General features: G+C 40.6%; 1 protein-coding gene across 1 annotated transcript; it reads left to right on the top strand.

Annotated features, from left to right (window-relative positions):
- Positions 1–31,257: 31,257 nt before the first annotated feature.
- Positions 31,258–57,119, top strand: syap1 (synapse associated protein 1). The gene is made up of 9 exons (XM_080204029.1): positions 31,258–31,487; positions 41,864–41,982; positions 43,795–43,861; positions 46,810–46,883; positions 47,743–47,882; positions 50,490–50,638; positions 51,881–51,936; positions 52,092–52,233; positions 55,488–57,119. The coding sequence occupies exons 1-9, from the start codon at positions 31,304–31,306 to the stop codon at positions 55,610–55,612; spliced, it is 1,056 nt and encodes a 351-aa protein (XP_080060155.1). The 5' UTR covers positions 31,258–31,303; the 3' UTR covers positions 55,613–57,119.
- Positions 57,120–60,948: the final 3,829 nt, after the last annotated feature.

Below are 60,948 nucleotides of genomic sequence, written 5' to 3' on the forward strand. Positions count from 1 at the left end.
CTGGGTCAAGATCTGGAACACCCTCCCAAACAGCACTGTGGGTATTCCTAAACCACATGGGCTGCAGTGGTTCAAGAAGGTAGCTCACCACCACCTTTTCAACAACAATTAGGGATGGGCAATGCTGGTCTAGTCAGTGATGTCCATATCTTGTGAAGGAATAAAAAACAGGGAAGTCAGTTATCTGTCTTAGAATTTCAGAGTGTGGGAATTTGTTGAGGAACCATTCCTCCACTCTTATCAATCATCAGCATCCTGATAGACATCAAACCATCGTCATTTTTCAGAAATGGTCTGAACTTATCATAGCTCTGGCTGCTGTCCCAATCTGGTGAAAGGTGAATTTACAACTTAGGTCAGAAAGCATGACTCAATTATTTAGGACAGCGGGGCTAAAACAATGGAAACTATGGAAAATAATGGAAACTAAATAACGGAACTATCGAAAAGTGACATCTGAATATTTGTACTGACAACACACACACACACACAAAGCACAAGAAATTAAGTTAAGTTAACTGGAGAAATGACATTTCCAAGTTTAAGAGAACTGTAGCACCAACATTATTGCAAAGATAAAATATCTAATTATAACCTTAACTTTTTAATTAAAGTTTAAAACTTGGGGCAGTTTCTGAATGACTCAGGGGCAGGCTTAGAAATAGGAGTTTCACTTGGAAGAATAGCAATTAGATGTTACAAGAGAGAAATTTGTGCTACATTAACAAAATAGGGAGTTATACTGATCTCATTAGCCCAATGAAAAAATAGTTAATTAGTATGGGTAAAAAAAAAGCAAATTACTGCAGATGCTGGAATCTGAAACAAAAGCAGAAAATGACGTAAAATCTCTCTGTATAGAGAACAGAGCTAACAGGGATGATCATGAGCCCAGATTCACTGTACACAGAAATGCCAGCAGCTCCTCAAGATCATGAAGTCACAGGTGATCAGAATCTCAGATTTTCCCTGCCCCTCGTTAGCGACATCAGATTCATGCCCGTAATGAGCATAAACATGTTTTACGTGAATTTCAATGTAATTCCATATCACCGAACCCCACTCCCTCCCAGATATTGACTCCAGCCAAATAATGACACCGTGCTGACATGATGTCACGTTGGCGCAGTTTACAACAGGTTCACCTCGATGTCAACCTGTTTTACGTGTCCTTCCTGGGAGCGTAGAGGTAAGTATAGCTCCAGTGAGACACACCTAGCCATACTCCCTAGCACTGCCCCATAACACATGTCCATGCCAACCTGGCAATGTCAACCTGTGCCAAGGGGCGGGCCCAGTGGGAGCCTCATGAGAGGTAGGGTCATTTAGATGTAGTGAGGCCAGGGAACAGAGAAGCAGGGATGCTGCAATGGCCATTGCTGGGTATGGGAGTGGGTCCTAGTTCCATCTGCCCATGTCCCATTGTGGACATGAACCTAATGATGCCACCAGCGACGGACAGGCAAGATCCAAGATCGCGATCTCCTGACGAGATCTTCAACCTCTGGATCTTGAGCCCCCTCCAGCATCCTCACAATGGTGTGAATGGATTCAACATCACCCTCAGCAGCTCTGGTGTCTCTCCACAGATGCTATCAGGCCCACTGAGATTTTCCAGTATTTTTTGTAATTAGTCAGGAAATCAGCTCATTAACTGGAATTGTTGAACACATACAGTTCTTATTAGGTTCTCCAAAAGAGAGATGTATTTAGATTTAGGTGCAATTATATTATGGAAAAACATGACAGTCACATAGTAAGAGAAAAGTTTTAAAAGGAGGGTAAATAAGAAGAAGAACAGGTTTGATCATTTGAATGCTGAGGGCAAAATCACAATTGCCACAATGATAAGCTGTGATTGTTAGTACCAAACAATTGCACATGCATTTAATTATCACCTGCACTGCATACATAATAAATCTATTAACAGTTGACCTCAATATTTTGAGAACTTTATTAACTTTGAGAATTAGATATAACATAAAATCATAACTAAGTACATCGTTCAACAGACACAGCTAACTCTAGCTGCAGTAAGTAAGTAAAGTCACCATCATCCCCTAGGCTGAGACCGAGGGTCACCACACCTTAGGTGAGGGGCAAGATTGAGAAGGCTGGGCCTTCATGAATAACCTCACTGGTACAGGAATTGAACTCATGCTGTTGGCATCGCTCTGCATCACTAACCAATATCAGCGTAACAAAAGTTATGCAATTGGAGATAAGTAAAAGAACTTTTACTTCACATCCTGCCCATGCTGTACATAATTTGGGAGAATTTGATTCTGACAAAGATGTCAAAATTACAGCTTGCGTGCAAACATACGAGAGGAAACTAATTGGTCCATCAAGTCTGGCCCATCTCAACATGCTGGAACCTCACGAACATCCAAAACCCACCCCCTCCCAAATTCACATGGTCTCCTGAGAGAGCAAAAGTGCAAGACTAATTTAGGAAGAAATTCCTCAAAGACAATCAAGGATTCTCAAGGATATTGCGTCACTTGGTGTCCCTCATCCCAATTAATCCCACTACTTTTAATAACTTCTATCTCAGAAACTTGTGCAAGCACCTTACGAAAGCCTGCAGCAAATCTACACTCAGCTCTTCCAGAGGTTAACAATTCTCTGTGAAAAGTAATTATTCATAATTTACTGCTAACCTAACTCTATACTTCTGCAACTTTTACTGGTTCCCGAGACCTCCCCAACAGATTTATGTCAAATACTGCATCCATTTGTAGACTACCTATTGCCTTCATTATTTTAAAGATTTCAATAATATCACACAAAGACTATCTTTTCCCAGAGAACAAAATTCCTAGTATCCTAAGCCTATCTTCATAATAAAAGACTCCTAAACTAAACATCAATGAAGCGGTGTGGGATCCTTCCACACCAAGTGACGAGACCGAGATGGGACATGGTATTCTAGATATGGCTGAACAAAGCCTTTCTACAAATTAAGAATTTTTATTTATAGTTTTATACATCATGTGACTATTTATCATGGAGTTACATCCTAAAACTCCACTCAGTTTTGCATCAACTTTACAGCACTAATCAGAGACAGTTTTTCATGAATTACAATCCCAAGGTCATATTTATACTCTAAAGCCTTGAGCAGACTATCCTATATGGTGTACACATGCCTGGAATAACCAAGGCTCAAATGTAACCTCAAGTGTTTTAAAATGATTTTGCACTGCTGATTTATGTACATCTGCTCACAAAGACCATTTCCCCAGTGTAGCTAAATCTGCCTGCAGGCTATTTCATCAAAGTTCCTAACTTTTGCACTTTTGTTTCTTTGTGTGAGCAACAAATTCGTGCACTAATTCTCTGATGTGTGCATCTAGATCATCAGTAATAATGAATAAGAACAACCAAGCTAACACAAAAATACTGTTGATTTTCACGAGAGACCAACCCACAAAGAGCTGATGACCATGTTTTGTCTTCACAGATGCAAACCATTCATTTTGCAGCTTTACAACCTCTTCAACAATTCTGATCGAGCTGGGAAGATTCCATCATAAAGAAAGCCTTCTACTTTTTGATGATCATACATAGGGACACAAGAGTGATGCCAGAAGACTCGAGAATTGCAAATGTTGCACCCTTGCTCAAAAAGGGGTGCAAGAATAAAGTGGGCAACTACAAGCCGGTCAGTTTTGACTTCAGTGACAGGGAAACATCTAGAAAATATAATTCTCAACAAAATCAATAGTCACTTAGACACGTGCAGGATAATTAAGGAAAGCCAACATGGATTCATTAAGGGAAAACCATGTTTAAACTCTACTAGAGTTTTATGAGGAGGTAACAGAGAAGGTTGATAAGGGCAACACTGTTGATGTGGTGTACATGAATTTTAAAGAGGCATTTGATACAGTGCCACACAATAGGCTGGTGAGCAAAATTCTCATTTCTGGGCCTGAATTTTTCGTCTGTCGGGCCTGTATACTTGGTGGGCCTGGATACGGGCGTACAACACACTTCTGTTGTCAGCTCCAGAACACAATTTCACACTGGCTGGCTAATTGACAGGCAAGTGTAAAACACGCACTGGTCAGTGGGCATCAAGGAAAGGGAGCATGATGACAAGCGCTTCTAATTTGCTCCCTCACGGTGACAGCCTCTGTGGCATGGTCTCAGGGAGCTGCTGACAGGTGAAAAATAAATGGCAACAGAAAAACTCTGCAAATAATGTCTAGGCAGCACATTTAGATACAAACCGCAGGCTTACACACCTTTTTAAATTTTATTTTAGTCCTGAAATTTCATTCCATTCTGGACTAAGGCTGAAGCTAAAATGTAAATACCACCTGACCAATCAGCCCACCAACCGTAAAAGCAGATAGGCGTCACAATAGGTCGCTTAGTGGGCTAAATTGATCACTTGATTGTTGGCAGGCACACTTCTGATTCTGCCATACACCCGCCAGCCAAAATATCACGAGTGTGTGAAAATGTCAGGACACATGCCCACTGTCCTCTTGCAGAATTTTACATGCTTTCGGTGAGACGTCTGCCCACCCGATCAATATAAAATCCTGGCCCTGGAATAAAAGGGGAGATAGCCACTTGGATAAAAAATTGGCAGGAAACAGAGAGCAGTGTTAGGTGGCTGTTTTACAAATTGGAGGAAGGTTTATGGTGGAGTTCCCCAGGAGTCAGTGTTGCCCTTCCTAATATATATTAATGACCTAGACTGTGGTGTTCAGGGCATGATTTCAAAACTTTTAGATGATACAAAGATTAGAAATGTGACAAGGATAGTCATGAACTTCAAAAGGACATACACATGTTGGTGGATTGGGCAAACAAATGGTGGGTGAAGTTGACTGCAGAGAAGTGTGAGATGATCCACTCCGGCAAAAAGAATATGGAGAGACAGCACAAAATAAAGGGTGGAAAGATAAAGGAGGTGCAGAAACAGAGCAACCTTGGTGTATATGTACAAAAGTAATTGAAGATAACAGGACATGTTGAGGGAGCAGTTAACAAAGCAGATAGTGCCTCAGGTTTTATTGATAAGAGCATTAAGTACAAGAATAAAAAGGTTATGTTGAACTTGTATAAGACACTAGTTAAGCTTCATCTGAAGTGCTGCTTCCAATTCTGGGCATCATACTCAAGGAAGGATGTGAAGGCATTGGAGATAGTACAGAGGAAATCCACCAGAATAATTCCAAGGATAAACAACTGTAGCTATGAAGATAGATTGGAGGGGTTGGGTCTGTTTTCCTTGGAGAAAAGAAGGTTGAGACAGGGTAAATGATGAGTAACTGTTCCCACTCAAGAAAGCATCATGAATTCACAGATTCAAAATAATTGGCTAAAGAAGTAAAAGTGACGTGAGGAAAAATATTTTCACCTTGGAGGTGTTTGGAATCCGTAATGAATATCCTGAGAGGATGGTAGAGGCAGGTTTGATCGAGGTATTCAAAAGGGAATTGGATTGCTACCTGCCAAGAGAATTGGCAAGGTTACAAGGATAGGGAACTAGGCACAAATTCTCTTTCAGAAAGCCGGTGCAGACTTGATAGGAGAAATGACCTCCTTCTGCACTGCAATGATTCTGTGATACATTGCATCTCTCACCATACCAATTGATATCTAGCCTACAAAAAAATTCTGGGTCTACAGTTTCCTGGTTCTGAATTACTTTCCTTCTTGAAAAAATAAAAGCATGGACATCCCTCTAGAACAAATACAATACGTCAGTAAGCTGTTACAATTATGAGCCAATGGAATACATAGTAACAACCCTTCTGTTTTAAGCACCAAGTAAGTTGTTATATAATCAGGTTAATGTACCAAAATGGCTCACAGAAGGGAGGAGGATAACTGCAAGGCAAGTTGGATAGAAATCTTGACTAGCTATAGCAAGGTAGAAGGTATGGAAATAGGATTCCAAAGTAGACCTTGCTGCCCTAGTGCTACTGTTGATGGTGGTAGAAGAGGCCAAAAATAGGATAAGGAGGAACTTAGCTGGGACATATAGCTAGAGGGGGGTGCATAGACAGACTGCAGTGAAGCCATGTAAGAATTGATAAACAACCAGCAAGTGAGATGAGTAGAGAGTTTAATTGATTCAGGTACAACAGAAGTGGAAAAAAATTCAATTCCCCACATTTATTTTAATTAGCATTTATGCTCATTTTGAATATTTAAACAGAGAACAAAATGTAATTATACCACTAAAACATCAATCTTCAAAGTCTCTTTTGATGAAGTTAGGCATCATTCAAGTTTCCTGAATCCTTCACTGAACACTCTCCATGACAGCAAATTAAATGCATGACAAATTGTAAGAAGCTTTGCAGCAGACAAAAGAACATCAATGACAGGTTAAGGAGAAAGAACAGACTCATTGCAAATAGTTTATATAATGCCATACATGCTGAGAAAATAAAGAAAGAAAATTTACCAGAACTAATGACATTTTCAGTAGGGTGGTAGACCTGTGAGACCTCCCAGTACAGAATTGATTTTCTTTAAAAAAAAAGTAACAAAAAGGAAAATGGAATTTTGGGGTTTATATAAGCCAGCGGTGAATGCAAACCAAGTAATCATGAAGCTTGATTAGGCAGCTATAATGCACTGTGCTTTAAACTTGGTTGGAGACAAGGATATTAATGTCATGCAAACACTGCAATGTAGATTCATTGGCATAATATTAGGATCCAATTTTCTGAGACTTCAATCAAAGCCCTGGTTGCATTTACTGCTGCCCAGGGGGTTAAGTGAGGTACATCTAAGAAAGTACATTTAAAATTAGGAAAGGATTGAAAGATCAAGTGCTGAAAGATTATTTTCACCGGCTACCAAGAAGGATGAATACAAGAAGAATTAATATTCCAAGCATAAAGTTACAAGGGATTTCTCTTACTTAAAGGTTACGAAAAAATGGACTGTTGCTCCAAAAATGACCACTGAAGCTGAGTTTATCTGATATTTAAGGAAGATGAATACAGGGAACAATCTGGGGAATGGAATTACATATCCTAAGTGAGGGAAATTAGCAATATAGGCTCAAGAGGCCAGACTGTTTCCTTCTCATTGAAAATGTAATAATTCTTTCTACAGAGATTTGAAAGGGATACTTGCCCCAAAAGGTTGAGCAATGATGTCTGATCAAACATTTACAGGTCTCATGGATTTTTTTCCCACATTGTCACCTGTTAAACAATTTGAAAACAGCAACACAAGAACACAAGAAATAGAAGTAGGAGTAAGTCACCAGGCCCTTGACACCTGCCCCACTATTCAAGACGATCACTGCCGATCTATGTCGGCCTCAAATCCTTTTTTGTGTCAGTTCCCCATAGTCCTCTATTCTTCGATCCATCAAATATTTATCCACCTCAGTTTGAATACTTCTAATGACCCTTTGGGGCAGAGAACACCAGAGATACACCACCTCCTGCGAGAAGAAATATCTACGCACCTCAGTTTTAAATGACTGGCTCTTTTCTTGTAGCAATGTCACCTCCCCCACTAATGAAAACATCTTGCCATCTACCCTGTCAAGCCCTCTCAGGATCTTATCTGCTTGAATAAGATCACCCCTGACTTCCTGATCTCTACTGCTCTTCACAGGGAGGTTAGACCTCTCCTGAAGACAGGAAGCATGTTTCCACTAGGCTACTGTCATGCTGGCTTCCCTTATAGCCTTCAGTGCACATAGCAAGGAGAGGGTTGTGGAAAATATGCACATCTGCCCTATACTTGGGTAACATACCATCAATAAAAAGAGTTCAGCATCTGATTTTAACTGTGTAATAAAGATTGGCCTTTCATTACGCAAGGCACTTGGAAGTTAATCAATGCAAAAGATGTTACAAGAGTGCAAGTGCTATTATATTCCGAGATCAAATGAACTTGCACTTGGTTCAACAGTGGACAATTCCAAATTGAACGATGGACTGAGCTGTACACTGTCTTTGGTTATTCAGACATTTGATGCATTTATGCTTTTTATCAAGGACAGCAGAGTCAACAGAGAAAACAGAATACATCTAATGATGCCCTCTCAGTCACAGCAAACTTTTTAATATTTTTTGGCAGATCTCTGCTTAAAGAACAATAAACTGATTTTCCAGAGGAATAGTTTTAAATAGCTTGCTTAAGAACTTGCACTAAATTAAAGAAAAATTATGATCATATTTAAAGATAATCTTCACCATCAGGTGTTCATCCAGACTTAATGACCCTCAAAAATAGTGGTGGAAGATTAACCATTTGAATAATTTTCGAGCTAATAACTTGTGTAAGCATAGATTTTCATTTCCTCAATCACTGAAAACTGTGCTGGTAATGTGAAGGCAAACTTGAAACCTTGAGTCTCAGTTTTAATGAATATAGATAGCAGATAGTTATAAATTCAAATGTGTGATTCAGAATAGACAGGACAGAGTTCGTATCTGATAGCTTTTCAAGATAACCATTATTTTATAAAATTGCTGAACACAAAAGTGAAAGGAATCTTTTTTATATCAAATGGAAATGATAAGCACAGTGGGCTATTTTTCCAGCATGGTCTCTTTGCCCCTCCTTGTGGTCATTTACAATAGCAACATGTTGAATTAATTCCTGATCCAGTTTTATTTTTCCTGCGCAATTTGTGGCATTATCACATGAAAAACATACCTGGAAATATTTTATTAAGAGTAAATGTAAAGGTTGAAATTATGATACTTGTTAATATTAATATCTTTAAATATTTGTGCAAGAACAATTATGAAGATTACAGTTTGGAAACTCAGAAAAGAAAAATTACCTGATGTGATTGTTACTATTGGATTTAGTAATCTTTATCATGGGCCAGTATTTGAAAATAACTTACTTTTACTTTTTACTTGTGCTTAAAGGTATTCAGCTCTTCCTAACTTGTTACAAACAAGAGAACAAAGAACAGAGAAAATTACAGCACAGACATTCCAAGCCTGCACTGACCATGCTGCCCAGCTGAACTAAAACCCCCTACCCTTCTGGGGACCATATCTCTCTATTCCCATCCTATTCACGTATTTGTCCAGACGCCCCTTAAAACGCATTATTGTCTCTCCTTCCACTACCTCCCTGGCAGCAAGTTCCAGGCACCCACCATCCTCTGTGTAAAACAATTTGCCTCGTACATCTCCTTTAAACCTTGTCCCTTGCACTTTAAATCTATGCCCCCTTGTAATTGACTCTTCCACCCTGAGAAAAAGCTTCTGACTATCCATTCTGTCCATGTCCCTCATAATCTTGTAGAGTTCTATCAGGTCGCCTCTCAACCTCCATCGTTCCAGTGAGAACAAACCAAGTTTCTCCAACCTCTCCTCATAGCTAACACCCTCCATACCAGGCCACATCTTGGTAAATCTTTTCTGTACCCTCTTCAAAGCCTCCACATCCTGCTGGTAGTATGGCAATCAGAATTGAACACTATATTCCAAGTGCAGCCTAACTAAGGTTCTATAAAGCTGCAACATGACTTGCCAATTTTTAAATTCAATGCCCCGGCCTATGAAGGCAAACATGCCATTTGCCTTCTTGACTACGTTCTCCAGCTGCATTGCCACTTTCAGTGACCTGTGTACCTGTACACCCAGACCCCTTTGCCTATCAATACTCTTAAGGATTCTGCCATTTACTGTGTATTTCCTATCTGCATTAGACCTTCCAAAATGCACTGCCTCACATTTGTCTGAATTAAACTCCATCTGCCATCTCTCCACCCAAGTCTTACCGATCTGCATCCTGCTGTATCCTCTGATGGTCCTCATCGCTTTCCACAAATCCACCAACCTTCAGCAAACATTCTAATCAAACCAGTTACATTTTCCTCCAAATTATTTATATATATTACAAACAGCAAAGATCCCAGCACTGATCCCTGAGGAATGCCACTTGTCACAGCCCTCCATTCAGACATGCACCCTTCCATTGCTACCATCTGTCTTCTATGACCGAGCCCGTTCTGCATCCGCTTTGCCAGGTCACCTCTGATCCCATGCAATTTCACCTTCTGCACCAGTCTGCCATGAGGGACTTTGTCAAAAGACTTACTGAAGTCTATGTAGACAACATCCACTGCCCTATCCTCAGCATTCACCTTTGTCATGTCCTCGAAAAACTCAATCAAGTTAATGAGACAAGGCCGCTCCTTCACAAACCCATATTGCCTCTCGCTAATACGTCCATTTATTTCCAACTGGGAGTAATTCCAGTCTCAAAGAATCCTCTCCAATAATTTCCCCACCACTGACGTAAAGCTCACTGGCCTGTATGAACCTGGATTATTCTTGCTACCCAACTTAAACAATGGAACAACATTGGCTCTTCTCCAATCCTCTGGGACCTCCCCTCTGGCCAATGAGGATACAAAGATTTCTCTCAAAGCTCCAGCAATTTCCTCCCTTGCCTCTCTCAGTATTCCGGGGTATATCCCATCAGGGCTGGGGATTTGTCTTCCTTAATGTTTCTTAAGAACCCCAATACCTCCTTTTTTATCTCAACACGACTCAAGCTATCTACACACCCTTTCCCAGATTTATGATCCATCAATCCTTTTCTTTGGTGAATACTGATGCAAAGTAGTCATTTAATTTCTCACTCATTTCCTCTGGCTCCATGCATAGATTCCCTCCCCTGCTCCTAAATTGCTCCCCTGCTGAAATGTTGACCACATGGAGGTTGAGAATAAATTCATATCCCCAACTCAGCATACTCTCTGACTTATTCCATACATGCCTCAAACTCCTTGATGTTTACTGCATATTACTAATGAATTGCAAATGGATATTCAGTAAATATGCAGTAATGGAGGAAGTATAAATCCTCTTCTGCAAACATCATTATGCACTAAAACATGCATTGTTACCTCAGCACTAAGAAACATATCAATGTGGAAGCTGACTAAACCCAAAATGAATGCCCTATCTTTTGGTTTAACTCATATGCAAAGCTCCAGAGTCTGCTCCTAATACTAGAATGTGACAGCAATATGGTTGACTCTCAACTGCCGTCCAAGGATAACTAGAGATGAGTAATAAATGCAGGCCAGCCATGTCCCATGGATTAATAAAATGCATAAAATGCAAGTAATTTTGATTTTAGACAATAGTGTAAATCCAGTGATAGTGGATCAGCTCCAATGTTAATTTCTATTGACTTCAATGAAAAGGAAAATGTGGAGGAGTTGATCAGACTTTGCCCATTGAAAGTAAAATTTACTCCCAATAATTAGTAACATAACATTGCTTACAGGTTGAACAGAAATTCTTCACTAATTGCTAAGTTGACACAAGGCCTGGTGTTTTCCTCAGATTCAGAAAAATAAACCAACATGTCAAGAAATCAAGCCTTTTAAAACAAAAACTTTGGAAATATCAATACAACACATTTCAGGGAAAGGTGGAAATAGATTGCAGCACCTAAAGCAGCTAGAGAGAGGAGACAGATAGCAACACCTAAAACTGAGAGGAGGACCCGGAGGCAACAGGAACTTGAAAAGGGATTACAAAGGTTGGAGAATCATGAAACTCCTCATTGAGCCCTGGCATACTAGTGGGAAGCCATCAAGGAGAACATGAAGAGAGTCTTCATCCTCAAAAGTGCTCAGAAGGCTATAAAGGAACAAAGGAAAATGTCCCAACTTCAGGAAAACATACAAAATCTACTCCGGCTGCAGCTGATGATGGTTAATGTCAAAGGGGATTTCCAAAAGGTGAAGAGCCAGCAAGTCTAACTGCCTTGAAGGCCTCCAAGATCAATTCCTGTCCTCTCCTGGGAGCAGGATGAGACATGCTCATATTTCTTCTTCCAAAGCATACAGAGCTCTGTGTTAGGCAGCCCAAAGGAAGAAGATGGCTCAGGAAGTCCTCTAATGGGAAAGATTGGACAAAACCCCTAACTCTGGCTGAGTTGACTAAGGTTTGAGTTCTTTGAGAAGAGTAAAACCTCCAGAACCAATGGCTAACCAGAATGTTGTATTCAGCTCTGTGAGAATGGGAAGGCCCAGACTTGCTGAAAATGGATGAGTGTATGCCCCTGATCAGCAACATTTCAGAGTCCATGAGGGAATGCATCATCACCCATCTTCAATCAAAAGGTGTAAAGGGAAGAAATTAGAAATTGGCAACATATTTCACTGTTGAACGTAGACTATAAAATTCTGTCCAAGGTCATCGTCAACCTGGTCAGATCTGCTCTGGACTTGGTGATCCATTTTGACCAGACCTTTCTGTGTGGTTGCATCAAGTTGTGCAAATGCCAAGCATCACTATGTGCTGAGGTTTTCCTGTCCCGAGTGTTGTGAAAGATGGATCTGGCCATGCAGCCGCAGAACACTCCAAGTAGTTAGACTGTTCTGTACCACCTGTCACTTGTCAAGAAATTCATGCGGGAAAACTGTTGACCACAGGTCCTTCAAGCAGAAGTCTGCACATAACATCCTAGAGGTCCTGAGGGAAAAGGAGCTCGTAGATTCTATTGGATGGTTCACTGAACAGACTGTCAAAATCATTTGGCAGAATGCCTCATCATCAGAACTCTCAAACAAGCACCAAGACGTAGCTTGGCTGATGGAGATAAAGATCCTCGCACTCAGAAACTTTCTACATGCCAGAAGTCTCACCCCATCTGTACATTGCCATTGAGATGCTGTGGTGAGGAAGAGGCCATTGTACACCTCTTTGTAGCAGGTGCCTTTGGAAGGGTCTGGTGAGAGATAACATGTCGTGGTTCATCCTGAGCAATTCTATAATGCTGTACAGGCTGTTCCCAGGGGCACACACCAAGTGAAAAATCAACTCGGTAAAAGACTATCTTTGATCTGCCCAAACCTTGGTCTTCCAATGCAAAGACTTGTCCCCAACCAAATACTGCAGACTGCACATTCCAAAGTCCAGGACTACAAGCTGAAGGATGCATTAAAGCTTGAGGAAGCTACTGCAGACACGCAGTGGGGAAAGGTCACTGTCTAAAACCTTTCAGCCACAGTGCACCAAGGGATTGGGAATTGTAAAGAACCCCTCAGGCTGTATGACTCACACTGAAAGAAAGAAGTGAATATTATACATATAACAATTGTACTGAAGCACTTCAGGATCTGTGTGGACAACTTAACTGCACTTTCTGTAATGACCATTTGGAAACATTTGTAATGTTCTGTTTATTGTGTTAAAGCACCTCAGAATGCAACATGGTCTACGTAAGAAGCTTGAACATCATTGCACTTTTTCTGATGGCCATTTTGAAACATTTTGTAATGTTCTTTCTGATATTTTATGAATAAAGTATAATTTTGCAAATAAAAGCAGTGAAAATCAAAAATGTGCAGAAGATCAACATTTAGACGAACACAGAGTACTTGGGTTGTATTTTGAAGGAGGCTACAGAGGCAGGAAGGCATAGGCCATGGAGAGGTTTGGAAGCAAGGATAAAAATTTTAAATGTGACACCTTGCTGAAGGAGGAATCCGCCTAGGTCAGCAGTCACAGGGATGAAGGGGAAAAGATACAAGCAGCAAGTAACAGTTCACCTTTAAACTATTGTGAAGACCATCATTTTTTACTTCAAGGAAACAGCCTTCTTGCCAGCACTTGTTATTCCTCAGTTTTGTCTCTTATTATGTTATGGAGAAGAATAAAGAAATTATTTTAAAACAAATAAAATTTTGTGTGTGAAATTTTACAGTCCCTCCCCTAGCAGCATTTACTGTTCCTGTCGAAAGTCAATGGGCTGTTTAACAGCTCACCACATTTTACAGCCCTGTCCCTGCTATGACAGGGCCATAAGATTCTGCCCAATGTTAACCCTTTTGGTACTTCTTATAGTACTTTATTATATAAATTATGCAAATATCTATATAAAAGACTATGCAAGGGAAAGAAATATGCACATTAAAGAGAAAGGAAGAGCTGTTATGATCCTGGACCAGACCCCTGAGCTTTTGGTATGATTTGGCTCAGGACCTGTAATATTTTTAAAGTTGACAAAGTTTGAGATTCAAAACACTTCTTTCATCAAGTCACAAGATTCCATGGCTTCTAATCAAACAAAAATAAACTTTATAATGTAAGGTCAAGAGGACAAAACCATTTACAATATCTGTCTTATACTCTAACATTCAGTGTTAATATGAGATATATGAGAGTTAATAGGCAAACTTTGATCAAACACACCATGCTTCATAATAAATGGCAGATGTGACTAAAACAGAGCCCATGGGATCCTCAGCAACCCACTCAGATGTCAGTAAGCATTGTGAATCAACCAATCTCACTGAAACTATTTCTGTCACAAAGAATTCCAATCTAACTTGGGAAGGTTTTGCCTGGAATTCTCTCCAAAAATCATCCCAACAGTCCATTTTGCAGGCTTTCAGTCTCAACTTCCAAGATTCTGTTCATCTGGGTTCCTAAGTCTGCTTTCCAATACTGACTCACAAACACAACCTCAGCACTCTGACTGTGCTGAGCAGAACATTACTGCTCCAAAGGGGTATCCTGACCCCTGCAGTTCGGTATCACCAACTTTCTGCTGCATCTTTATACCTTCAGGGTTTCTTCAGAGCCCCCATTGCTTAAAGTTTGTCAACTGAAGATCTTGTACTCATTGGAGCCTCTTTCTTTGCTTCTCACTTTCATTCTAGGACCTTCCCCAGTTCCCTTTCTCCCTGTCTCCAGTCAGGGACTTCTGTTGGGACCTCCGTTGTCACCTGCCTGACTCTTCTTTTGATTATGGTGCCTCACTCTATGCCACATGTCTGGAGTTTCATGCTATTTTCTTTTTGCATAAGTGTACTGGGTCTATCCTTAGCCTGCAGAATTACAAAAACACCAAATTGTGTATGTGCCACTCACTCACAGCTTGCGAATGCTTGAAACTCCTAAGGCCTTCCAGGAGTTTCTGACCTCTGCTCTATACACCTACGTAAATCTGGATCTCATAACAATTTGCACACAATTATGAGTGTGGAGGACAGGGTGTGCAAGTGTGGTAGAGAAGGACAACTGGGTCTATGTGGGGAGGGGATTAAAATTAAAGTTTCATGGTTTGGCAGTCCTGCTATTACAAACAGGAGAACACGTGGACTTACCTTGAGTCGTCCCATAGGAAATCCACTACAGTTATACAAAAAAAACTGCACATTTCCTGTCCATCAACCTTCAAGCATTAACTCAAATTTTCATGCCATACCTCAAAAGAGAAAACATGAACAAAGAAACTCTGCAAGAACACAAAATACAGATAATAGGATCTCTGTTCTCGCTACAAACTGGTTCAGTACTTAATTAGCAACAGTTAGTAAGCAGTGCTTAGCAATAACATGAATTTCACATAAAAACACAAAGTATACCTCAGTAATAAAATGTGGGCTGTCTATTGCATGATATAATGCTCTTATTGTTATGAAACAGCTGACTTATCATGAGTATCATGATTAGTATAAACATATAAATTAAGAGCAGGAGTTAGGCCCTCCATCCTGATCTACCATTTGATAAAATCGTGACGGAAAATAATGGTCTTCCTGCAACCTAAGTATTTTGGTATTTAATGCAAGCAGAATTATACATGTAATGATTTTAATCAGGCAATTGGGGTTGCCTGTTCGAATATGAACTCTCTGATTAAGGGCCAAATTGTTTTATACTTAACCAGGAGTGTCAGTTCCTCTGGCACTCCTAATGTAGACTGCTAACTGAAAGCACTTTGTATGCTGTTGTCAGACTTGTAAATAAAAGGATTTTGGTGAAGGGACTTCTGCGTCTGAAGACTTATTACAATACGTAAAACAAAACATGAGCATGTTTGCAATGGCACACTTGGAAAGTTCTGATGGATACATGGAGCTAGAGTTTCCCCTATGAGTGCAATTACAGTTCAGAGCACAAATTGTGCCAGTTTTTAGAAGGGCTTTTTTTTCTCCTTTCATGTTGCACTCAAATTCATTTGCAGATTATTAAACACAAAATCTGCTATAAACCTGGGCAATCTGGCAGCACTTTAGAGTGTAAGAGTTTTGCAAAAACTACTGCTTTGAAAATTATTTCTTGATATATTTAAAAGTGGTGATTTGGAGCAGTTGATTGAAACAGCTGAAAACTGGTTTAGCACAAATAGTAAGTGTTTTAAACACAGTGCCTACTCCACAATTTCTGAGCAACGTGACTTTAATAGCTCAAAATGACTTTACAAGAAACTGTACAGAACCATTTGGTGGACTGAAGTCCATTTCTTAGTAAATCAAACAAAAAAAATCAAAGGACTTTAAAACGTCCTTGCATCGAAATTAAACTCTTAGTTTTAAGAGGCATCTTGAAACCAGTAAACAAACATTAGCTGAAATTTCCAGTGGTGACGAATTCCATGGATATGGCTATAGATTCGCAGAGTCTCAGGCTTCGAGCACAATGTTTACTGAACGAACACAAAAGATCAAAGAAACTCTCTCTGCACTGAATGTAATTTCCACTTAAACTTCTGCAATTGTTTGTGCTGATTTGGCTGACTTTGTGTAAATTGCACCTATTAAACCAGCAGAACTTGGCAAAAGCTTAAGACAGTGAAACACAATTAAGGCCTCAAGCTGCTTACAGTTCAAAGGGCATGGTACAATTCATAATATAATTTCAACTCCATGTTACTAGATACATGACATTAAGCCTTCAACTTAAATGCTCATGTTACAAAGCTTACATAAATAATGTACCAGCTGTTTCTTTTGATCAGAGTTTGATAGGTAAGGTTCCTTGGTTTTCCATGCACACACAAGCTCAAATACTTTTCTAAAATCAACTGCTTTTTTTTGTTTTGTCATGCTTTTATTGTTTCCTTGAATTTATTTAAAGTTTTAAAGTTAAAGTTTATTTATCAGTGTCACAAATAGGTTTACATTAATAATGCAGTGAAATTACCATCCTCTGGTTGCCACTCCACGGCACCTGTTCGGTACACTGAGGGAAAATTTAGCATGTCATTCAGACTACGGGAAGAAACCAGAGCACCCGGAGGAAACCCAACAGACACGGGAAGAACATTAAGACTCCGCACAGACAGTGACCCAAGCCAGGAATTGAACCCGGGTCCCTGGCGCTGTGAAGCAGCAGTGCTAACCACTGTGCCACCATGCCGCCCCATTTGGCAATATAATATATTTTAGAATCCAATTCCAGATGGAGGGAAAATTGTGTCTTTTTTAGAAAGGCATTGGATTTAAAATTGGTCAAGATTAAATCCCAAGACAGTTCAGAACCATATTCACCAACACACTGCCTTCCTTTGACATTCTAACTGCACAAAAGCAGGAAACCCTGAAATAGTGCCAACCTGTCACACCACTGCTAATTGCTAATCAAGTAAATGTTTCAGCAATTCTTGCAATGGAATTTTAATGAGCTCCAGAGTATGATTCTTCCAAAATTAAATCACTTATTCATTATACATGTTTGACAATTTTGTATGAAAGGCAGCAGCTTAATTGGCAGAATATGTCAAGAAATCCTTAACTTAGCAAATGAAGGCTGGTTCATCATTCTCCGGAGCAATGTTTTGAACCCTCCAAGATCAGCGTGCACTCAAACTCATTCTTTGCTCTGACAGTCAATGTTTTATCAACTGTTCACAATTGTAATTCATCACTGGCAAGGCCACTCTGGGGTGAGATCTTCTGCTCTGGAGACTAAGTCCAGTGGAGTGTGTGAAATCCAGACTGAATCCTGCTGGGCTGAGGGATAGAAGAACACACGTGATCTTTCACTTTACAGCTCATTAATCATGCATCCATGAGGAGCTCCACATATCTCTTGGTTAGACAGGCAGGAAGTCACTTATCTTGTTGTTACCTTATGGGCTGAAGGTCCTGGTACCATATTTAAACAATAGCATTATTCACTTCAGGCCCTCAGTTTCAGACTAGCCAAAGGAGAATGTCAAAGAGAGGAAAGCAACCTTCGACCCCGGGTCAGTACCAAATCCCTGGAGATTCTCCTCTCAGCCATCCAGGAAAGGCAGGAGATGCTCTTTCTGAGGGATGGTAGCAAAAGGCCCTCACGCCTGACCACAGAAGCCTGGGAGGAGGTTGCTTGGGTTGTTAACCCTACCGCAACAGCCTGCAGTGAGGAAGAATGAATGATCTGCTGTGCTCCATCGGGATAACTGAAACATCTATTCATTGAAAACCTATACTCTCATAAGGGCATCAGGCAGTCCAAGAGTTAGAGTGTATAGGGATGTCACACATGACCAAATGGAACGACAGCACCAAATGAGTGCCAGCCACTTGAAACTCTTAATCTCATATAAGTGTCTGTACTTAATCATTCACTGGGGAGGACTCAGCAGCCGTATTAGAGAGGCACAATTCTGAACTACTCATTCACTCACTGGCTTCACAATCAATCTTTCTGCCTTTATGAAGACAAGATATCTCATAACAAGCTGTATGCCAAGAAAGGAGGTTGCACCACAGAAATGCATCCCCTCATAAACTTGCAGGAGCAGGCCGCAGAGTTGATGGGAAAGCAGAGAGACTGTGCCATCCTGGAAGATGAGATCGGCCTCCCCCAACATCTAGTATCCACCTACAAGATGCAAGCAAAACTGAGTGATCTTTAATGTATGAGCTGACTTAATCAATCACGAGTTCTCTCTTCTCTATTCCAGGTACCAGCACTGCTACAGCCCCAGGCCACCTCTGAGGAAGAAGCCACAATATCCTATCAGGAATCACCAATACTGAATTCACCTACACCCTTCACCGATGTAGTTACATGCACTAGGCAGATTTCTGTGTGCAGAAATCTAGTGCAGGCATGGGTTCACAATCTGGTGACCCCTCATTGACACAGGTCAATCGCGGGGAGAAGCCACGAGAGTCGAGGTTTCTGACAGTCAGAGGACTGTTGGAGAGCAGGCTCCTGCTGAGTTCAATGACAAGCATCTGGAATCGGTCCTAAGAGATCTCTTGCCGATGCAGAGACAGGCAGGAGAACATTAGGCATAGCTATCAGGGGCTATCTGCAGACTGGACCCGAACATTGGATGAATCCATATTCTGTCATACCCCAGCAGATGAGCTGATCGAAGTCTCTCAGGGAAGGATGACAAGCCCCCTGGATTTGCACACAGACCTGCATCTCATCACTCTAGCCACGGATGCATTTCAGCAGAGGCTGGACAAAAGGGGTCCTTCAACTCACTCTATCAAGGCCTCCTGGTGGCATATGCAGCATTACATCTCCCTTCAAAAGCACTACATGGATGGAGAATGGGTATCATTAGCCATGTCTTCTGCAGATATCACTTGTTGTCAAGGAGTCAGCCCTGTATGTTTTGAGGTCCCTCAAAGATAGGTGCCACCTGTGAGTGCATTTACATGCAAGAGTCAGTACTTGGCACAAACACATCTTCTGCAATCTCAAATTATCTGCAAGTTCAGAGAGTGAAATTTATTGATAAAAGGGCTGCTGCCAGTGAGCTTTCAAGGCCACATGGGTGCAGCTGATGGTTCTTTGCACCTGTGGGAAACACATTGTTCCCAATCTAAGAGGTCTGGCAACCTAACTTCTAGCATCTATGCGGGCTGGACATACCGTTGAGTTCTAGTAAAAGGGACACTTGTCACCTCCTTAGTGCATTTGTATGTTGCTAATTGGGAACCATTCCAGGAGCCAATGTTACTGCCTGGTCCAATTATACCAGCAAATAGTGCTGCTGTTTGTCCAAGAAATGAAGTAGCTGAGTCCTGGTGAAGCAAGTCCAAATGAATCTACCTCTACAGTTGGACCTCAGCTAGTTGAGCTCCATCACTCCCAGATAAACAGAAAGCCCCCCTCCACTGACAGACTGAATTTCTGATAACCTATGTTAAAAAATGTATCGGAAATTGCATGTATTTTTTATGCATTGTATAATAGGGACTTAAAGGGGGAGGGATGTAATAGCTGGCCCATTTAAGGAGTATACATTGGGAGGGCTGCGTGACTCAATCGCTCAATGGGAAATAAGTGTAGGGATTTCAGTGTAGAGCTTCGGCTTTTGCAGTTAGAGTAGATCCTAGAGCTGAAAGCATTAACATTGTGAAAGTACTCTGTATATTTTACCTGCTTGTAAATAAATTGTTTTGATTTATTATACTAACAGTGGTCGCCAAGCCTTGCAATTACTACAGCTGGAAAAACGCAGCAGGTCTGGCAACATCTGTGGGGAGAGGAATTTTCCAGCCTTTCACACCAAAAGGAGCTTCCAGGCACACCGACTTGAATGGAGATTGTAATGGTGCCCATGGCAAGGGGCTGGAAAATTCCAGCCAGAGTTAACATTCTGGCTGGAATCAGATTCTTCTTCAAAAGAGTCATATGGACTTGAAACATTAAATCTCTACAGATGCTGCCAGACCTGCCAAATTATCCCAGCATTTTCCATTTTTTGCCCTTGTAACTCGAATCTAACCCAAATCAGTTTTTCCAGGAAATGGCTGAAGAAAAAAAATGACACAAGTAGAACAGTTCAGCAATATCTTAAACAAGGACACCTAGAAATAATATAGCTGGATCATTTACTATCATTCAAAGTTTTTATGCTGAACATTTTATTTGAATAACAAGTCATACATTTTTCTATGCTTTCATACATGTATTTTCAGGTTTTTCCTTTTCATACCTCTTAACCAGCATTAAAACAATTAGTTTATAACTAAGTTGAAGGACCTCAGATTCTCTTGATGCAGTGCTGTAGAGAGAAGGAATTCAAGAACTTCGGACCCAATATCTGAAGATACAGTCACCAGCTGAGTGGCAATGGAAATCAGGGACGGGCAAGAAGTCAGAATTGAAAAAAAGCAGAGCTCCTGGAGGGGCTTAGGGATTTAGAGCGATTGGAAGGGGCAAGACCATTGAAGAATTTAATTTCTTATTCTTGTATTCATTTAAAGGCATTGTTAGGCTGAGAGCTGACAACTGACAACATGGGGTAAATGAGACTTGGTTTGAATCAGGATACGGGGGAAGTGCTTTGGTTGAGCTGAAGTTTACGGAGCACGGAAGATAGGACTGTTTTGGAATAAATGAGCCTGGAGATTTAAATAAATGAAATAGATGAGAATTGGATGACAATTTCAGCTGTAGATTGGTTGAGCAGGGACAGGTAATATCACAGAAGTGTAAGCGGGTGCTCTTGGTGATGGAGAGTACATGGGGTGAAAGCATGGCTCAGGATCAGATAGAATACTGAGTTTGTAAAGAGACCAGTTTAGGCTGGTACAGGTGATTGGGAGTTGGTGATGGAATCGTGTCTCTGGAATGGCAGGGACCAAAAGCAAATCGTAGAATCATAGAAACCCTATAGTGCAGAAATAGGCCATTCGGCCCATCGAGTCTACACCATTCACAATCCCACCCAGACCCTATCCCCATATCCCACATATTTACCCACTAATCCCTCTAACCAATGCATCCCAGGACACGAAGGGGCAATTTAGCGTGACCAATTAATCTAACCCGCACATCTTTGAACTGGGGGAGCACTGGTCTTCCCAACATTTAACATTTAATTTGAGGACTGGTCTCATTGGTTTAATGTATTGGTCTTCCCAATATTTAAGTAGAGGATTTTTCTGCTCACCCAATAATGATGTTGAACAAGCAACTTAACAAATTAGGTACAGTGCAGGGGGCAAGAGGTGCGGTGATGAGGTAGAGTTGGTTAGTTAACCTGTGGATTCTAACATAAACACACAATCTCATTTAATTAAAGTTTATAAAATGAAAAGGTGCCAGAGTCAATGTTAACTTACAGATCAATTTTAAAGGAGTCATCATATGCTACAGGATTTTAATACGGTAATACTATTCAGCATTTCCAATCTATTAGTAATAACAAATATATCCCTAATATACTAATATACCACAGTTTACAAGGACATACAGAATTTGTAAGTCGGGATAATAATAACCACCATAAAAGGTAAGTATTAGAAAAAAAATGTAGTATCTGCTTTTGTACTCTCCACAGAATGCACATATTTTAATTTTATTTCTTTATAAATACAAATATAATTTTGATTTTATTTGTGGGGAACAAGTTGGACTGTGAGAAACGTTAATGAATCACAATGCAACAACATGAACAGCAATACAAGCATTGAACCGTACAGAAATGTACTCAGTTTCATCTCTCCCCACCCCTTGCCCCACTCCTCCTCCATCCCCCCAAATCATGCAGGACAAATTATGTCCTTTTAAACACAGGAACAGTTTGTTACTAAAGGAAACTATGACTGTGATATCTACAAACTGAAGATAAAAGAATACATTAAAAATGATTTGAAATTAATTACAAAGAATAGAGATATGGGGTGAAGAGTGAATGATAGACTTCAATTTTAACATCAATGCAGAGAGCGTATGTGCCCGATGTCCCTATGACAGAACACTGATACAGATGAATCCAGTCCTTGCCACAATAAGTATGGGATTAAGTGGAATGTATGGATTATTACTCATATGCTTTGAATCTATTTATTGCTGCGCTACATGTGTAGATGGCATGTGTAATAACCTCACCAAGGTCAGTCCTCCAGTGAAATGGTGCTTTATTGAAATAAAGAAAAGGGCCACATCCATGGCTTACTCAAGTCAGTGCTCAGGACCTAGAATATCCCTGGTCCAGGCTGAGTGCGTCCTTAAACACCCACCGCTTGTCTCTCATTGGGTAAGCTCCCACTTGCTCAACAGGGAAACTTGTATTCCATAAAGCCCACAGAGATCTGTTAATGACATCCCAAGTCCTTCACAGCCACTATAGCATCCATCCATCCTCCACTCCACAGCTCCCCCAGTAACCCTGTTGGGAAGGAGTTCTTTTCACCACGTGTCTGATTTAAAATCAATCGGAGGTGGCGTCGAATCTGGAGGCATGAATCTAATCAGCAATTTCCATTCACGGAGAGAACGCTGAAGCATCACTGACGCAGGTTCTTCTTCAGGATTTGTTTTGCTCATGGCACCTCCCTCCTCAGCTTCCATCTCGGAGTCTACTTCTTCACCGTTTAGAAGAATAGGCTCGACATTAGCCTCGAGCCGTTGTCCTGAACTGGTGGTGGCTGGCTCCAAGGCTAGAAGCAAAGTATGCTCTAAGGAGGACTCCCTGCTCCGCAGGCAGTCTAGGTGATTTTTCATGACATTGTCCTGGACCTTCACATTGTAGCACACCGGTCCCATCTTCTCTTTTCTGATCCCTGGGCCCCAGCCAGAGCCATCTCCAAAGTGTACAGAAGCTCTGTCTCAGCTACTGGATTGTGACATGCAAAGTCGTAGAGTTCATGTGGAGTACATCTAACCATTTAGATTGCACATCTACCAGGATCAAGAACATGGAACTCATAAAAGACCTTGCAAAGTTCATGTGCACTCTCACCCATGAACTGTCAGGCCATTCCCATGAGTGCCAAGGGGCTAAAGGAGGAAGTTTTTGATTCTCCTGGCGTGGATCGCACAAGTCTGCAAAATCCAAGTCAAGGCCAAGCTACCAATCATAGCCCCTGACCAGCATTTTCATTTTTGATACTCCAGGGTGGCCATTATGTAGCTCCTTGAGTATCCAATACTGTCTTGGACAAGGGACCACCACCCTGGACTCCCAGAGGATTATACTGTCTTCAACACTGAGCTCATCCGTTTTTGTCAAGTAGGGCTTGCCTTCAAATCTTTTGAGGCTCGTCCTCAGAGTACATTATTCAGGATCACATGCCTGTGATGAACCATCCTGATGTTATCTCTGAGGGTGTCACAACTTGAAACACCAGTTTGTGATGATGTATAGTTTTATTGTGTGAGAAGTCATGTGAAACCATGAGTGAGACGAGCCAGTCCACTCGTTGTACAACAAATATTAAAACTATTAAAGACAAATACAGCCAAATATGATTACAATATTCACAGAGAATTAAGTATATGAGGCACTGAACACACATACACAGTTTGTATAGAAATTACCCCTTGTTCCAAAGTTTATCTATGATCCCTGATCTCCTTAAGACTTCCCCCTTCCTAAACAACATCCAAATTAAATAAAACTAAAAGTCAAAGCCAGCTTACTTTACCACACAATATAAGCTAAGGATCAAGTCCTGGTCCAGTGCAGATATTTAAACTGACTTTACAAAGGTTTCTCCAATGCTTTGGCTCCAAGGCTAAAATGCGGGTCTTGCATCCTGACTGTTAGATGTAAACTGGTCTCAATCGTGAGATATAAACTGGCTTCTGAGGGTGCTGACAATTGTACCATTTTTTTACCCTTCTGCATATTTGATTATCTGCATCTCTCAAATTCCTTCACTTTAGAAATCATCTTCTATATGCCTCCATAAACTCTCAGTCAACCAGGAAAGTTGTTTCTGACTAATATAGCAATTTACAACTGGTTCTGTCGAGATGCCTATTCATCGTTACTGGGAAAGTCACATTCCCCCATCATGCCTTTTAAATGCTGGCAACTATTGTCGCCAGGCAAATTTCTACCTGTTGCTGGGCAGAGTGCATTCTATCACGCCTTGTTAAATTCTTGTTACTGCTGTAAATAGATAGATCCTTGAAAGTGCCTCACTTTTAATAAAGTTGAGTCTCTCTGCTTCCAGGTCATACTCTGCTTTGCGTATACCGGTAGGGTCTATCAGACATTTAAGGTCATCGCAACTTCTCTAGTGCCGACAGATGAGTAATGCCATTGGGCAGCAGAAGGCAGCTCAAAGCATCAGTATTGACTATTCAGGTTCCGGGGCAAAGCTCTAAAAGATATTCATAAGCAGTAAGTAGTAGAGTACAATGCTTATCTGGGTGGAGGCAATGGGAGGATTATCTTATCATTTTTTGAATAGCACCTAATTGGATTTGGAGTCTGTCACTATTATGAAGCACTAACTATAAACGTACTGATGAAATCTTTTTATGCCAAAGATGGCTGCCAGTCCCTTTTTCTCAATTTGTGGGTACCTGCACTCAGTATCTGAGAGGGTCTTGGAGGCATAAGTTATGGGTCTTTCTGATCCATCTTTTCAATGATGCGAAAGAACAGCACCAATCCTTTGTTGGGGTCAAAATGGGCAAATAGGTTTGACAACAATAACTGATGTTTTACCTTGCTGAAGGCTTCAGTCTGGGGTTGATTCCAGGACCATCTTTGGTGCTTCTGCAGCAGGGCATTCAAAGAGACCAGTAATGTAGCCAAGCCTGGAATTAATTTCCCTTACTAGTTTACTAACCCTAAGAAGGGCTTTAACTGTGTGGTAGTTTTTGGGGCTGATGCCCCCTGGGCGGAACTGTGGTATAATGGTTACACTGCTGCCTCACAGCGCCACGGACCTGGGTTCGATTCCTGACTTGAGTCACTGTCTGTGTGGAGTTTGCATATTCTCCCCGTGTCTGCATGGGTTTCCTCCTGGTGCTCCAGTTTCCTCTCACAGCCCAAACGTGTGAAGGTTAGGTGAACTGGCCATGCTAAATTCACCCTCAGTGTACCCGAACAGGTACAGGTATGGCGACTAGGGGATTTTCACAGTAACTTCATGCAGTGTGAATGTAAGTGACTAATAAATATGCTTTTACTTTATTTTGATCCTTACTTTCTCTTATACAGGATGTAAACCTTTCATATCCACCCAATAAATCAAACAGGTCACATTCTTCACCTGAAAGGCGCAGTTTTCTCTCCTTAAGCTTGTGAAAATCCTTTTTAGCATCACTTTCAGGTTTGCTAAGTGCTCTTCTTCTGAGGTGCCCATGACCAGAATGTTGTCCAAGTATACCACCACTTTAGGTAACTCCTGAAGTATGTTCTCCATTATGCACTGGAGTTTGGCATATGCTGATAAGACCCCAGAGGACAGACAGGTATATTCATTTAAGTCCTTGTGTATTAATCATAATATATTTTTGGGATGCTTCACCTCTGTTGGGGGTGTAGATAAGTATGGCTCATATTCAGTTTAGTCAACATCTGACCACCAGCTGGTTTGGCATATTCTCGGCATAGGGTACCTCTCTATTTAGAGACCGTGTTGATGGTTGACTTATGATCCTCACAAATGTGGATTTATCTGGTTTGAGGACAGGGCTGATAGGTGTGGCCCACTCTGAAAATTATATGGGTCTTATAACGCCCAGGTCTTCAAGGCGCCCAATTACAGCCTCCATTTTCTCTAATAGGGAGTACAGGACAGATCTTACTCTGTAATATTTGAGCGTGACATCAGGTCGATATAAACTTTGGCTTAAGCCCCTTTTACCTTCCCAAATCCTTGCTGAAAACTTCAAGGTGTCTGCTAATGGCTTCATTCAGCCCTTCCTTGCCTAGTCAAAAGAACACCAACCAATTTAACCAATTTACTGGAGCTAATCTCTCCCTACTAGGCTTGACTCTTTCCCATGCACAACGATGAGTGGGAGTTGGGTTGATTGCTGTCCATAGGACACTACAGTCATTGTAATACCCTTTATCCTGAGTGGTTCACCAGTGTAGGTGGTTGGTACGGCCCTTGTGTTCTCCAGTTTCAAACCTGAATATTGGTTTGGGGTTAGTTACATGATTGCTCCCCAATAATGGAAACTGTGGCTCCTGTGTCCACCTCTATTTTCAACATGTGTCCATTTGACAGCAGTTCTATCCTTACTGGGGACACCCTGGTCATAATAATGCGATTTAGTTGCATCGCTTCTTGCTCTGGCATTAGATGTACCTCCACAGCCTCCTGGAACAATGTTTTGTGTAGTCCTGCAAATGTGCCTTGGCTGTGCCTACAACAGTCTGACTTTTGGCACTTAAAACCTTGCAGAAGATGGAATCAATGTATTGTCCTTGACGGCCAAGTGACACGAGCTGGGCCTCAATTTTGAAGCAGGAGGCCTGAAATCTTACTTGTGCAGTGGAGGGATGGTTACTAATCACTCATAGTTCCTCTCCCTATCATAGAAACCCTAAAGTGCAGGAGGCCTTTCAGCCCATCGAGTCTACACTGATCATAATCCCACTCAGGTCCTATTCCTGTAACCCCACACATTTTCCTGCTAATCCCTGGACACTAGGGTCAATTTATCATGGGCAATCAACCTAATCCATACATCTTTGGACTGTGGGAGGAAACCCACGCAGACATGGGGAGAATATGCAAACTCCAGACAGTCACCCGAAGCCAGAATTGAACCCGGGTCCCTGGTGCTATGAGGCAGCAATACTAACCACTGTGCCACCATAATTTCTATCCGAGGAACATCTCCTTCAGAGTTCCTTAGTAGTTCCTGAGTCCCTTCCTTTTACTTTATAGTGACAAGGCTATTTCAATTGCTCTTTTTAAATCCACGTTAGGTTCTGCCAAAATTTGTTTTTGGATTATCAGGTTGTTCATTCCACACACTAATCTGTCTATCAACATTTCATTCAGAGATGACCCAAATTCACAATGTTCAGTCTGTTTCTGCAATCTGACCAAATATTCTGTAACGGGCTATCTGGGGTTTCTCCCTGTTGCAATAAGAGTACTTTCGTTCATCGTGGTTTTTAATGAAAAGTCTTCAAATCAGAGGTACCTGGATAAATTAGGCTTTTGATTAGGTTAAACATTGGGGCCCACTTGCTGCGAGCAAAATTACTTTCCTTCATCTCCTTCAATACTGTTTGCCTAGAAGAAGTAGTGCATGCACTCTAGGTACTGAGCCTAGTCTTCTCCGTTCACGTCAGAGGGTTTGACTTTACCGAATAAAGGCATTTTTTTCTTACCAGGAAGGAAGCACTGCTTTCTGGTCAATGATAGGTTCATGATGTGGATATGCCGGCGTTGGACTGGGGTAAACACAGTAAAAAGTCATTCACCTGATGAAGGGACAAACCCTGAAAGCTTGTGAGTTTACTATCAAATAAATTGGTTGGACTTAAACCTGGTGTTGTCAGACCTTTTACAATGATAGATTACCCGGAGCAGGAAAAAAACTTGTTCACCTTTGTCGCCAATGTAATAATCTTGCCAAGACCAGTCCTCTGGTACAATGGTGCTTTATTGAAATAAAGGAAAGGGCCCCGTCATGACTTACAACAACTGTGTACGTACAATAACCACAATCCAGGCTGTGAACACAAGTTTTAAACTCTCATCGCACATCTTTCATTGGGCAACTTCCTAATCACTCAATAGGAAAACTCATATTTTTAGAAGCCCATCGGGAAATCTATTAATAATGTCCCAGGTCCTTTGTGGCCACTATAGCAGTATGTTGATTGAAATCCATTTCACAAGATTACAGAAGCAGAATGAAATATGCCTTGCCCATTTTAAAGGTTCATATTGCAGTGGCAGTGTAAAAGGCAGTCAGCAGCACCACCTTGTGGCAGAAGAATTTGTGGTAAGTTTCCCAAGAGCCAGTCCCAGTCTGCAAGGTATCTCTCTTGTTCCATAGGCCAGAGCTGATTGAAATATTTCCCATGTAGTCCTAAACTAAACATTTACTGGATGTATGTGGTTTTGGCAGAGTGAATGGCATGTGGAATAAGCAGATTGGGGGTGAAGTTGGACAATGGATTCAACTCCTAGCATCTACTAGCCCGTTTAATGCAAAAGATTGTTTCACTATAATGGGCGAGTACTTAGCTAAATCCTATGTCATCGCAAAGCTGCTCATGGTCTCTTGCATGGTCAATATCATCCAGAACAGCTTAATGTTAGAGCATGGTTAACACAAGTGTAGGTGGAAGACCTTTTGACCCCACAGCCCCTCCAGCAGTCATATGTTACACAGGGGTGACATTTGTCAAGCCTTTATGTCAATGGTGGGCAACCTGCAGCTGGGGGCCACAGGTGGCTCATTAGGGTTCTGAGAGTGGACCACAAAACATTTTGTATGATTGTTGCCCATGTGCAGGGTTGTCACATCTCACTGTTTTTTGTCCACATAGTTTTATTCCCTGCTGGTGTGACTAAAGTGATGCACACATAAAGCAAGGGCAAGTGAAGTAAGGTGCATACTGACTAAAGAATTGACAGTGAGAGGTATATGCTCCCTCTGCATCCAATCAAAACATAACTATTTTGTTTTTACAATTTGAAGTTGATAGTTCTATTAATATTAGAATGTTTGAACATTTTGCACAGTGGCACAATGGATAGCACTGCTGCCTCACAGCGCCAGGGACTCGGGTTCAATTCCCAGCTTGGGCCGCTGTCTGTGTGGAGTTTGCATGTTCTCCCGGTTTCTGCATGGGTTTTCTCCGGCTGCTCCAGTTTCCTTCCACAATCCAAAGATGTGTAGGTTAGGTGGATTGGCCATGTTAAATTCTCCCTCAGTGTACCCGAACAGGCGCCGGAATGCGGTGACTAGGGGATTTTCCCAGTAACTTCTTGCAGTGTGAATGTAAGCCTACTTGTAACTAATAAATGAACTTTGAACTTTAACTCATTATGAACTTTTCAGCATGTATTCAATCTTATTCATTGAGTTACGGTTAGCCAACATACCGAATTTCAAACTTGTGTTTCACTCAGATGACAGAGGGCTATACATGTGTTCCACACATCAGCCTAGGGTGACTATCAGTGTTGGATGGTGTGTGCTATGTGCAGTATATGATTTTGTTGCATGCTTTTCTTGCATTTTATTGCAGCAATTAGTTTTGCATTTTAGCATTTGTCCACCCGAACAGGGTTGCTGAGGCAATTATCTAGGTTAAAGAAGTACTGGGCAGTATCTTGACACGCAGCAAATGAATGATTAGAGAAGGCATGGGAAGCTATTCATTTTCATTGTGTTCAAGACCAATAGACTTTTATTTAAGGCAACACACATTTAGAGCAAATGCTGAAAAATGATCCTGGAATGCAGACATTTCCTAGCCCTGAAGTCTCTATTACCAAGGCAAACAAGTGCCACAATCTGAAATTTCAAAACTATATTTCACAAAATTCACTGGGAGAACTTTATGTCAATTTTCTATTCCAATTCCCTGGAAGGAAATGCAAGCAAAACAAAAGATTTGACAAAAATATTAGTTATCTCAATGCTGAATCAGCCTATTGTGTCTGACTTTTTTATATATTTGTTTTTAATTAACAAATATATATATGTAATGAAGAAATGACAAACACCAACTAAGATAACACTAATACCTAGATCAAAGAAAAAAAAGCACTCTAAGATAGACATGACAAGTACAAGCACACAGGGGACACTAGCCATTTCATGTTTCAGCCATGGGGCTATTCTTCCTGATGGGAAATTCTGTTGGAGTGTTCTCTTCTTGTCAGAGAACACCAGCAGTCACGGGCATTTAGTCTCTGATCTTCAGTAAGCGCTCTCCAAGGCAGCCTTCACGACACACGACAATGCAGAGTCACTGAGCACAGACTGATAGCCAAGTTCCACGCACAAGGACGGCCTCAACCGGGATCTTGGGTTCATGTCACACATGTCACGATTTGCCTGGGCTTGCAAAATCTCACTAACTGTCCTGGCTAGAGACAACACACAGTTCTTTAAGCTGTGCTGAACCCTCTCTCCACTCACATTGGCTGTACCTTTAAGACTGGATTACCTGTGAAGACTCGTATTCCAATCGTTATCTTGTAAATTGAGTTTGTGAACATAACTTCTCACTCACCTGAAGAAGGAGTAACACTCTGAAAGCTTGAGCTACCAAATAAACCTGTTGGAGTTTAACCTGGTGTTGTGAGACTTCTTACTGTGCCTATCCCAGTCCAATGTTAGCATCTCCGCATCATGGCTTTTTTTCCTGGCAGAACAGCTTCCATCTTCAAAATACCAGAACAAGGTCTGAAACAAATCCAGCCTCACCAAATTTCCTGTACAAATGAAATAGTCCCACCACCTGCCGCCCCTCATCCTCCCACCTACCCGCGTCTCAGCAGCGCCACCGGTGGCCATTCCTGGAAGAACGCGTGCGCAGTGGCTGCGTCTCAGCAGCGCCGCCTGTGGCCGCTCCTGGAAGGACGCGTGCGCAGTAGCTGCGTCTCAGCAGCGCCGCCTGTGGCCGCTCCTGGAAGGGCGCGTGCGCAGTAGCTGCGTCTCAGCAGCGCCGCCTGTGGCCGCTCCTGGAAGGGCGCGTGCGCAGTAGCTGCGTCTCAGCAGCGCCGCCTGTGGCCGCTCCTGGAAGGGCGCGTGCGCAGTAGCCGCGTCTCAGCAGCGCCGCCTGTGGCCGCTCCTGGAAGGGCGCGTGCGCAGTGACGAGCGGAAAGCGGCTTCCGCCCAGCGCGTGCCTAGCGATCCAGGCGCTTCCGTGTGTGCGACGTCACCGGGAGACGGAGATGTTCCGAGCGGTGGGCAGCTGGTTGGGCCTGGAAGGGGCCCAGGAGCAGCCGGTCCGGGAGAGTGCGGGTCATGGCGCCGGCCAGCAGGAAACGACGACGACGGAGAAGGCGGGAGGAGAAGGAGAAGCAGTCGGCGGCGATGAGGCTCCCGAGATGCTGAGTCAGGCCAAGGGTCTGGGCGGTGAGTCCCGAGCAGGAACGGCCGCTGCCACCTCCTCCTCCCGGGGAAGGTGCTGACCGTGTCCGCCGTTGCGCTATCCCACCCCCCTGATGCAGGTCTCTGATCTCTGGATGCTGGAAGCCAAACATGCAGAAAGGCGAAACAAATGTATGTAGATCCGGGGGAAGCAAGCACCTGTGTGGGCAATGTCCCATCATAGTGTAGTGCAGATGTTGCCAGCCTTGAGAGTTCTCTCGTCTCTCAAGCCAACAGTTGCAACTGACTGAGCCTTGATCCAGAGGCTTGAGCACCAGCTAAGGTGGTACTCCAATGTAGGACAATACTGAGGGCTGTTTAAAAAAAATGAGTTGTGAGCATCGCCAACAAGCACCCCTGGTGGTGGTGATCCCTTTTAAACCTCTGGGCTCCATCTGATGTAGGTACACCCCCAAAGTACTCGTAGGTCAGGAGTGCTAGGATTTTGACACAACAACAGTGCAACATTGAGTTTCTTTCGTTCGGATGTGATGCTAAGCTGAGGTGCTAACTACTCCTTAGGCAGCCTATTGATGATGATCTGATCGTGTGAGTGACTGGCCTACCAGTGCTTTTCAGCACCACTGGGCGTCTCAGTGCTTTACAACTAACTGAGTACATTTTGAATGTTAGAAACAAATAATGTTGGAAAGAAAGCAGCTAATGCACACAGGAAACTCTCTCAAACCACAGCATGATAATCAGTGGATTTTTTTTTGTATGATGTTGATTGAGGGATAAATATTATCCAGGACCCCAAGGATAACCTCCTTGCTGTTCTTTAAGATAACGCCATGGAATCTTGCAATTATATCCACCCAAAGGTGGTTGTTGGTTCATGGTCTCATCTGAAAGTGCCACCTCTGACCAGTGCAGTATTGTCTTCAGCACTGTAGTTGAGTGCCAACTTGGATTTTGGATTGGGACTTCAACCCACAGCCTTGTGACTCAGTCAAGAATCTCCCAGCAGAGCCATGGCTGATTGTCAATGGCATTATTGTATAAGGAAAGTTGACAAACACAATGTATGTGCAGTCCTCCAGGATTGCAATGGAGGCTTCAGAGTTTGAACTCCAGGATACGACTGCAAGAAAATCCCAACTATGAGCTCTAATATGTCTGAGCACATTCCATTACTTGGTAGACACTTGCAAATATCACCTATTAAATTAATTTCAATGGGACTTTTTTCATTGACTGGAAATGTGTTATATGATTTGACACAACTTGAGTTAATGTAAAGAAGATCACCCTCAAAGTATGTTGTCTTTATCTAAATATTACTAACAGTTGATAAGCCATTTGGTTCACTTGTTAGGTGTGTTCAGGAGGGTTTCTTGACACAGTATGTGGAGAAGCCTACAACCAGGAAACTGCAAGTCAGCCAAATAATGGTAGTGGGGAAATTATTGGAAAACATTATTGCCGACAAAATAAAGTTTCTTTTGAAAGGCATGGGTTAATCTAGCAGTAGTATTGCATATTTGCTAAAAAAAAAGTATGAGTGAATTTTGAGGTAAAAGGATGATCAAGGTAGCGCAGTTGTTGGTTTACACGTGGATTTTTGTTGGTAGTCAACAAAGTGTCACAGATGAGGCTTAGTGGGAAGATCGAAATCCATAAATTTAAAGGGCAAATGACAATTATGAAAATAACTGACAAGTTTTGTAAATGATGTAGACTTGAGCTTTGGGAGTGGCGTTACTAACTTTGCAGATGATAGAAAACTTGATGAAGTAATATGTCGTGATGAGGACAGCTGTAGGTTTCAGAATGGTGAAATGGCCAGAAACACGGATGATGGAATTCAGGGCAAAGAAGTTTAAAGTTATGCATGTTGGAAAGACAAATATTGGACAGTTTATTATCAATGACAATTTTGAAAAGTGTCAATGAGCAAGGGGTCTTGATGTCCATATGCACAATAGTGGCAGGATTGCTCAAGTTAGAGACATATGGGTTTATAAATGGGGGTAGGCCTCAGCTGGAAAATTGTGGACAACTCTCAGCGCCACACTTTAGGAAAGATGCAAATATGTTTGAACAGTTACAGTGCAGGTTTGTAGGATATCAGTAATGATGGGGAATGGCAGTTAGAAGGAGAGGTTAAAAAAGTTAGAACTATTTTCCTTGGGACAGCGGAAGATGCAATCTAATAGAGATTTACAAGATGATTGGTTTTGAAAGAGGTGATAGAGTAAAACAAAATTGCTCTGATAAATTGGCCAATAATTCAAAGTAATGGGTACAAATTGGAAAAGGTCTTGGAGGGGTGGGCGGGTGCAGGTAATAAATATTTTCAGAGTTTTTATGGTCAGTAGTACTTTCCTGAATAGGTGATGGAGTTTGATTCAATAAATTTTGAAAAGAAACCGGACAGGTAGCTGAGGAGCTTTGCGAGATTCTGGACACAAGGCAACAGCTCTTTTAAAGAACCAGCAGAAGCCCACCCCTCCACTATAAGTTTCAATGATTCAAATATATCAAGTATCACAGAAACCACCCTTAACTCTCTCACTAGTTTTTGGATCTTACAGTTACTTTGTCTTTCCTGTTAGATGAGATTATTGATGCTATTCTGTGCACCATTTCCAAGGTCCTTTGAACAATGGTGTCCTGGCCACACATTGCAATATTCAATTTTCCATTTTCATTACTTATTGCAGGCTTCGAAGTCCCAGGTACATGCCAACAGCCCAACTTTGCTCATCCTGTTTTCTTCATTGTATGCTTGTTTCTCGTTCTTTCATCCAATATACAAAATTTGATATTTTCGCTATCAAGTTAAATGTATTTGCTCAGTTAACACAATCTCTGCAGTAAATGTTAAATTTATTCTCCAACTCCACTTTACGACTTATTTGTGTAATCTTTAATTACAAGCTTGCAGCTGGTTTCTAAATCCAGGTTATTTGATGTAGATGAAAATAAAATCCAATTCTCACCCAATAGCCAAGACCACTGCAATATTCCACTCAGGATCTCCATGCATTTAATTTTTTTAATCCAAGTTTTCTCCAGCGCTGTATTGTATATTGGATTCTGTTGATTTTAATTTAGTCTTTTGTGTAAAATTTTGTCAGATGCTTTCTGGAAGTTCAAGTAAACCGAATCATAAGGATTTCTTCCCTTTTGTGCTTATAACCTCTTAAGTGGGAGGTTTTTTGAGTAGAATCAGTTCCTCCAAACTTCATGGTGAATGTTACTCGTAAGCTTTTACTATAAAGGTGTTAATCCAGCCAACTTGGTGCAATTTCATTATTTTACCCAGTATTAATGTGAGGGTAATGGATCTCTAGTACCTGTCTCTGACTTCCCTTTTGTAAAAGTATGGATCCAATTTTTATTTGCTTGCAATCCTTCAGACTTTTCAAGTAACCAATTAATCTTCCACAATTTCTCAACCAGTACCTCACTGATTTCTTCTCCAGTCTACCTCCTAGTACGTATACCATCTGGCCCAGGTTACAGGTGGAAACTATCCACGTAGCTTGATAGCCTTTGTTGTATTTGTTTGTGCACAAAGCTGGCCCTGAGCATCAATGACCAGTTCAGTTCGGCATCCATTTGAAGTATGTGAATTCTGTTGCCCCAAGCAAATGAACAGTTACTAATGCTGGAGATTAGTTACTTGCCCCACCAAAACCAAAAGCCTATAATTCAATATTAAAGGGGAGTACAGTGTGAATTTGTGCATTTAGATTTTCTTTACGTGAAAGAATAGATCAAAGGTGTCTGTGAAACTTTGCTGCACTGGATATTCCCAATTTAATGCTAATATTTTAAAGGCTGCCTTTAATTACTGAATGCATAGAAATTTTTACCAGTTGCAGGATATCTAAAGTAAGAGAAGTTAATGGGTCTCAGCTATTTACACAACAATATGGCTATAGATAGAATAATCTGGAAAAAGGGCGAAAATGATCAGTCATAAAATTAATTGAGGGAGTCCAGCAATGATAATGACTGGGGACTCTATTTAAACATTGGACTTAATCCCTTTGCTTCAAACATTAAGAATGTATCAAACAGTTCACTGGACTTGCCTCTTATGAGCTTTGGTCAGGAGTCAAAATTGATGTGGAACTTTCACATATAGGATGGAGGAATCTGATTTGTAGGTTACTAACATGTGAATAAGAGTTCAAGCAGAATTGTAAGTAAGCACTATTAGCAACACCCAGAATGTGAGGCTTCAAACTTAACTTCATCGAACAGGTTTTGCATGGTCTAGCTGAACTTGATGAGTGGGTGAAGATGGAATCGGTGGCAAGGCAGTCCAACAGATTGTATAGAATTAGGTGTTGAACTACTTTACAATGGTGATATGTAGCTTGAAAGTCTTTGACTGTCGTACTAATGTAACTGGCACCAAATGGTTTAGCTTTCTGGTTTTATTTATTTTTAGCCCCTTTTGGCTTCACTGCATTCCACGTTTTTAGAAGATAGGCTGATCGGTGTATGCAAATCTCCTGCTTGCCCCCGTGGCAATTATGGAGGTCATGGTGAAAAAATTCTGTCAATTGCTGATATATTTGTTGTATATTAAACAAGAGCAACAACTTGAAAATGTTGCTGTGTTAGTAGACTTTTGTATTAGTTAAACCTGACAGCTAGAGACCCAAGTCATGTATCAAATTAGTTGCTGGTCTGTTTTCAGAGCAGCTTATAGTTATATGGCATATTGTAACATTGTTTTTTTTTCCTGGTGAACCTTGAGCCATAGAACAGAGAACAAGCAATCCATCTGTTCCCAGGATTGATTACTTTAACTTTGTACTGCTAAAGTCAAGTATTCACTCATGGGACTTAAATCTACCATTCTTCAAATTTTAAATTCAAATATTATATATGTTTATAAGAATTTACATTTTTTGTCCAATGCTTTCCCTATTGGACTTTGTGTCCTGTTATTCCATTATTACATAACTTTATCAGAAGACAATCCGTTTTAAATTAAAAGAAGGGGTTTCTCTTCTTTAGGAGACAATGATCATTGTATCGTAAAGTTTAAAATGATGATAGAAAAGGATAATAGCAGTCTAAAGTAAAAATAATTAACTAGCATGAGCCAACTTCAATAGGGCAAGAACAAAGCTGAGCTGGTTAGATGAGAACAAAAGATTGTCGGGAAAGGCTAGCTGAACATTGGAATACCTTCAACACAGAAATGGTCTAGACATGGTCAAGGTATAAAGGGGAAAGATAGAATAAACAAATCTAGAGGTTCCTGATTGAAAAAAGACGTGGAAATTAAGATAAGGAAGAAAAACTGTGCTTATGACAGATGTCGGGTAGAAAACATAGCTGAGAACCAAGGGGAGTACAGAGGTTTCAGATGAGAGATGAAAAAGCACACTAGAGAAACAGATTGTGAGAAACGACTGTCAGCCAACTTAAAGGGGAATCCCAAAGCCTCCTGTAGGCATATAAATACGATACTGGTGTATTGGCAAAGATGAGAACCCTAGGAGGGTTCAAAATTGATAAGGAGGAAGTGTTGAATAGATTGTTGATATTAAAGTTGACAAGGCACTGGGACCGGATGAAATACATAAAAGCATATTGAAGGCAGCAAAAATGGAAATTGCAGAAGTGTTGGCCACAGTCCGAGGATTTGGGGTAGACCATTTAGGATGGAGGTGAGGAGACATTTCTTCACCCAAAGAGTGGTGAGTGGAATTCATCACCACAGGAAATAGTTAACGTCAAAACATTGAATATATTCAAGAGGCGGTTAGGTGTAGCATTTGGGGCAAATGGATCAACAGCTATGGGGAGAAAGCAAGATTGGACTATTGAGTTGGACGATCAGTCATGATTGTAATGAATAGTGGAGCAGGCTTGAAAGGCCAAAAAGCCGCCTCCTATAGGGCATTGGTGAGGCCGCAGCTGGAGTACTGTGTGCAGTTTTGGGCGCTGCACCTGCGCAAAGATATTTTGGCCTTGGAGGGAGTGCAGAGGAGGTTTACTAGGCTGATACCGGAGTTGAGGGGGTTGAGCTATGAGGAAAGGCTGAATAAACTGGGCTTGTACTCATTAGAGTTTAGAAGAATGAGGGGAGATCTCATTGAGACGTATAAGATGATGAATGGGATGGATAGGATAGAGGTGGAAAGGCTCTTCACGCTCAAAAAAGACAGTAGGACTAGGGGGCACAGCCTAAAGATAAAAGGGGGGCGGTTTAGAACGGAGTTGAGGAGGAACTTCTTCACTCAAAGGGTGGTGAATCTCTGGAATTCTCTGCCCGTTGAAGTGGTGGAGGCTGCCTCGCTAAATATTTTTAAGATGCGGGTTGATGGGTTTTTGATAAGAGAGGGGATTAAGGGTTATGGGGAGAGGGCGGGAAAGTGGAACTGAGCAGCGACAGATCAGCCATGATCTTACTGAATGGCGGGGCAGGCTCGAAGGGCTAGATGGCCTACTCCTGCTCCTATTTCTTATGTTCTTATGTTCTATCTTCTATGTTTCTATAATCTTCCAGCCTTCTCTGGATTCAGGGGGGTGGCAGAAGACTGGAAGTTGAAAATGTTACGCTCTTGTTCAGAACCAGCCCAACAACCGGTCTATTTAACATTAGTCGTGGACAATCTTCTAGAAACAATTATAGAATTAGTGGCCATGTGAAAAAATGTGGGTTGATTAGGAAGTATGAACATGGATTTCTAAAGGGGAAATCTTATTTAATAACTTGCTGGAGTTTATTGAGGTAACAAAGGATTAATGTAGTGTACTTAGACCTTTTTAGAAGGTATTCGCTATAGTGCCATGTAACAGATTTGAGAATTTTAGCTCATGGAATAAAAGGGACAGTAACAAAACTGGCCGAATAATAGAAGCAGAGAGTATTAATGAATAAATATTGGACTGGAGGAAAGTTTGTAATGGTGGGACCCTTGCCCCTTCTGATGAGACAGATGAACAGAGCAGATAGAAAGAAACTATTCCCCCTCGTTAAAGGCTCAAGAATGAGAGAGTACAAATTTGCAAAAGAAACAAACGTGATGTGAGGAAAAACGTTTTCAGACAGCAAGTAGTTTGGATCTGGATTGTATTGCTTGGAAGTGGGGTGGAGGTAGGTTCAATTTATGAGGCATTGGATGATTACTTGAATAGGGGTAAAGGGAAAAGGCACTAAGTCACAATGCTCAATTGGAGATCTGATACAGACATTATGGGCCAGATAATTCTGTGATTCTCATGTCTATAAAACCTTGACAATCCCACTAAATTTTCATTTGATCAGACAGTTTCTTTAGGTTCAAACGAAGATTTCTGTCTTATACAAAAAATGCTACATTAGATAGCCACTGATGATTTCTTCCAAGAATGTGATGATTTATCAGGCATTAAATCAACAGTTGACAAATTAGTTACCTGAGACATACAATTGCTTAAAAACTTGCCTAAAACTAACAATTGTTAGTTAGACTGCTAGCGCTGAGATAATCTGAGTGTCATTTACCAAGTAGTAAAAAGGACCCAAGCATGCCTGGTGTCCTGGCCAAAGATTCTCCATTAATACTGAAGAGCAGCAGTTTGTGGTCAATATTTCTCCTTATTGCTATTTTCAGAACCTTGTTTTGTGGAAAAAGACTTCCACGTTTGCCTATACAGCAGTAACCACATTAAGAAAGCTAGATGAGGAGGCATGGCCTGCTTATATAAGTTCTCTGTTGTGGTGAGCACAATTAGTTTTGGAGACAAACCCAAATTGTAATCCTCGTTCATTAAGGAACATGGAGAATATTTCTTGTCCAACTTCATAAGATAGTACTTGTTACGTAGTTGTCTGCACTATATTTCCAAACTAAAAGATTTAGAATCAATAATTATTTTGTAATGGACTACATTTCCACACAAAGTGACAGAAGTGATTGATATCACGTAGCCACATTTATAGCCTGGGTATAAATGTCTCTGTTGGGTTTTTAGTTTGATATTTGGTCTGCCAGTTTCTTAATTTTAAAATTCCATGTTTTCAAATCTCTGTATTGTGTCTCAGCAACCTCTCCCACTTCTGGAACCTGAGCCTAAAGCCTCTGAGGTCTCTGCAGTTGTTCCAATTTCAGTGTCTTACATGTCCATGATTTTTGTCATTCCACCATTGACGACTATGCCTTCAACAGGTTAGGTTATTGTGTCCTCCTTTAAGACACTGCTTAAACCTTGCTCTTTGACCAAGCTTTTGGTCAGGAGTCCCAATATCTTTTTATCTGGCTTGGTATCAAATGTTGTTTGGCAGTGTTCCTGTGAAACACCTTGTGGTGTTTTCTGCAGTTAAAGATGCTGTACATTTGCAGATTACTTTTTTTTGTTTCACCGTAATTTGGCTTGTGTGGTGTTTGCAAATTAAACTGAATTTGAGGCATTGGGTCTGGGAGTCAATTTTGGTCAGTAAGAATAGAGGCAACTGGTGAGCAGGATCGGAGAGGGGGCAGCAGGGCTTGGAAGAGTTGAATTTGGAGATGATAACAACAAGGATGACCATTTCAGCAGCAGATGGACTGGTGTATTGGCAGAGGTTGGCAACATTACAAAGGTGAAAGTTGACCATCTTTATTAGGGAAAGGACATACGTTCTGCAAACCAAGGTTGCAAACTGTTTCAATTCTAGACGATGATCAGATAGATGGATGGAATCCATAAAACTAGTACAAGTCTATGGTTGGGTCTTCACAATGTTAAACTGAAGAAAATGGAAACATCTGGAGGTAGGACAGAATTTGACAACAGAGTAAGTAGAAGGTTCAAGAGTGGTGGACAAGGTGTAGGGGCAGTTTCATTGAATTAGGCAGTAAAAGGAGAGTTGGGAGGATATGTAAGACCATGATTCAATATGAGGTCAAGTGGGTTGTAAAATCTTGTCTAAGATCTCAGTTTTCCTACTGTTCAGGGATACTGTCACCAAGGTAGAAAAGGAATTGCAACATTTACATACCATTTGTTAATTTCAAACAGAGCAGTGATGTTATGGTTGTGTAAATTTTAGTGCATGTGTTTGTCAATTTTTGTTAAATCCTCACGGTATAAATAAGTTGGTTTTAAAATGAAGGTGAAGACAGTTAGATTTTGAATTAGAAAGCAATACTTAGCAGATCATCTAAACTCGTGAATGGACCTTTCGGAATAGACATAGATCATTTGGCCCCTCAAGCCTCTCTTTCCATTCAGTGAGGTCATGGCTAATATGCAGCCTAACTCCAGATAACTGCCTTTTCCCGAGATCCCTTAATACCTTCAGCTAACAAAAATCTATCCATCTGAGATTTTAAATTACCAATTGATTGAGCATCAAATGATGTTTGTGTTTGAGCTCTGAACGTCTACAGCCCTTTGGCCAGAGGTGCCCTTGTGGTCTATTCCTGCTCCTATTTATATTCTGTATGTTTCATCCCTGAAAGGTCTAGCTCCAATTTCTAGACCCCCAAGCCTTGAATGCCCTAAACAACATATAGTTTTTCTCTATCTACCCAATCTGTTCCCATTACTATCTTGTAAACTTGAATCAAATCACTCAACTTCTTAAATTGCAAGGGAAACAATACTTGTTAATAATAACAGCAGCAATTTAATTACCCCAGTGACAAGAACACAATTGTGAGAGCAGTGAAGTCAGATGGTAAGTAGATTATCTTCTACCCTGACTTGAAAATATATCACCACTGCTTTGCAGTCGCTGGGTCAAAATCTGGAACTCCCTCCCTAACGACATTGTGGGTCAACCCACAGCACATGGACTGCAGTGTTTCAAGAAGGCAGCTCACCACCACCACCTTGAGGGCAACTAGCCAGTGACACCCATGTCCCACAAATGAATAAAAAAAAGGAAGGCTTTACTGGTCCACTGGTTTCTATTAGTCCATTTGTTGTTGCTTTGTAACTTTTGTTCAGCACAATGGGTTTAATGGGCAGATGTGCTGAGTCAGAAATTGCAGGGTGTTTACAGCCTGGGGATAAAAGAGCTGATAACTACAGTTAAGGTGCAACATCTTATGGTGACACCCAGATTTGATCAATATCAATCTGTTTAGTTAAAGGATACATCTTTGTTTGATTAAGAACTTCACAGCTGGAATAACATTAAGAACATTTAACAATGCGTTGCTCTGTATAATCTCTTAAGTGACATATTTTGTACTCAGCATACAAGTTACAAAATATAGATTCCACAGGGATACGAAAAAGACCTGACTTCAGCAACTAATGTGTTTGGAAAGTTTTGTTGAAGGTCTCAAACCAAAGACAAGAAAGCAAGATAATGTTGCACACCCTTTTAATTACTGCTAACTTAGTTTAGGTACTTGTTATATACCTAGGGAGTTGCATTACAGTATCTGACATTTTCTTTTCTTGCACAGATTTTCTGTTCAGTTTTGCCACTGCTGCTACCAAAAAGATATCTGAATCCATGGTTGAGACTGCACAGACTATTAAGAAATCTGTAGAAGAAGGAAACATTGATGGTGTGATTGACAAGGTATGTACGTTTCCAAAGAAATACATAGGATTACAAATGTATTAAATGTTATGCACTAAAACAATGTTGATATATTACATCCAAGGCGGATGGTGTTGAGGAAATGAAGGAGAAATATGTAAGAATTAAGGTGCGCGTGTCCAGTAATTTATGATGATATCATAGAATTCCTACAGTGCAGAAGCAGACCATTTGACCCATCGAGTCTATACCGACTTCCCAACAGATCATCTTCCCTGACCCTATCCTTGTAACACCACATATTTATCCTACTAATCCCCCTAACTACACATCTTCAGACACTAAGTGGCAATTTTAATATGCCCAGTTAATCCAACCTGCACGTCTTTGGGGTGTGGAGGCAGGAATTGAACCTGGGTCCCTGGCAATGGGAGGTAACAGTGCTAACACTGTGTCATGGATAGAGTTTTTGCTTTGTAGGCAATTGGTTATAAACTGTGCTAGTTAAATTACAATTCAGATTTTTGCTAAAGAAGATTTGCATAATCACAAGGAAAATGTTCCATGAAGCAATGTAATCAGGTGGGGTAATAAAAGCTAATTGTTTATTTCCTTTTACACATAATATTTAATACTGCAAACCTGATGCAGTTTTATCAATGCTGCTGAAATTGGAGTTTTTGCAGCAAAAAAGTGTATTTACAAAGTATTGATGATTTCACCTGTAAAGCAGCCAAATTTTAAATTACTTTTTTAAACATTATGCTAAACTATTTACTGATTTCAACAGGAGAAACTTTCCATTTTGTTATTTTAATCCGGAGACCTGGCCAGTTTTGCAGGAGTGGGAAGGCTTTGAACAAAGAACAACACAGCACGGGAAACAGGCCCTTCGGCCCAACGAGCCCACGCCGCCGTCCCACTGTCTCAGTGACCTATTCATGATTTTAGTCTATGCCTAATGTGCGAGGATCAGGGAGGTCCAATTTAGGGACAATTTAGTACCCAATCAATCAGCCTAAAAGCACATCTTTGGGGATGTGGGAGGAAACCGGAGCACCCGGAGGAAACCCACGCAATCACGGGGAGAACGTGCAAACTCCCACAGACACAGGCCCAAATCCATGTGTCCGCACAGCAACAGAGATAGTCTCTGAGCTGTCATGTTGCCCTCGAGATGGTCCAGTTTAAGCACACTAACGACATGAAGCAATAGGCAACTCCCGAAGCAACGTCCAAGATACAATAATTTTTAAATCGGTGTTAAAAATTGATGAAACTTAATTTATGCTTGTGTGTCCACAACCACTGGTTTGGCCGATTTCTAGAAGTAACTATCCAGTAATATTTTCTGTATATTAAGCACACTAGACCTATTTGAACATCTAGCTATTTTTATCAAAGCTACATGGTTTAAAACTAGACAATACATTCAAATAAACCTAGAGCTACGCAAAATAACTTATATTGGACTCTGGTTTCATGGCTTTTGCTGAATCTGTATTCAGTGTGATTTATAGCTCAAACTTCAATATGAGTTTATGATGAAGGAACTATGAATCCTTGCTTTGCCAGCAGCCTTTGGTTTCTGATTTGATGAAAAAGGTATCTTCTCAAGGTAAACTAAAAAACAACTATTCAGCACATTTTTTTCAAAAGTTATTGATTTATTTTTAGTTTGCTAACAACAGGCATTTGTGCAGCAGATCAACTATTGTTGTATACACAAGTGAAAGTGTACATCCCTTGTGCCAGGGAATGAATTTGAGTCTGCTATTGTTACGTAAGCTCAAGTCATAAGTTTGTCTCCAAGTCATGTGGCTGTAAACAAATTATTTTTCTACATTTTAGACCATCATTGGAGATTTCAAAAAAGAACAAGACAAATTTGTACAAGAAAAGTTGACAAAGAAAACAGGTACTGTCTGTCTGTGGAATATTCTGTCGACATGTATATGTTCAGAATAGATAAGCATTAACTAATTTTCATCTCAAGGGCCTTTCCAAATTCCATATTCCTTAGGGATATGAGGGAAATTCCATTGGAATTTGATCAAAATCATTTGCATGTGAAAAATCAGCAGTCATTAAAATAACATTTACTTTCATTATCCATTGCTTTTCTTTCAAAGTTTAAAGTTTATTTATTGGTATCACAAATAGGCTTACATTAATATTGGAAGGAAGTTACCGTGAAAATCCCGTAGTGGCCACTTTCAGGTGCCTGTGCGGATCCACTGTGGGAGAATTTAGCATGTCCAGTGCACCTAACCAGCACATCTTTCAGACTGTGGGAGGAAACCAGAGCACCCAGTGGAAACCCCCACAAGCCAGGAATCAAATCTGGGTCCTTGGTGCAGAAAGGCAGCAGTGTTAACCATTGTGCCACCATGCCACCCTTCTTCACTTCAGTGATATTTTTATATGCCTCGTTCTTTGTCATTTTCTTAATTCTTACTATATTTACGGCTGCATTGCATTTATTATTCACATGAACAGGGATTCCTATAATATTTGAGGAATGAAAACATTAAAAGTAAATTATTGCGGATGCTTGAATCTGAAACAAAAAAAGCTGGAAAATCTCAGCAGGTTTGACAGCATCTGTGGAGAGAGAATGGAGCTAATGTTTTGCGTTTGGGTAATCCTTTGTCAGAGCTGAAATTAAATGTTATTTTCTACCAGGTTGAAAAATCTATGCAAAAGTTTGGCATTGAAAACACAATTGAACTGTGAAAAGAGAAGTAAATTTTAATATATACTGTCAAATTACCCTGCTTACAGTAAGTTTGAGGATGTGCTGTTTTATAATAGGACAGCACGGTGGCACAGTGGTTAGCACTGCTGCCAGGGACCCGGGTTTGATTCCTGGCTTGGGTCATGTCTGTGTGGAGTATGCACTTTCTCTCTGTGTCTGCGTGGATTTCCTCCGGATTCCTCCCACGGTCTGAAAGACGTGCTGGTTAGGTGTAATGACCCGAACAGGCGCTGGAAAGTGGCAACTCGGGGAATTTCACAGTAACTTCATTGCAGTGCTAATATAAGCCTTACTTGTGAATAATAAATAAACTTTTTATGTTTGCCATTTGACACATTGTAAATCAGAACCACATGGTGACTGAATATATCTAGCATATTCTATCACATAGTATCACATTTCTGTATTGCTTTAGAGATCAGATTCCACACTTCTGTCATTATTCTGCAAAAAACAGTGTGTTTTAATTGTTTATTTTATGCATTATGTATTTCATTTTTTTTTACCATTTTGAGAAGACACAGCAAGGCTTTATGCAAGGTGTAGCATTCAGAGATAGATATCCAGTATTAGCTGCACGCTGGGAGGGGAAGAGAAATGATCATACATGATAGCCTTGATGGTAATCAGGGGATGATTTGTCCTGCAGTTTGGTAACACCACTCTGGAGTTCCTGTTTACTAACACTAAAGTTGTACTCTAAATTCAGTCTGAGTTTCTCGCACCTTGCAAAATGAGATTTCTATTGAGATATACTGCATAAACTTAGGAGTGGGATGATATTCTTTTTTATTCATTTATGGGATGTGGGCTTCGCTGTCTGGACCAGCATTTATTACCCGTTCCTTGTTGCCTGTGAGAAAGTGTTGGTGAGCTTCTCTGCTTTTTGTGTATGTGACATACCTGGGCAATTGTCCACATTGCTGAGTAGATCCAGTGTTGTAGGTGTACTGGAACAGCTTGACTATGAGTACAACTGGTTCTGGAGCACAAATCTTCAGGAGGAGGCTGAGATAGATCATCCACTCATCACGTCTGGCTAAAGATTGTTACAAATGCTTCAGCCTTACCTTTTGCACTGATCTGCTAAGCTCCCCCATCATTGAGGATAGGGATATTTGTGGATCCTCTTCCTCCAGCGAGTTGTTTAATTGTTCATCACCATTCGTGACTGGATGTGGCAGACTGCAGAGCCTAGATCTGATCCATTGGTTGTGGAATCACTTCGCTCTACCTGTTGCTTGCTGCTTATGCTGTTCTCCATGCAAGTAACCCCGTGTTGTATTTTCACCAGGTTGACGCCTCATTTTTAGGTGATGACTGGTGCTGTCCTGGCATGCGCTCCTGCACACTTCATTGAACAGGGCTGATCCCCTGGCTTGGTGGTAATGATTGAGTGAGGGATATGCAGTTGAGTATAAATTTGTTGTTGCTGATGGTTCACAGCGCCTCATGGTTGCCAAGTTTCTAGATCTATTTGAAATCTATCCCAGATAGCACGTTGGTAGTGCCACACAACATGATGGAGGCTATCTTCAGTATGAAGACGGGTCTTAATATCCACAAGGATTGTGTGTGGTGGTCATTCCTACTGATACTGTCATGGATAGGTGTATCTGTGGGAGGGATATTGATGAAGATAAGGTCGGGTATGTTTTTCTCCTTTTGTTGATTCCCTCACCACCTGCTGCTGTCCCTGCCTACCAGCTATGTCCTTTAGGGCTTGACCAACTCAGCTAATCGTGCTGTGTTACCAAAGCCACTCTTGGTGATGGGCATTGAAGTCTCCCAGCCAGAGTACATTCTGAACCCTGGCCACCTTCAATGCTTCATGCAGGTGGTGGAGTACTGATTCATCTGCTGGAGGGTGGAATGTAATAATCAGCAGGAGATTTACTTGCTCATGTTTGACCTGATGCTATGAGAATTAATGGAGTCTAGAGTCGACATTGATGACTGTCAGGTTAACTTGCCACCACCTCTGGTGCGTCTGTCCTGCCGATGGAGCATAACATACTCAAGAATGGTGATGGTGGTGTCAGTAACATTGTAAACTAATTTTTGTAATTTATCAGGATTTCTTTATAATCAACTGTATTTTCTTCCAGATGCTGCAGTACCTCCTTGGGTTGGGTACAGTGAGGAAGAAGCAATTCAGCAGCAAATCTTAGCCTTATCAGCAGTATGTGTGCTTTTCTTTAATATTTCAAGATAATTTGATGAAATTGTGTAAATGTTCGACAATATCACTGACTGAAACTAAAGGCTGTAATATACCTTTAAACTAAATCTGGGCACCAAATGTATAACGTGAGAATGACAAAACCTAGCCAGAAATGTTATTTGAATGGCCCCAATTTTGCTGCAATGGTGAGATCTAGTGTTGCAGCTTCTAACTTGTTCCAAATGTTGCTGCTTTTATGATTAATTATGGCACAGTCATCATAGCAAAGGCCAAACATTCGTCATTGATCTGAGAGCAGAAATGATGGCATGTTCATTATCTGGAGCCATCGGGATGGTTTAATCATGGTTCAGCAGCAGCACTGCCATCTCTGAATCAGAAGGTTGTAAGTTCAAAAGTGAGTCTACGGACTGAGAAAGGAGATTCCAAAATGGTTTTCTTTAAGATTCCAATCATGTTAGGCAGCAGGGTATTTTGAATACTTAAAACTGCCACCATGTTCTGTAGTGACAAATTACCCATCAATTTTACACATTTATTTACAAGATCAAGTATGCATTCATTGTGTCTGAATTAATCATAAATTGACACTTTTTGCTGCTTTTCTTTGCCCCATTAATTGCCAGGCTGTAGTTGTACTCTTGTGCTGTCGTGCCATCTAGGAGTTGGAAAGTGGTATTGTAAGAGGTAATGTTTTCAACCTTGCAATTTAGTTCCTTATTTAACCTGATTCACAGTAGTGCTTTTTGGGTCCAGTAATCATGTGTCAGTGAATAATAGTCCTACCTGATGTATATTCTACATAGGTCCTTTGTAAAATCTGACAAAAGGTAACCTGAGATTCTCGTGTTTGCAGGAGAGGAGAAATTTTTTGCGAGACCCACCAGCAGGAGTCCAGTTTAATTTTGATTTTGATCAGATGTATCCAGTTGCTGTTGTAATGCTCCAGGAAGACGAACTTCTTAACAGAATGCGATTCGACCTTGTTCCAAAGCTGTAAGTTATCAACTTAAATAGAATACGTGCTCAATAAAATTACAGGAACTGCAAAAAAAGCCGACATAAAATATTATTAATTTGTTAATAATATTTGATAAATGATCATTCCTTTGAATGTAAAGCATCTACTGAACTTGAACACTTGTGGCTATTCCCATCTATGGTGCTTGGTTTTGTCTGTGTGAATAGGAACGTACTGTTACATAGAATTGAGTGGACATTTCCTACACTAACAAATGGCATACTGGCTGTACAATAGAGAACAAATTAAACCAGTTGTCAATGTTGTGCAATATATGTGGAACAGTCAGGATGGTTGGACATGTGGTTCAGCCAGGATGAGTGGTAGAGTGTGGAAAGTAGTGAAGGGAGTGTATCAGTGCAGCAGGCAAATGTATCAGTAGTGAATTAAATTAAAATTCAGTACAGTTGTAGTCAAAACTGGGACTATGCCTCATTTGTTGTTGATCGACATTCAAGCACACAGTGTAAAAGTAGCTAGATCTTAATTTATCTGAACATATAACAGCTTTTTTTTAAAACTCTAATCTTTTTGTCTATTTCCTTTCTGCTTTATAATTCCGCAAAGTAGTGTCTGAATGTGGTAACAAAAAATGTTCTTTCTAAACATTCCTGTTCCCTAATCAGGTTCTGCTGAAGTAGTCTACTGAATTTGTCATGCAGGAGACACTTCTGATAAAGCAGCAGTCCCTCAGCACTGCACTGATGCACCAGCCAAGATTATGTTTTCAAGCTGGATAGACTGGGCCTTTTTTCCCTGGAGCGTAGGAGACTGACGGATGATCTTATAGAGGTCTATAAAATAGTGAGGAGCACAGATCAGCTAGATAGTCAATATCTTTTCCCAAAAGTAGGGGAGTCTAAAACTAGAGGGCATAGGTTTAAGGTGAGAGAGGAGAGATACAAACGTATCCAGAGGGTCAATTTTTTTTTACAGAGGGCGGTGAGTGTCTAAAATAAGCTGCCAGAGATGATAGTAGAGGCGAGTACAATGTTGTCTTTTAAAAAAGCATTTAGATAGTTACATGGGTACGATGGATATAGAGGTATATGGGCCAAATGCAGGCAATTGGGATTAGCTTAGGGGTTTAAGAAAAAGGACGGCATGGACAAGTTGGGCCGAAGGACCTGTTTCTATGCTGTAAATCTCTATGACTCTAAGCCTGTCAGGTGGGGTTTGAACCCACACTAATGATCCAGAGGCAAGAATGTGACAACCTCTTTACATAAGAACAAACATAAGAACTGGGAGTAGGAGTCGGCAATTTAGCCCCTCGAGCCTGCTCTGCCACTTAATACCAGCTGATCTCATCTCAGCCTTAACTCCACTTTTCTGCCCAGTCACCATAACCCTTCAACCCCTCACTAAATAAAAATTTGTCCACCTCTTCCTTAAATTTACTCAATGTCCTAACATCCACCAAACTCTGGGTAGTGAGTTCCACAGACTCTCAACACTTTGGGAGAAATAAATTTTCCCCATCTCTGTTTTAAATCTGCCACCCCCTTATCCTAAACCACGACCTCTTGTTCTAGATTGCCCTACAAGAGGAAACATCTTCTCCATGTCTATTTTGTCAATCCCCTTTATCATCTTGTACACCTCAATTAGATTTCCCCTCCTTCTAATCCCCAGGGCATATAGGCCTAAACTGCCCAATCTCTCTTTGTAAGACAAACCCCTCATCTCTGGAATCTTTAGTATAATGAGTACAGCACAAACAATATTACTGTCACTGTCAAACTCAATAGATTCAGACCCACTCTGGAGACCCAAGTGCATAATCTAAGATGACACTTTAGTATAATATTGAAGAAATGCTGCAATATTTGATGCGTCAATTTTCAGGTGTTGTTAAATCAAAGCTTTGCCTCCATCATACCCCAAAATTGAGGCTGAATTTACTTTGTAACCAATATCACAAAAATAAATGACCTTTTTACTTGTCGGATTATCATTAATGGGACATTTCTTTACACACACTGACTGCCATAATTCCCTTCAGTATAAAAGTAACAATACCTCCACAGTACTTAATTTGTTTTGAGGACATGAAAGATAGCTTAAAACGCAAGTTCTTTCTCTCTCCCTCCAATCCATCTGCAGGTAATTCTGAAAAAACAATAAGTTTTAAGATTTCTTGACCTCATTGCTCCAAGGAGTTTCTCCAATTATTTCAGAACAGGAGCAAGTGCCTCTTTCCAAATCTTCAGTGTTATAGTTCCGGTTATGGAACATGTGAAGAGCAACTTGTTAAAATTGTAGGAATACTAGAACCTTTAAATTCAGGTGTAATGAAAAATAAAATCTGGGTGTATTTCTAAGATAAATGTAATTGTTTATTTGTGGTAAGTTGAACAAATTTCTCCACACAATCTATATATTATAAAACACTTTTTCTTGTGGTTTAAACCAGGTGGCATTGGAGAAAGAAAGATGGGTGATGTCAGATGAATTTTGTCTTGATTATATATTGTACCATACTGTTTCCCTTGCAATATTCTGTTGACAGACTGTATATGTACAAAATCTGTATAAAATTACTTCAACGTTTGAGTTTTTATCTCATGATCCCCCTCTAGTGTGAAAGAAGAAGTGTTCTGGAGAAACTACTTCTACAGAGTGTCACTTATCAAACAGTCAGCACAGCTTACAGCCCTGGCTGCTCAGCAGCAAACAGCGGATCAAGAGGACAGAGAAGATAGCAATACTGATGATGCCCATTTGACAGGTAAATGAATATGTTGGTAGACAGCCCAACAAAATTAATTACCTCCACTACTGAAGATGGGCACAGTAGTGTTTTCATTCCTGTTACCTGTTAGTTTATATATCTAAGCAATATATCTGAAAACTGATGATTGGATTTCATTGCAGAACATGGCCCAAGGGATTAGTTTTTAGTGATGTTTGTGGATTTGGATTCAGGATTTTTTTGTTTTTTCATTTTTTAAAGGATCTGTTAATGTTGGGAGACTGGGTGAATTGATTTTTTTTGTTTTATTTTAGAGTATTGCAGTTTCAGATTCTGTGGTGCAATTTGACCTAACTTCAAAATGTGAGCATAGTATTCACAGCAGGTTGTTAGTTGTGGATTGGCCTGAAGCCTCCTCAGTGCGATGGAAACTTCTAATTAGAAGTTTTTTTTTGGCTACAGTGCTTCAACCAGGCAGGGGAAAAACCTCAAAGAAGAGCTGCATTATTGAAATAACTTTAGCACAACATGGTGAAGGTTTGCATCCTACTGAGTGTCTTCTTCACTTGTTCTGCTTGTGAATGCCACTTTGTTAGTTGTTGGATTTTGTACACATCTTTCTATTTTCCAGCCAGTAAACGACTGAAAAGTGTGCAATTGGCATAGTGTGCAGCTGGCTGCAAACTATGCCAATTGCATCAACAGCAGACATCCTTCAAAGGGATTTCCCTTTGACTTTCATTACTGTGGTGCTTTTACTCTGCTTACCTGCTGAGAAGGAGAAATGTGAAGATGTTGTGAGCCATAAGTTGAATTATTTAATATCCTGAATGGGAAAAATATACTGGTGTGACAATGTCATGAACAGGGATTTACAGTCACTTGGGTTAACAAAATGTCCTCTGGATTTCATGTCTTACGAGGTTCATTTAATCTATTTCAGGAACTGTAAAACATATCGGAATCTAATCAAGGAGCTCAAATAATGTAAACCACAACCAAACTTCTGTAATTAAGATTAACTTGAATCGTTTTAATCATGGTTTGTAGACTGTTTGCAAGATAGCAATACAGTAGTATCTTTCATGGTAATGCCCATTAATCTTGGGCTTAACCTGCAAGCATATTCTTATCCTAAGCCAATAAGGATGCGTGCACATTCCTTTACATTGCACTCTATCAATCTCTGTAGATAATTGAATTGTTTAGATCTGTGTTTATTAAGGTTGAGTGAATTGTTCGTAACCAGAATTTGATGACGTTTTCTCTTTCTTTCAGAAACAAGGTCAAAAACACCACCTTTTGCTATCCAAACACAGGCAAAATCATGCGAGGTAATTTTTGTTTTGACTAGCATGATTTATTACTCTATTAAATAAAGTTTTGCATGATAATTAGGCTGTAACTAGACAGATTATGGAGTGGTTTTGGTTTTTACTGCCTCCAATAGAACTACAGCAATCTTTTCATGCCTTGATGATCCTATCAGGAGGAAGAGGAAATTTCCACAAGTCCGGGTGCTACAGAATTTATTAGTGATGCATACGATGCATGTAGTCTGAACCACGAAGATCTGCGGAAAGAAATTGAGCAGTTGGTGTTGGATAAAAAAGATGAAGTTGCAAAAGAAGGTGGGAAATAACATAATAATCTTAATAATCTTTGCCAAATACTTCCTGAGATTCTCGAACATACTGTTTCTTTAATCTTCTTTCTAAAAATGAAGACGTTGAATGTAGTTTTATCTGAAATCTACACATTGCTTTCTAGCCCATATATGTATATATTATATCTGGTTGCATCTTCGTATAATAAAACATATATAGTAAAACTGGAGTCATTGGGAATCAGGGAAAATTCTCAGCTGGTTAAAAATTCTCTGAGCACAAAGAAAGATGGTTGTGGTTGTTGGAGGTCAATCATCTCAGCTCTAAGATATCGCTGCAGGGGTTCCTCGGGTAGTGTCCTAGGCCCGACCAAGTTCAGCTTATGCATAAAGATCTTCCTTCCATCATAAGGTCAGACGTGGGGATATTTGCGAACGGCTGCATAATGTTCACCTTTGAGTAAGTTAGAGGCTGGGAATCCTGCAGTGAGTAACTCACCACCTTACTCAGTCTGTCCATCATCCACAAGGCACAGAGCAGGACTGTGATAGAATACTTTCCACTTGCCTGAATGGGTGCAGCTCCAACAACACTCGAGAAGCTCAACACCACCAAGGACAAAGCTGCCTGCTTAATTGGCAGCCCATCCATAAATGTTCACTCCCTCCACCACCGGCACATAGCAGCAGCAGTGTGTACCATCTATCTACAAGATGCACTACAGCAACTCACCAAGCCTCCTTAGGCAGGACCTTCCAAACTCACTACCATATATAAGAGCAAGAGAAAATCACCACCTGGATGTTTACTTCCATCCTGATTGGGAAACATATCTCGGTTCCTTCAGTGTCGCTGGGTTAAAATCTCGGAACTTCCTCCCTAACAACAGCACGTGGACTCCAGCAGTTCGAAAAGGCAGCACCTTCTCAAGGGGTTGGCAATAAATGCTGGTTTAGATGGTGACGCCCACATCCCATGAATGAACATTTCTCAAACTTTAGATTTTATAGTTATTTTATTACTAATTATTTACTTAAGTCTGTTGTTTTTCATTGCTCTACCATTTCATTTGAGCTGAAGCTGTTCATTAGATTTTAACCCAAGGTTTGATTTGATATTTTCAGATCTACATTTTTAGATTGTGATTTTAGTTTTTAAATCAATTTGTTGTGCAGCTGTTAGCCAGGTTTGATTCCATTTCATTGCTACATACTACATATGTATCCCAATAAATTAGCATTTATTTTTAACCAAAATTTGTAGCCACGTATAGGAAAATAGTTATAATTCTTTTGGCCATATAGCACAATGTTGTTTATTGAATTAAAAAGCCCAACAATCTCAAAGAGAAGAATGGAGCTAAGTCAAGTAGACCAGACATTTGATTCCTGATCTGTTGAGTTAGCTCATCAGAACTGACAGCATTGAGGTTGGCCTGAATATCTCCTCCTGAGCAAAGAGGCAGTTGACCATTATTCCCTTTCTGAATCAGTGTTAACAGAACGTACTTTCAGCGTAACTTGTTGCTGCTTATAGAATGCATGGAATGTGTGGCCCACAGCTGTTCAAGGTCACAACTAAACAGAGTTGTGTGTTTTCATACCAATAAAACTAAACTGGCAGTTGTCCAACTTGATGAAAATTGAAGTACTTGCTGAACTAACTCACCAACTGTAATGATTTTTGTGGTGCTTGAGCTAATTCTTAATCGAGCAACTTCTCTGTGTCCAATGTCAAATTTGAGTTACATTGATTTGCAGTCCTTGAACACATTTCCGATTATTAACTTTTTTTGCTTGCACGTTGGCTACCACATTTCCAATGTTACAGTAGTAACTGCAGTTTACAATAGCTTTTCTGTCAAAGGCTTTGAGAAATCCTGGGCTAGTGAAATCTGTAATGCAAAATGCAAGTCGTTTCTTTGAAAAGCATATTGTTTAAAATCATCTTGGTGGCAAAGCTAATTGGAGTACTAACATGTGATAGGTCAAGGGGAAGAGATGACTTCCTGACAACCATGTTGCTGTGGGTTGCATCTTGCCCCTGCTCAATTTATCCAACCACCAGATCACAGAATCCATAGTACATAAGACGCCATTCGGGCCATCCATGTGTACAGACCACAATCCCACCCAGGTCCTACTCTCGTAACCCTGCACATTTATCCTGCCAATTCCCCTGACACTAGGGACAATTTAGCATGGCCAATCAACCTAACCTGCACATCTTTGAACTGTGGGAGGAAACTGGAACACCAGGAGGAAACCCATGCAGTCACAGAGAGGAAGTGCAGACTCCACACAGATGATGACCAGAGGCCAGAATTGAACCTTGGACCACTGTGAGACAACAGGGCTAACCACGGTGCAGATCATTGTCATCTGTCATTCCCAGTAGCCAGCAGAAGAATAGCATCGAGTAAAGTTGGTCACCCAGCTGTGTTCCCAACTGCAGGATGTGTGACGATAGCAAGTTCTGAACTGGAAGATCTTGCACCCCCAAAACTCTGCTGAGCTATATTTTTTTTCTCCTCCTGTTCTTCTCTAGTATTTTCTTACCTCAACACCACCACCCCATTGAAATATGTTGACTGCTTTTGCCAGATTGTCACAGTTGAGCCCAATCCTTTCCTTATGGGGAATGACTTGATAGAATGAAAAACCTGGCCAATTTCAATATCCCCTTAAGACGGTGCTTTAAAAACCTTTGGAAGGTTCTGATACAATAAGAGAAGGGAAGGATAATTTTAAAACACAAAAGATTTCCAGCTATGTAGAAATTGTAGTTTTCTGACCAGCACTAAATCAGGAATGTTAAATTTCAGCATTAGATTCAAAACGATTTAAGCTGTTTTAGATCTGCTTGGCATGATAGCCAAAGGTTAGAATACTCAATGTAATCTCACAATATCGGTATAAACTTTAAATCCATATTCTGATTTTTTTTCCCAGCGTAAAACAAACCCAATCTTGAGGTTAAATTCACAGTAGAACTAGTGTAGACAAAACACTCGATTCGTAATGCTGTACCTGTCCATTCCACCTGTCATACATAATAGATATAATGTAATTTTTATTTGCTACCAGTGACTGAAGTATGTAGTATTGCAACATTCTTTCTCAGACAAAATGTGTCTGGATGGCGCCTACTAATAAAAAATAAGGTTACACCGAAGCTGTATTAAAGCAGCAGAATCTGGAATAAATTGTCTGGCTCTGTAAATGCATCTTTTAAAGTGAAGCAAAGCAATGTTAAACCTTGCTTAACTTTGTCAACAGCATCTACTGATTGGGAAGAGGAACTGCAGCAAGAACTTCAAGATTATGAAGTGGTGGTTGAGGCTGAAAAAACAGATGAAAATTGGGACAAGGAAATTGAAGACCTATTACAAGCAGAAGGTTGAATTGAAGGTTGCATTGCACTCCTATACTTTCCCCAGCACACAACCAGCATGACTGGCATGAACCTCAAATTCTCTTCACAATATGTCATCTGAGAAGATAAACTGTAGGAATAATTCTGAATTAAATGTGCCTTGCTGTGTGCCTCCTCTGTAATTTGGAATAATTTACCTTTTTTTCAGTCCAAGCAGGTGGATTAACAAGGTTAGATTTTCAGTCAAAGGATTTCTGCATTTTGTGTTTGTTACCAAGTCATTAGTACTACAGTGCATTCCATGCAAGTGGCACCAGTGATTTGTAGTTGAAAATAGCACAAGTCTGCCTGGTGCAAGTAAAATTCTGATGCAGATATGGGATATCAGTGCGCTTTTTCAAACTTCCATCATGTGATGAACTGGAGGAAGCATTGCTACCTTCACAAGCTAGTTATGAACTTTGTAGAATTCAACTATGCTAAATTATATATACGGAAAAGGTGACCATATACTTTGCTAACAGTTTTCTGTTGTGAAATACATATATTTAGACTAAATGAAAAATAATCTAAATTTACTGTTTACCAATGGTTTAACAATTTGAAACATGTACTAACTCATGTCCTTTCTGTTAGTTATCAGCACAAAAATAAAGTTTTTAAACTTTTCACATCATATAGTGCTAAAATGACCTTTTCATATTCCTTATGTCTTTCTAATAAAAATTGTTAGTAATAGTCACCTAATTATATGAACTGTTTAAGAATTGTTTGAATACAAAACAGCTTTTTAAAAATTCAAAAAGCATTGAAAATGGTACAAATGTTTGTCATTTCATATTTGCCAAGAAACACTAATCACCTTACTTGCAAGTTTGGAAATCTAGATGTGTTTATAGTTTTGCTTGGTTATTTATATTTTTGTGAAGCAAATCCAAAATTCCTGTCAATAGATTCTGGAGGCTGATTAAATGATTCGTCTGTTTTTTCACAGCGCTCCACTATAATATTTATGACTTCAAATCCAAACATAATCTCTCAATAGCTATCCAAACCTAAATTTCATGCAAAATATTTGCTCATTTACCAGTAATCCTGTTGCCCAGTTTTAGACTGACTTTTTATTTGACATCTTGAAGTTTGACTTATTATGTTGTGACTGGGAATAGCAACTTCCCATTTTAATCACAAATGGGGGAGTCCTACCAAATATCTACTTGCCGGCTAATCCTAGCCAATGGTTATAATGTGTATCGGTATGCAGGTGGCTTGAAGCTGCTAAAATATAGGGCAAATGAGTTATCATCACAGAGAATTTTTTTTATTGCCACCAGGTGTAGATTGTGTATGGCTTTCTTTGTGATAGTTCGGGCCTTGAGGCGTTTCAGTAAATAGTTTCAATGTATCATGCCAGTTTGGGATTTCATAAGGTTTAACTGATTTAAGTTGTACAAAGTTTTTTCCAGGCTAAATGTAACTTATGAATTTCTCATGTATCACTCAAATTTGAATAAATTAGATTTTCTTTAGATTAAGTATGTGTACATTTTTTGTTGCAGATTCTTTTAAGCAGATGTGAATTTATTTTAAAATATCTTGGCAGTTTGCAAGTTGATACTAACAGTTTAAATTTTGATAGAATTTCCCAGATATTTTGTTTGAAGATTAATGGAAAAATTGCATTAAATGTAACCTTTTGACATGACACTAATACAACCTGAGGAAGAATGTGGAGTGACTTAATAGATTTTTAATTTTTTAGCTGGATCTTTTTCAGTGAAAATAGTGTCTTCATTTTCTTCTAAGAGTAAATTAATTATGAAGACACAAAATTGACAAAAAATATTGAGTTTAGGGGAGCATTTAAAATCCAATACCATTATTTGAAGAGAGCACAGATTTCTACCAGTGCTCTACGAAAATTCTCCATCAACAAATTCCACAGCAAACCTGATTAACTGGTCAGTTATTTACTCATTTGTGGAATTTTGCTGTGAAGACAAATGTCGTCTTTGTATCAGTAACAGCTGTTACACCACTCAACAGTAATGACTTTGAGCTTTTTGATTGCAATTTTAAGTTGCAAGTTGATGACCTCTTGACGTTAATTATGGTAAACCAGAAGAATTGCTAAATATATCCATGTCGTGTAGTTATTCTGTTAAAATGTCGTCTTATACATTGAGTCTCATTCAGACTGTTGTAAGAATATAAGAACTAGGAGCAGATGTAGGCCATCTGGCCCCTCAGGCTTACTCCATTATTCAATAAGATCATGGCTGATCTTTTCATGGACTCCGCTCCACTTACCTGCCCGCTCACCATAACCCTTAATTCCTTCACTGTTCAAAAATTTATCCTTGCCTTGAAAACATTCAATGAGGTAACCTCAACTGCTTCACTGGGCAGGGAATTCCACAGATTAACAACCCTCTGTATGAAAAAGTTCCTTCTCAACTCAGTCCTAATTCTGCTCCCCCTTATTTTGAGGCCATGCCGTCTAGTTCACCTGCCAATGAAAACAACTTCTGTTTCTATCTATCCCCTTCATAATCTCGTATGTTTCTATAAGATCGCCCCTCATTCTTCTGAATTCCAATGAGTATTGCCCCAGCCTAGTTCAGTCTCTCATAAGCCAACCCTTTCAACTCTTGAATCAATCTAGTGAATCGCCTCTGCACCCCCTCTAGTGTCAGTATATCCTTTCTCAAGTAAGGAGATCAAAGCTGTACACAGTATTCCTGGTGTGGCCTCACCAGCACCTTTTACAGTTGCAACATATCCTCACTGTTTTTAAGCTCCATTCCTCTAGCAATGAAGGACAAAATTCCATTTGCCTTCTACTGCTGCACTTGCAAACCAACTCCTTGTGATTCTTGCACAAGGACACCAAGGTCCCTCTGTACAGCAGCATGCTGCAATTTTTTATCATCTAAATAATAGTCCATTTTGCTGTTATTCCTACCAAAATGGATGACCTCACATTTACCAACATTGCACTCCATCTGCCAGACCCTCGCCACTCACTTAGATTATCTATATCCCTTTGCAGACTTTCAATGTCCTCTGCACACTTTGCCATTCATTTTAGTGTCATCTGCAAATTTTGACACACTACACTTGGTCCCCAACTCGAATCATCTATGTAAATCGTAAACAATTGTGGTCCCAACACTGATCCCTGAGGCACACCACTAGTCACTGGTCGCCAACTAGAAAAACATCCATTTACCCCCACTCTTTGCTTTCTGTTAGTTAACCAATCCTCTGTACATGCTAACACATTACCTGTAATACTGTGCATCATTATCTTATGCAGCTGTCTTTGGTGCAGCACCTTGTTAAATGCCTTCTGGAAATCCGGATACACCACATTCACGGGTTTCCCCATCGTCTACTGCGCATGTAATGTTCTCAAAGGATTCCACCAAATTAGTCAAACATGACCTGCCCTTCATAAACCCATGCTGCATCTTATCAGTGGGACAATTTATATCCAGATGTCTCGCTATTTCTTCCTGCATGATAGAGTCAAGCATTTTCCCTACTACAAAGTTAAACTAACAGGCCTAAAGTTACCCACCTTTTGTCTACCCTTTTTAATCTGGGGGGAACCACCCCAGAGTCCAGCAAATTTTGGTAAATTACCACTGGTGTATTTGCTACTTCCCCCGCCATCTTTTAGTACTCTGGGATAAGAACATAAGAACATAAGAAATAGGAGCAGGAGTAGGCCATCTAGCCCTTCGAGCCTGCCCCGCCATTCAATAAGATCATGGCTGATCTGTCGTGGCTCAGTTCCACTTTCCCGCCCTCTCCCCATAATCCTTAATCCCCTCTTTTATCAAGAACCCATCAACCCGCTTCTTAAAAATATTTAGCGAGGCAGCCTCCACCACTTCAACGGGCAGAGAATTCCAGAGATTCACCACCCTTTGAGTGAAGAAGTTCCTCCTCAACTCCGTTCTAAACCGCCTCCCCTTTATCTTGAGGCTGTGCCCCCTAGTCCTACTGTCTTTTTTGAGCGGGAAGAGTCTCTCCACCTCTATCCTATCCATCCCATTCATCATCTTATACGTCTCAATGAGATCTCCCCTCATTCTTCTAAACTCTAACGAGTACAAGCCTAGTTTATTCAGCCTCTCCTCATAGCTCAACCCCCTCAACTCCGGTATCAGCCTAGTAAACCTCCTCTGCACTCCCTCCAGGGCCAAAATATCCTTGCGCAGGTGCGGCGCCCAAAACTGCACACAGTACTCCAGCTGCGGCCTCACCAATGCCCTATACAGCTGCAGCAAGACCTCCCTACTTTTATATTCAATCCCCCTCGCTATGAAGGCCAGCATCCCATTCGCCTTCCTGACCACCTGCTGCACCTGCAAGCTGGGTTTTTGCGACTCATGCACAAGGACCCCGAGGTCCCTCTGCACCGTCGCCTGCTGCAGTTTTTCGCCACGTAAGTAATAGTCCTTCCTACCATTCTTCCTACCAAAGTGGACCACCTCACACTTGCCAACATTAAATTCCATTTGCCATTTCCTGGCCCATTCGCCCAGCCTATCTAGATCCTTCTGCAGACTCTCCACACCCTCCGCACAATTTGCCTTTCCCCCAATCTTGGTGTCATCAGCAAATTTCGACACCCTGCACTCGGTTCCCTCCTCCAGATCATCTATATAAATGGTAAATAGCTGAGGCCCCAGCACCGACCCCTGGGGCACCCCACTAGTCACCAACCGCCAATCCGAATAGCACCCATTGACCCCCACTCTCTGCCTCCTATTTGACAACCAATCCTCTATCCACGCTAACACCCTACCCCCAACTCCATGTCCCCTGACCTTCTGCAATAACCTCTTGTGAGGTACCTTGTCAAACGCCTTCTGAAAATCCAGAAAGACCACATCCACCGGCTCTCCTCTATCCACTGCCCTAGACACATCCTCATAGAACTCCAGTAAATTTGTCAGACACGACTTCCCTTTAATGAAACCGTGTTGCGTCTGCCCTATCAAGCAATTCCCTTCAAGATGCCTCGCAATTTCCTCCTTAATGACAGAGCCAGGAGGCTTGTCTACCTTTACTCCATTAGCTTGCCTAACACACCACCTCTTTCGTGATAATAGTTTCTAGGTCCTTGCCTGCCATTATCTTCCTACCATCAATTTTTGGTATGTTATTGTATCTTCCACTGAAGACTGACACAAAATACCTGCTCAACGCCTCAGCCATTGCCTCATTTCCCATTATTAAATCCCCCTTCTTATCCTCTAAAGGACTAATGTTTACTTTAGCCACTCTTTTTCATTTTATATATTTGTAGAAACTTTTGCTATCTGTTTTTATATTCTAAGATAGTTTACT

The sequence above is a fragment of the Carcharhinus amblyrhynchos genome, chromosome 15, assembly GCF_965287045.1.
Source record: "Carcharhinus amblyrhynchos chromosome 15, sCarAmb.v2.hapA, whole genome shotgun sequence".
Taxonomy (NCBI): domain Eukaryota; kingdom Metazoa; phylum Chordata; class Chondrichthyes; order Carcharhiniformes; family Carcharhinidae; genus Carcharhinus; species Carcharhinus amblyrhynchos.

What these genes read in the sequence shown, in the direction of transcription:
- syap1 (XM_080204029.1), top strand. Translation starts at nt 31,304, where the DNA reads ATGTTCCGAGCGGTGGGCAGCTGGTTGGGCCTGGAAGGGGCCCAGGAG. An exon ending in TGATGATGCCCATTTGACAG is followed by an intron (nt 50,639 to 51,880) that starts GTAAATGAATAT and finishes TCTTTCTTTCAG; the next exon opens with AAACAAGGTCAAAAACACCA. An exon ending in AGATGAAGTTGCAAAAGAAG is followed by an intron (nt 52,234 to 55,487) that starts GTGGGAAATAAC and finishes CTTTGTCAACAG; the next exon opens with CATCTACTGATTGGGAAGAG.